Here is a 72089-nt window from a genome sequence, read left to right as displayed (position 1 = left end):
ATGCCCAATGTGGGCTCTTTGAAGAGGTCACGAATAATGTAAAAATATGAGACTCTAGAAAAGAAAAGGAAAATAAAAATAATTGTATAAATATACGAGATCTAAAGGAATGCATTATATCGGGTGCGGGGGACTAATGATCGTGACTCAATGTTCCCTTTAACAGAGGGAATACGAGCGTGTTAAGATTAGAAAGGCAAACTCGTCCATATCCCATACCCAAGGGGTTTTTCCTATCTAATCAAGCAAATGATATAAGTTAATTCTAATGCTTAAATGAAATGCAAGTCTAATGTCATGTTTCTTACAAAGGGGTAAGTAATATACATATAAGGGAAAATATGGGGGAAGGGATATACGTATAAGGAGAGTGTCATGCAGCATGGCAAAAGAGGCCCTAGAAAGTAAAGATATGCATGAGATGAAGTGATTTTATCACACAATCATGATTTAACGCGCAGAATGATCTCTAAGGGTTGAGCATTGGACTAACCCAAATCTATGAGTTCCCACTAGCATTCGACTAGTGAAAAATCGGAGCAAAGGGGCCACACCTAGCATTGGACTAGTGTGGTGACGGGAAAGAGACCACAACTAGCGTTGGACTAGTGTGGTGACGTGACACATTCATTACAATCAAATAAATCATGTAAAGCATAATAAAGCAAATAAAAACATAAACCACATAAAACACATAACATGTAAGCATGATATCTAGATGCAAGACCTTAGGAAAGTGAGTAACACATAACACATAGGCATGCAAAAACACACAAGGCAAATAGCACATAAGCCCTATCTATTACATCGGGGAGGCCTAAACAATCTAGGAGGGGGAAAAGCTTGGAGAAGTAAAACCTAACTATTACAACTTTGGCATTCAAGTGCCTTTCAAATAATCAAAATTGAATTGAAATAAATATACAAAATTAAAGCCAATTAAGAAAAAATAAATAAATGAATGAAATGAATAATAAATAAAAATATTCAAGAGGCATGCAATTAAACACGTAAAGTCACATGAGGCACGTAGGGTCAAATAAAGTGATAAATGAGGGATAGGTGTACCTCTCTTGAGTTAGGTCCCTAATGAAGTGAAATCATTTATTTACCCTCCAAAATAAAAGAAAAGGTCAAGGCATCGCTTTAATTGACAAATAATCATGGAATTGAAAATAAACATGAAATTGAATCAATTAATTCATGTAAACAACCTACATTGAAGAAATTAAAACAAGCAGGGACTTATTTGCAAGAATCAACCAAGCCATGGGGATCAAATTATAATCATCACAAAGATTTGGGGTCAAAAATTAAAGAGAAATAAAGTTTAGGGACTCATTTGCAATTGAAGTAAGGACCTTATTGAAAGAGATTGAAAGTTTGTAGGACCATGATAGCATTAGACAAAAATTAAGGGGTTGGAGTGTAATTTCTAAAAGATTTTCGTGTATGCACACGAAGAAGATTTTTGCATCTGATGCTTCCAGCAAACCAAATTCACACAACACTTTGAGTTAAATCCATCTAAGCATGGCTAAACACCTATTAACAAAGGTATTCCTTGGAAGCATTTCATGCAAGTTCTTATGGAAACCAAGAGGAAAACAAGTTTTTGCAACTACTTTCGTATGCTTCAGCAACCCGAATGAAACTTGCTACAATTTTCGTTTCCAAACTCATGTTCCAGACAACCATTCATCTAAACCTTCCCACTTTGATCTAAACAGCAAACCAAATAACCACCACAAAACTTAGAAACAAAATATGGTAAACCGAGAGAACTTCCAAGTAAAATGGTTCAGTAATTTTTTTTACAAACATCCACAACTTTTGAGAAACTTTCCACACTTATCCAACGAATGAATGCACATGCACACTCAAACAAAGCTCACGGTTTCATCAATCAAAAAGACTCAATAGAAATCTCAAATCATTTAGCTAACATAATCTACGAAGAACAGAATTCGGCAATTTTGGGCTACAACTCTCTGCTATTGCTGTGTTCATCAGATGCCATTTTTCATTCGAATATGGCTAATATCTCAACCGAACATCAAGTTCCGTTCTTATGCCAAAAGACAGAAATTTGACGTTTACACATGCAAATTTCAACCCCAGATATGCAACTTTTCCCTCAGAAGCTTTCTTCTTTTGGTTCAAGACTTTCATTTGAGCATTTCATCAAACAACTAACAGGTGCAAAATTTCACCAATTCTTGGTTCAAATTGAAGTCATATCTAGCCCCAAAAATTTATCAAGAAACAAAAGCCGAATGCAACCCAATCAGCACATAAAGCATATGTGTTCAAGAATTGTGGACAATCACAGAAAAATGGCAATAACCAATCCACAGAAACATGCTTGGGGTTGGGATTTCTAGTGTTTGCGCTTGAAGAAGAAAGGGAAAATGACTTACAGAGCTCTTGTTTAGTGAAATTCTGCAAACGATGACGGTGGGTTCCAGTGGTGGTGGCGGCTCCGGTTCTTGGGCAGGTGATTGATCGCTTGTTGGTCACGCTGGAGAAGAAGGGTGGCGGCTGCCTGGTGACCGCACGGGAGTTTGGCGCCAGTGATGGGCGGCAGCATGAGATCGAGGAGTGACAGTGGGGGAGAAGGGCCGCGCGGGAATTAGAGGTGCGTCAGGCAGCTAGGTGGCGCACAAGGTGGAGGTGCCGTGGCAGAGCTTGGATTGCGACGGTGGGTGTCTATTGGTGGTCGGAGCTGGGTAGCCGGTGATGGGTCGGTTATTCGGGTCGGCCATGGAAGAAGCTGAGGAGCGTGAGGAAGTGCAGGGGAGTGGTGTAGGGTGGTGTTTATGGAGGTTGCGTACGGTGGTGGCGATGAGCAGCGGTTGCCCTGTTTTCCCCCCAATTCCTTTCCCTCTCGGCTCTCCCCCTTATTCTCTTCTTTTTTCTTGGTTTTCTTGCATCAAACCCTAGCTGCTGTTTTTTCTTTTTCCTCTGCTTTTTTTATCTAGCCCCGCCTTTCACTCTATCCTCTCCGACTCTCTCACGGAAGCTCTCTCTCTCTCCGCCGCCAGTCTTTCTTTTCTCTCTTTTAGCTTTATTTCCCCAGCCACCACCCTTTCTTTCATCAGCTGTCAAAACTCTCTCCCTCTAACTCAGCCGCCTCCCTTATCCACCCTAACTCTCTGTTTCCTTGCCCGATAGTTTTCTCTCTTTCTAAATCTAGTCCGCCGCCCCTTTTCCTCTTTCCCTCTGTTTTCGGTTCCCCCTCTTCACGAAACTCCCTTTTTCCTTTTCTATCCTTTTCCGTTGTTACCCTTCTTTCCCTAAACCCTCGGCCCTCCCCTCTTTTGTTATTTCTTTTTCCTTTAAATCTTGGCCTCCAAGTGTCTAACATCTAATCCCTTAGATGCTTAGTTGTCCAATATATAAAAGGGATACTTGTCCTAACGCATGGCTCCCCACTTGTCATTTTTTATTTTTTATTTTTTTCTTCTTTTTTTTCCTTTTTCCTTTTTTTTTCTTTTTTTTCTACTTCTAAAAAAATGAAAAATAACAAAAGTAACGAAAAATAACTACTTAAGTAAAATCGAATAAAATGAACAAAACTAGAAATAAAAGATAAAAACGACATGCTAAAATTTTGTATTTGATTGATGATTTTCCTCCTTTTTTCATTCTTTTTCTTTTTTTTTCAATGAAATAAGCAAAAATTAAAACAAAAATCAACTATATATATAAAAAAGAAAAGTCTAAATTTTGGTGTCTACAGTTTGCCCATCTTTGTCTGAGTTTTGGAAAAACTTAAAACGAAAAAATAGACACCAAATACTTGCCTGTGTCATTCGGCTGCAACTATCCGAACGACTGAGGACTACCCTTTATCCAAATTTTTTTTTTTAAAACGAGACTGAACCAAACGAGAAATTTAAAACGGAACTGACCCGAACAAAAAATTTAAACGGGACTGACCCGAACAGAAAATTTAAAATCGAGAATAACTCGAACTGGAAATTTAAAATCGGAACTGACCCGAAATAGGAAATTTAAAATTGGGACTGACTCGAACAGAAATTGAAAATCGAGACTGACCCGAAACAGAAAATTTAAAAACGGGACTGACCCGAAATAGAAAATTTAAAATCGGGACTGACCCGAACAGAAATTGAAAATCGGGACAGACCCGAAACTGAAATTTAAACGGAATGCACACTAGTGGGACTGACCCATGTTTAGCGGCAATAGAAAATAAAATGCACGCTAGTGGGACTGATCCATGTTTAGCGGCAATGAAAATGAAATGCACGCTAGTGGGACTGACCCATATTTAGCGGCAATAAAAATGAAAGCTCACTAGTGGGATTGACCCATGTTTAGTGGCAACAGAAAATAAAATGCACGCTAGTGGGACTGACCCATATTTAGCGGCAATAAAAATGAAATGCTCATTGGTGGGACTAACTTATGTTCAGTGGCGGTGAAAATGAAATTGTTCACTAGTGAGACTGACCCACGGCTAGTGGCAGTGCAAATGAAATGCTCACTAGGGGGGACTGACCCACGGCTAGTGGCAATAGAAAATAAAATGCACGCTAGTGGGGGCTGTTCCATGTTTAGCGGCAATGAAAATGAAATGTTCACTGGTGGGACTAACACATGTTCAGTAGCGGTGAAAATGAAATTGCTCATTAGTGGGACTGACCCACGGCTAGTGGCAGTGCAAATAAAATGCCTTGACAATCGGTCAGTTGGATTAAATCCAAGCCTGCCGTGATAAAACTTGATTTGATTTTTTATTTTGATTTTTGATTTTTTTGATTGATTTTTTTTTATTTTTTTAATTCTTTTTTTGATTTTTTGATTTTTGAGAATCTTTCCAAAAATAATTTGCCCCAATATGATGAATTGGTCAGTGGGATTACACTCGAGCCTGCCTTGGTTGCATTGGCGACATAAAGTCCAACCCCAACGGGATGTTGGCGGCACAAAATCCAGGCCCAGCGTGATTTTCATTTTTGTTTGGCGAGCTATTTACACAACAATCCACTTTGAGGCTTTCAATTTCTGACATTCCATTGAAATAAACTTCTCTGTCTAGAATCAAGATTGTCAACTGTTCGTTGTTCCATTGTACTTTCCCAAGGATGAACAGATCTAATTGCGCTTTTAGTAAATCAAAAGATTGTCACTTGCCCAAATCCATTGTTTATGATCATACACTGTGCAAAACCTTTGGCATGAAATCTCAGCCTTGACCCTTTCAAATATCTCTGCTCCGGAGTCCAGTGTTGGCGAAAGCACTTAGTGTCCTTTCGGGTTTTCGCTAAGATCGCCTCCACCCCTTTTGTTTTGTCTTGTGCTTCTTTCTTTCTTTTCTTCTTTTTTTTTTGATTTTTTCCTTGATTTTTACAATTTTTTCATTTTGGAGAATCTTTTCAAAAATAATTTGCCCCAATTTCCATCAATTATTGTACAACGGATCATTTGATTTGCGTTACGGCATGGTTGCTCCTCCTTAAGGCCTTGATTCTCAAGATTCTGACTTACGCTTCTTCATCGATTTCAAGCCATGAATTCCTGCACAAGGGGCTTACCAAAGTACAACATGCATTTAAATTAATGCAACTACTACTCATGGAAAGAGCAGCGTGATTGATTCGAAAGTGTGTTACTTGACTCTTGGGTGAAAACTCAAATGTATTAAAAAATTTGCCCCAATGTAGGCTTATTTTGCAAAATCTCACAAATAAAAATTTGCTCGAGTGTAGGCCTCTTTGGTTGCAAAAAATTGTTTGGATGACTTTCCATTTATTTGAACAAAGTAAGAAACCATGGTTCTTAATAGAAAATTTCATAAGGAATCTCTCGAAATAAAACCAAATTACAAAAGATTTCTTCCTCACCTTAGCATTGATGCTTAGAGTAATGAGTCACCACTTCTTGTTAGCACGTATTTCAGGACCAATCAAGTGATTTTATTTCTGATTTTGAGGTGGTTAAGGAAAATGAGAAGTCAAGATTTGTCTTGTTCTTGTGCCCAAATTATATGTAATCCATTCAACATCACATTTTACTGAAAGCAAAGAATTTGTCACCCTTGTTCCTTAAGAAAACTTAGTCAACATATAAGTTTTATAAACTTGTAACATATGAGTATAGCTAAACATGTGACAACAGGTTATAGCCTTATGATCCCGAATGATTGAGGGATTCCTCACAAGCATAATCCTTACTTCGAATTGTCATGAGGGATAAGTCAATGATGGACTTTATGAACTTGTAATGTGGTTTGAAAACGATAGTTAAAGAGATAAGATTTTAAGAACATTGCACTGAAAATCACATTTCTTCCAGAAATTGCCCCAATTTGGACTCAAAGATCTTGACCTTTGTTTGACTTTTATAATCATTCAACAGGGACTTTCAGCATCGAATCTTTTTGCATTTTTTTTTCGCCCTTTTTTCCCTTCTTCTCTTCTTCTTTTTTTTTCTTTTTTTTTTCAAAGTGTCTTTGCGAGTTTTCACATGATGAGTACTGTCAACTTCACGGCTAGTCAATTCAGAAATACATCTAAAAAATTTCTTAGCATCAGTATATGAGCATCACCTGCCAATTAGAAAATTCCTTGACAGAGATATTGCAAAGAACAGAAGTCAAGACTTTCGACTTTTGTAATGGGGTCAGGTGGGGTGTTTAGAAAAGTTAAGGCTTGAAAGCAGATTTCAAAAGTGGTTTAAATGATTTGAAATCGCATTATTATATTAACTCTATTTTAGTTTTAAATCAGAACTTGCCCCAATTTATTCTCAATTGAGGCTCTTTTCTCTTTTATTTTGTTCTCTTTTTTTTTAAATTTTTCTTCTTCGGCCATTCCTTTGAAATTTTCAAAATTTGCCCCAATTTATACTCAACTGAACTTCTCTTTTCTTTTATTTCCTTTCTTTTGGCCTTGGGCTATTCCTTTGATCTTTTCAAAATTTGTCCAAATTTATGTTCAACCGAGGTTCTCTTTTCTTCTTCTTTTCTTTCTTTTGCTTTTGTTGCTTTATCACTTTTCATCTCTTAAGACTTTTCCTCCCTTTTCAACTCAAACTTGCTCCAGTGTGGGGTTTGCGATCCTCAGGGGTTGCCAAACGAAGAATTTTACTCTGAAAGCTCAAAAGGGATAACTAGGGATAGAATGTTTGATTGGACAAGAAAAAGGCTTGACTTTTTATTCCGTTCCTTACATTAACTTTGAAAGAAAACTTTCATTAATGCGAAATTTCTTGCATGTACCTGAATTAATTAACTGAGGATGACTCCTGTTCATTCATATCTGTGAAGCATAAGTGATTTGCCGGACACTCTTCCTTCTTCTTTTCTCTTTCTCTCTTTCTTTTCTTCCTTTTTTTTCAAAATTGAAGCCCAGGTAGAATCAAATTTCTCCAATTTATGATTCTCTCTTTTCTTTTAATTTTAGCATTTTTACTTTTTCTCCTTTTGAAATATTCTCCAATCTCCTTCCCCAACGTGGGGTGCGATCGTAAGTGCTTTTGAAAAGAACCACCATTTTAGCTCAAATGAGGATGCAAGGGATAAATAGTATTTAGGTTGTAGAAACGATGGCCAAAATATCATTCTTAAGCTTCATGACAATCAAAGTAACGAAATATTCATTGAGAAACCACTCCCTTTTGATATTTGAAAATTCTCCAATGTAAAGTAGTGATCATTAAGACTCTTCTTTGAACGAAATTATTCTTTTAAAGGCTCAAATGGGAGAGCAAATGATAAAATTTGTATAGATAGAGAAACGAACGTTTGAAGTATCATTCCAAATTTTCAAAACAAACAGGAATAATACACGTTTTTGCTTTCACTTAGATGTGAATTGAATATAATTAGACGCAGCGGACATTTTTCAAGCAAAAATTGCCCCAATTTGCAATTTATCAATCAATATGACTGATTTTATTTTGGAGTTAAGTGAAGGAGAAAAGGTATCTCATTGGGCGTTTTGAGCGACCGTTCATTTTTTTTTACTCCGAGCACTCTTATTGTATAGCTTGGATCACCAATCTAGTGTACGTAAAGATTTTAGAAAGCAAACACTTGTGAATTTTCGGGCTAGAGGATGAAAAATCTCAATTTGGTCTTATTTTCTTAAAATTCATCATGAAATCTCCAATGAGCAAAAATAAAGAATGAAATGTACATGAATATACACAAAACAATAATTGTCCAAAAACTTTATTGCTAAAAAAGTTTAAAACAAAATTTCTCGTTCAATTATAATACAAATGAGAAGAAAACAACTTCTAAAGAACTCCATATATATACCTCTCTTTTTTTTTTTTTTGGAACAAGAATGTATTAACAAATCCAATAAGCAGAATTTTTCTTTTCTTTGAAAAACAATTATGAAGTCTCTTAGAGGCTTTAGTCTAGCGCTTCCAGATAGATCCTTCATGTTTTCATTGCAGGGTCTGCTCAAGAATCAAGTAATTCTTTTCAAACTTATCGGATCAAAATTGTTATCAGATATAGAAAAATATTTTCACCTTATTGAAATATTTTTATGGATGCAGGGGGAAGGGGAAAAATAAAAGAAAAATATCCAAAATTAGTAAGCAAAATTGTAAAATCGGTATGCATGTCCTGTGGGGGAGCCTTTTTATGCCAAAGGTAGACCTAACATGAAAATGCAATCCTTTGGAGTAGGCACTATACAATATCTGATGAATCCGACCAATTTATTGAGTGAAAATAATTTTAAAAAATTTGGCCAATTGGAGTGAGAAGAGACATTTGTTCTAAAAAATGAGAACGAAGTCCGAATGGATTGCCTGCTTTGATCAACACATAAAATGCTCTTTGCCCTAAAAATGAGGACAAAGTCCGAATGGATTGCTTGCTTTGATCGATGCATGATGTGCAAAGAGGCTACTCTTGAAAGAATTGTAATGTTTCGACTAATTTATTCAGTGAACCTTAGATTTAAACCCTAAAAGGGAATAAGCGGGTCAAATGGATAGGATGAAATTGATGATTTATTCAAAATCGACCGAATTGCACTAAAAATAAGTAGACTGGTCAACTGAATTGAATTAAATTGATGATCTCTTCAAAATCGACTTGATTGTCCTAAAAATGGGTAAATTGGCCAAATGAATAAAATGGAGTTAATGATTTATTCAAAAATGATTAGGTTATCCTAAAATTGAATGAATTGATAAAATGGATTGGATGAAATTGATGGTTTATTCAAAAATCGGTTGAATTATCTACCCATTGGTAGTTTCAAAAAATCATTGCAATGCATTAGTCTATGAGCCTCTTAAAATCAAGATTTGGCCTCTATATTTATCGTTTCAACAATGAGGAATCATTTGTGAATTTCTTCAAATTAATGTCCTTTACGCAAGGGAATTTTTACCAATTTTGTTTAAAATGGCCAAAAGATGATTGTTAGATGTCCATATTCTAATGTGCAAAAATTGCTTTGCCGTTTTCGAAAAGATCGGATCCTACATTATCTCCTGCACTACCCCTTTGGATGGTACAAGAAATACAAACGTGCAAGCCTCATTGGATTGTATATCGAGACACAGGGCGGTTTGTTCCTAACACGGGATTCCCTAAATGGCATTCCCTTCTAAGGGAGATGCATGATGCCAGTTTATCAAAGCGACTAAATATGCAGTACACAAATGAAATGTGTCCTAAAGGAACCCCTTTTGTATGCCGGGGAGAGGCTAAAATGAAATGTATTTATGCTGCCAATGCGAAGCATTGAATTTAAACGTGTTACATTAAATAGGTGGGCTTCTAAAGAGTACCATGCTAGGACTCTTATTTCCTAGAGCTTATGAATGCAATGGAGACAAAAACCAAGAAAGGTTAGTTCAATCAGATAAATACACATAATACATTATAGCGAAGCAATACAAAGAGATAAAGCAATAAATGGAATAGAGGGTTTGGATCCTTCCCTCGTGAATAGTGTCCCTAGTAGGGTAAGGCAGACTCTACCCTAGGTAAACTATCATGGATGCATGAGGTTGGGACTCACTAATGTATCTAGACTCAATAGGTTTTAGATCCCCGAGCCTTTAGACTTGAAAACCAAAGGTCATCAATCCCAAGGTTCTTTATCAGTGGCTTGAACGATTCCCCAGACACTGCTACGCACACATCGTGTCACGGTTACATGTCATGAGTGAATCTATCGAAAATCCTCAACGTTCGACTAAAAGCTAAAGGCTATAAACTCAAAGCTTAAAATGGAAGATTGAGTGACCCCTCGGATCATGCTACGCACATATCGTGTTGCGATCACACGTCCAAATGGGTCGCCTAATCCTATTAGGGAAGAGTGGCGTGACAAGTCACTAAAAGAAAAATAAATGAGGGATAAAAATAAAGCGTATGCACGTACGCTAGTACGCCGTTTGGAGGGGAGGGATCGAGAATTAACGCGAGACTCTAGGGAAATATCCCCCCACCAAAATGCAATGCAAGGTGCGGGATCACATAAATAAACTATCTATCCATCGTACGCAAAGGGGTAAGAAAGTGAGTTGATACGCGCGAAATGCAAAAATCCTAAAAAAGAAAAAATGCAACCCTAAACATCCAAATGCAATATATGAAAAGGTTAAAAGAAAAAAGATTGACTAAATCAAATTTGCTCGGACTCTCTAAATCCCCAGTGGAGTCGCCAATTGTCGCGCCCCATTTTTTAAAAAAATAAAAATTAATGACGAGTTTAGAAAAATGGCTTTTGATTCAATTTTTGATTGAAAAATGAATTTTTGACTGAAAAAAGAAAATGAAGAACATGGGTCTAAATGTGACTTGAAAATGCGACGATTTTGACCCACAATAATAATTTAAAAAGGGTTTCTGAATAAAAAATCGGAGTCGCCACTTGGTATAGAGTTAAGGTGTACCAAGTCACCTAAACATAAATTTTTAAAGAAAAAGTAGAAAACCTTTTTTAAACGACTCCGAATCTACGAAAATCAGAGAAAAAGATTCGGGAGTCACATTTGAAGAAAGGGAAGGCAAGGATAAGAATCCAAAGCACCCTTTCAACCTAGTCAAGGCTAGTTGCGCGATTTAGTCGAAGATTTTCTTATTTTAACCTAAAGATTTATCACATTTGGATGTACTATATGAATGCAAACCCTAGATCTAAGAGGGTATCGGGGTCGAAATTTCTCTTCAAAACTCAATTGGTGCCAATCACATTAATTGTGATACCCAATGTGGGCTCTTTGGAGAGGTCACGAATAATGTAAAAATATGAGACTCTAGAAAAGATAAGGAAAATAAAATTAATTGTATAAATATACGTGACCTAAAGGAATGCATCATATCGGATGCAGGAGACTAATGTTCGTGACTCAATGTTCCCTTTAATAGAGGGAATACGAGCGTGTTAAGGTTAGAAAGGCAAACTCGTCCATATCCCATACCCAAGGGGTTTTTCCTATCTAATCAAGCAAATGATATAACTTAATTCTAATGCTTAAATGAAATGCAAGTCTAATGTCATGTTTCTTACAAAGGGGTAAGTAATATACATATAAGGGAAAATATGGGGGAAGGGATATACGTATAAGGAGAGTGTCATGCAGCATGGCAAAAGAGGCCCTAGAAAGTAAAGATATGCATGAGATGAAGTGATTTTATCACACAATCATGATTTAACGCGCAGAATGATCTCTAAGGGTCGAGCATTGGACTAACCCAAATCTATGAGTTCCCACTAGCATTCGACTAGTGAAAAATCGGAGCAAAGGGGCCACATCTAGCATTGGACTAGTGTGGTGACGGGAAAGAGACCACAACTAGCGTTGGACTAGTGTGGTGACGTGACACATTCATTACAATCAAATAAATCATGTAAAGCATAATAAAGCAAATAAAAACATAAACCACATAAAACACATAACACGTAAGCATGATATCTGGATGCAAGACCTTAGGAAAGTGAGTAGCACATAACACATAGGCATGCAAAAACACACAAGGCAAATAGCACATAAGCCCTATCTATTACATCGGGGAGGCCTAAACAATCTAGGAGGGGGAAAAGCTTGGAGAAGTAAAACCTAACTATTACAACTTTGGCATTCAAGTGCCTTTCAAATAATCAAAATTGAATTGAAATAAATATACAAAATTAAAGCCAATTAAGAAAAAATAAATAAATGAATGAAATGAATAATAAATAAAAATATTCAAGAGGCATGCAATTAAACACGTAAAGTCACATGAGGCACGTAGGGTCAAATAAAGTGATAAATGAGGGATAGGTGTACCTCTCTTGAGTTAGGTCCCTAATGAAGTGAAATCATTTATTTACCCTCCAAAATAAAAGAAAAGGTCAAGGCATCGCTTTAATTGACAAATAATCATGGAATTGAAAATAAACATGAAATTGAATCAATTAATTCATGTAAACAACCTACATTGAAGAAATTAAAACAAGCAGGGACTTATTTGCAAGAATCAACCAAGCCATGGGGATCAAATTATAATCATCACAAAGATTTGGGGTCAAAAATTAAAGAGAAATAAAGTTTAGGGACTCATTTGCAATTGAAGTAAGGACCTTATTGAAAGAGATTGAAAGTTTGTAGGACCATGATAGCATTAGACAAAAATTAAGGGGTTGGAGTGTAATTTCTAAAAGATTTTCGTGTATGCACACGAAGAAGATTTTTGCATCTGATGCTTCCAGCAAACCAAATTCACACAACACTTTGAGTTAAATCCATCTAAGCATGGCTAAACACCTATTAACAAAGGTATTCCTTGGAAGCATTTCATGCAAGTTCTTATGGAAACCAAGAGGAAAACAAGTTTTTGCAACTACTTTCGTATGCTTCAGCAACCCGAATGAAACTTGCTACAATTTTCGTTTCCAAACTCATGTCCCAGACAACCATTCATCTAAACCTTCCCACTTTGATCTAAACAGCAACCAAATAACAACCACAAAACTTAGAAACAAAATATGGTAAACTGAGAGAACTTCCAAGTAAAATGGTTCAGTAATTTTTTTTACAAACATCCACAACTTTTGAGAAACTTTCCACACTTATCCAACGAATGAATGCACTTGCACACTCAAACAAAGCTCACGGTTTCATCAATCAAAAAGACTCAATAGAAATCTCAAATCATTCAGCTAACATAATCTACGAAGAACAGAATTCGGCAATTTTCGGCTACAACTCTCTGCTATTGCTGTGTTCATCAGATGCCATTTTTCATTCGAATATAGCTAATATCTGAACCGAACATCAAGTTCCGTTCTTACGCCAACAGACAGAAATTTGACGTTTACACATGCAAATTTCAACCCCAGATATGCAACTTTTCCCTCAGAAGCTTTCTTCTTTTGGCTCAAGACTTTCGTTTGAGCATTTCATCAAACAACTAACAGGCGCAAAATTTCACCAATTCTTGGTTCAAATTGAAGTCATATCTAGCCCCAAAAATTTATCAAGAAACAAAAGACGAATACAGCCCAATCAGCACATAAAGCATATGTGTTCAAGAATTGTGGACAATCACAGAAAAATGGCAATAACCAATCCACAGAAACATGCTTGGGGTTGGGATTTCTTGTGTTTGCGCTTGAAGAAGAAAGGGAAAATGACTTATAGAGCTCTTGTTTAGTGAAATTTTGCAAACGATGACGGTGGGTTCTAGTGGTGGTGGTGGCTCCGGTTCTTGGGCAGGTGATTGACCGCTCGTTGGTCACGCTGGAGAAGAATGGTGGCTGCTGCCTGGTGACCGCACGGGAGTTTGGCGCCAGTGATGGGCGGCAGCATGAGATCGTGGAGTGACAGTGGGGGAGAAGGGTCGCGCGGGAATGAGAGGTGCGTCAGGCAGCTAGGTGGCACACAAGGTGGAGGTGCCATGGCAGAGCTTGGATTGCGGCGGTGGGTGTCTATTGGTGGTCAGAGCTAGGTAGTCGGTGATGGGTCGGTTATTCGGGTTGGCCATGGAAGAAGCTGAGGAGCGTGAGGAAGTGCAGGGGGTGGTGTAGGGTGGTGTTTATAGAGGTTGCGCGCGGTGGTGATGATGAGCGGCGGTTGCCCTGTTTTCCCCCAAATTCCTTTCCCTCTCGGCTTTCCCCCTTATTCTTTTCTTTTTTCTTGGTTTCCTTGCATCAAACCCTAGCCGCTGTTTTTTCTTTTTCCTCTTGCTTTTTTATCTAGCCCCGCCGTTCACTCTATCCTCTTCGACTCTCTCACGGAAGCTCTCTCTCTCTCCGCCGCCAGTCTTTCATTTCTCTCTTTTAGCTTTATTTCCCCAGTCGCCCCTCTTTCTTTCATCAGCCGTCAAAACTCTCTCCCTCTAACTCAGCCGCCTTCCTTATCCACCCTAGTTCTCTGTTTCCTTGCCCGATAGTTTTGTCTCTTTCTATACCTAGTCCGCCGCGCCTTTTCCTCTTTCCCTCTGTTTTCGGCTCCCCCTCTTCACGAAGCTCCCTTTTTCCTTTTATATCCTCTCTGTTGTTACCCTTCTCTCCCTAAACCCTCGGCCCTCCCCTCTTTTGTTATTTCTTTTTCCTTTAAATCTTGGCCTCCAAGTGTCTAACATCTAATTCCTTATGTGCTTAGTTGTCCAATATATAAAAGGGACATTTGTCCTAATGCTTGCCTCCCCACTTGTCATTTTTTACTTTTTCTTTTTTTCTTCTTTTTTTTCCTTTTTTCTTTTTTTTCTTTTTTCTTTTTTTTTCTACTTCTAATAAAAATGAAAAATAACGAAAAATAACTACTTAAGTAAAATCGAATAAAATGAACAAAACTAGAAATAAAAGATAAAAACGACATGCTAAAATGTTGTGTTTGATTGATGATTTTCCTCCTTTTTCATTATTTTTCTTTCTTTTTTTTTCAATGAAATAAGCAAAAATTGAAACAAAAATCAACTATATATATAAAAAAGAAAAGTCAAAATTTTAGTGTCTACAAAGTGTAATAAAATTCTAGATGTGAAAATCCTTAGTGCCCTGTTCTGCCCGGTTTTAGTTCACCATGATAGAGGCCAAATTACACTTAACACAAAACATAAAAGTTGTAGAGAATAATGTTTTATAGATGTCTGCAGAACTTCAGTCCAATCTGAGCACTGTAGCATGTGCAAAGACAAAAATACCACTGACTGCCATAGGTAGAACGTGAGGGACAGTTTTGACATTTCACCAATTTGGTCGTGTCTTTTCACCATGATATGTACTGAAATAGTATTTAGCCAAAACATAAAAGTTGTAGTATTATGTCTTAGCTTTCCAACCCCACTGGAAACGCCTCAATCAGACTTCGGTAGCCTGAGTTATTGTCGTTTACGCATTGTGTGATTAACTGACCTGTTTGTGAGATTCTAGTTCTGTAATTCAAAATTTTGATCTAGATACACTACGAACTGGACTAAATGGTCTTCATCAAAGTTGTAGCTCTCTGTCTTAGCTTCGAAATAGTATAAATTGTACCTCAATCCAATAAGTGTAGCCTCAGTTGTGTCTATTACGCAAAACAACATCAAAATCTGTTTTTTGTTTTCCAACTTAAACTTCATTTCCGCACATGTTCCTAGCTTGATTTTGTACTTGTATGCCTCTGAGCCTATTGAACGGCTATTATAATGAGCTTACATTGTGTATGACTTTGGGACTGATTGAGAAAAAAATGAAGCCACAAATGGCTGGAAAATAAGTAAATACAAGGGGCGTGCTGCCCAAATTTGCACCCGAGGGCTAGGTAGATGTACTCTTTTCACTTCCAAAACTATATTTATATTTTGTACAAGTAAATATTTGGATTTTCTTTGGTTCACCTAAACTTTGAGGGTTTACCTGTAATATTTTCTCTTGGTTATTATTAGGGTTTGTTTAGCTTCCTTTTCATATGATTTTACCCAAGACACTTCTTATACGTTATTTCTTTGCATATGAGTTAGTTTCGAACCAAACGAAGAGCTTTACAAAAATTTGAACAACTGTCTTTTCATATCCGGCCGTATTTTAAAGTGGCACTATTAATTTATTTTCAATGAAATTTTCTAAAAACTTTTTTGGTATGGTTTTGTGTTTGATTTGGGAAAACTCTTAGTTACTAAAGTCCTCTAGTCTAAATATACACTTTTCACCTTAAAACTCATATTTATGTATTGCACTAGTACGTATTTGGATTCTCTTTGAATCACTTAGATTTTTATGGTAGAAGTATAATGTGTTCTTTTGATTACTATTAGGGTTCTTTGGTGATTGAGGGTAATACTCGGAAGAACACTTTGGACATTATTTTGCGTAAATAGGTGAGTGTTCCTTGTTTATTATATTTTCCTTGACTTCATGGCTTGTGTTATCGTTTGATAATGTGTTAAGTGCTTTCAATGATTGCCGAAACGAGTTTTCTAGGCGAGTTTGTACTTTATCGCATTCGACCTAAATGAATGTAAAATTTTCAATGATTCAATGATTGAAACGTTACTTGTATATGAATGTAAGCCTTTTGGCTGAACTGGGCTCTGCCCTTCGTTACCGATCGACTCGAGCCAGAAGCGAACTCGGTCGGGCGATATGGTGACCCTGGGTGAACGTTTGGTATACTCGAGTATTATTTAGTCTGGTGGAGCCTGGCCAACGTCTAGGAGGGGATAAATGAAATGAACGAACGAATGTCAATGCAAATGAGGGGTTTTATTTATCAAAAATGCATTTTCAAATGATTGGAGGGATAAGGGAATGAAAGGAGAATGAATGAATGAATAAATGGCTCCCTGTGAGCACGTATCCTTTTAATGAATGTGTTATTATCGCTTTATATTGTACATGTTTCTTGACTTATTGTTTGATTATTGCTTTTATTGAACTTATTGTTTGATTATGTGTTCGGAACCTCACCGAGCTTTTAACTCATTCCTTTAGTTTTGTTTTTCTTAACAGGGGAAGGCGAGCAAGGACGAGAGTTTTGTATAGACTAGCTTGGTCTAGTTCTTTGAACTTTTTGTAATGGTTCTCGACCTAGCGCTTGGCACGGGTTAGATGTATGATGAATTAAGAACCTTTGTATATTTGAGTCTGTACTTCTTTTGAGATAGAAATGTACATAAGGTTGCTCTAAGTTTTGGATTGTTATTATGTTTCTTTCTTGTGATTTTATTTCGGATGTGTTTGAGGTATGACTGAGTCTCGGCGAGATTTGGGCAGGTGGTCCGCCGAACCCTTTGGTTCGCCTTAGGGTGAGGTGGGGTTGTCACAGAGTACACTCACAAAAATGAGGTGCACCTATGCGGTTTTAAGTGATTCATTTCATGTAATTTCACTGAAGAAATGAACTTGTAACTAATTTCATAACCATTAGAATAGGTATGGATTAGTTATAAGTATAATTGATTCACTACGAAAGTAGGATTCAAATGCATGAGGAAATTACACCATAACTAATTTAGATGTAATACTCAATAATCCAAATATAACACTTGCATGAGTAGTTAGGGATAACACAACCTAAGGAGCTTTTATTTGTTATTTTGTATAATTTCAGTAGGTTAAATTTGTTATAATTCATTGATAGTCTAAATAATAGAGAAGTTTTAGTAATACCGGTAATTGTTCACTATTCCCAGTGGGATCGACCCAATATATACCCTAAACTACTAGTTGACCTGTATACTTCCAGTGAACGGGTGTAATTCAGTTTTTTTTAACTTGTACGTATATGTAAAATACCCGTCAAGTTTTTGGCGCCGTTGCCGGGGAAGATTTGGCAATATCGGTGCGAAGAGCAACTTTATTAGTTTAAACATTTCATTAGTTATAGTGTGAATGTTATTTTCTGTTATTTTTGTGTTTTATGTGTGTATGTGTTTCATTTCCTATTTTTCTTACTAATTTTACTTTTGAGGTTGTTTAAAAGCAATTTTAGATGATGAGAAGGGTAGGTCAATTTGGAGGACAATGCTAGAGAAATGGAAGTTTGGCAATGGATGGTTACCAAGTGCAAAACTCCTTCAACAAAGGTAATCAAGAATTTACTGAATGTATGTCTTTTGAAGATGGTTTAAGGTGCTTAAACGCTAAATTTGATGTTATGATGTTACAAGTTCAAATGGACACAATTATGCATAAAATTGAGTAAGGGAGGAATATTAATGCTTTTAATTCTTATCATGTGATTTGTGACTTGTGTGGAGGTTATCATGCTACTAATATATGTATGCAAGCACAAAATGTGGATTATTAAGATGAATTAGAACATTACAATCCTTGTTTTGATCGATATAGTGCTAATTTGAGCTATTCTCTTGCTTATGGTTGGGATAATCAATGTACATATAGTGATTATCCATATTTTTATGATTACCAACTTGAAAGTGTCCAATATGAATCAAAACCATCTTGGGAGTTGGCAATAGAGAAATTAGCTAATGCACCTCTACCTTGGGAATTAGAAAATGAACCATTAGCTAATGATTCTAATGCATCTTGGGAGCAAGCTATAGAAAATTCTTCTAATCAATTTGATTTAGCCATAGAAAAGCTAGCAAATGCAAGTTCCAATCGTTTTGATAGGGTTGATGAAATGTTAGATGAATTAACTTCTCACTTTGGGAGAATACAAGACCAATTATATGCATTGCGTGAAGTTATTTCCTCTAATGATATGCAAAATGGCCCTATTATGAATGGTGGGAATGTTGTATGTGACAATGGATTAAATTTTGATCAAAATGATGAATCTAACTTGTGTTTCAATGAGGAAATATCCATTTCACAGGATAGTACCTTTGGAGCTAACATTGAACTGGAAGAGGTGAGCTTTAACGACTCATTTTTCACCCCTCTTGAGGGACATGTTAATTGTATAGGTTCTAAAGGTATTATAGCCCAAGAAAGCTATATAGATGTTCCTTTAGTGAGTACTCAAGTGGTGTATGTTCAAGGTAATATCTACGATTCACTTGAGTTAGGTAAGCTACTTCCACTTCTTACATCATTAGAACACGTGACTCATGTGATTGAGTCACCTTTTAATGATCCACCACATCCAAAAATGGTGGATTATTCGTTAACTAAACCTCCTTGAAAAATGAGGTGATATAGTCAAGTTAATGACTATAAAGAAGCGCTAGTTGGGAGGCAACCCAACGATTTCTTGTTTTTAGAAAGTTTAAGTGTTTAATTAGTATTTTTGTGTGTTTTATAGGTGGCAATGGCAATGGTTCATGCAATTTGTTTCAAGTGCAAAAGAGCTTATAAGGAAGCAAAAAGGGAGTTTTCTTGTTCATTTGATCCAATTCATGCATTTAAAGTGCTTTATGCTAAGGTTATATTAATGCATGATTTCATGTTTCGAAAGGCAATTGGTTGAAAAAGAACATTTTTCACCTTTAAAGTGCAATTTTTCTTGAAGAAAATGAAACAAGTGGAAAATAGAGTGAGTTAAAAACTTGGTTGAATGGAAAATGGAAGGAAAAACTGCAGAAATAAAAAATTTCTGCAACAAATCCGGCCATAAAATGGCCGGATACACAGGGGAATTAAAAACAAATTTTCTGGCTCATTGGCCAGAATCCGGCGTGATATGCAGAATTTTTAAAAAAAAATTGGCACTGTTCAAATCCGGCCATGAGTCCGGTCAATTTCGGCCGGATTAACTGTCGAATTGAGAGGCAAATTGGGAAAAAAAAATTTTCTAGCCACTGGCTAGAATCCGGTCGGATATCCGGCCACAAACTAGCCGGATTCTGGCCAGTTTTGCGTAACAAAGAGGAATTTGTCCTTCATTTCTTCTTCAATTCACACACACACTCACACTTTAAACACACACTATTCCTAAAATCCATCTTTTCACCATCCAATCTCCAAACGAAATACACCAAAACACTTCCTTTTCCCTTGTGAGTTGATTTCATAGTGTAAAATCCTTCAAAAACAAGTTGTAATTTGGATTTGAGCTTGAGAAGAACAAGGGTTTCAAATTTTGAACTCTTCATTTGAGGCCAAATTGGAGTGAAATTTTTTGGGGTTTCTTCACCATTTGCATCATTATTCATCAATAAACAAGTTTGAGGTAACAAATCTTTACCAAATGTTGTCATTTGAATTTTGCCAATTTTCATTTTTTCCTATTTTTGGGCAATTTTGAATTTTTTTTTCATTTTGTGAAGTTTGATGCCTTTTATTATGCTTATTGAGCTTATTGATGCTTATTGGTGATGTTTAACTCATGGGTTTGTGATGATTTGGTGAATTTAGCAATTTGTAGCTAATTTTGAGGACTAATTTGATTTGATAATTATTAGCTAAATTTTTTTTGGGCTAATTGGATTGAAGAAAAATGTATGAGATTAATGGATTGCTCTAGGATATTTACATGCTAAATTTCCTTATCCTTTGAATTTTGGCATGTTTATTCTAGAAATTTAGGTGAAAAGGAGAATTAATGACCTTTTTAAGTTTAAATTCATGGTTAAGGTGTTATTAACACTTAATTAGGTCATTTGGGAGTAGTAGTGCATTTGTTTAATTGCTTCCTCTAATGGGACTTATATGCTTCAATTTGGGAAAAATGAAAGGAGCATTTGTGGTTGAGAGTCAAGTGTAATTCTTACTTATGGTGTCAATTGTTAATTATTATCTAAGCAAGTTGATAAGATTGTCTAATTAAAAATAAAGGGGTAAAAGTGAATGATTTTCATTATCTTTACTTAGCAATGTACCTATTAAATGAAGTGATTGAATTTAGGTACAATGGCTCGCACTAAGAAATTCGGTATGAAATCTCTTCCCCTAATAGGAGAGGAGAAGCTTCGATGTCTAGGGCACCGCGCATGAAAAGAAAAACAAGTAGACGTCTAGTACTTGAGGACGAGCCATCATTCGGAGAGAAGACTCAACTACAAGAGGAACAAGAGGCACAAGGGGAACCAGAGGAGGAAGTCCCATATGATAAGTCGCGCTTCACCTCCGCCGAAAATGAAGCTTGGTACAATGCTAGGAGGGGAGTTAAGATATTGGTAGAGAAGGATGTCACTCCGAATGTTGAGGAGGTATACCATCTCAAGGCTTCTTTTGCCAAATTGGGATGGGAAAACTTCTTTAACATACCAAACTTCTATTATGAGGAGCTTGTCCAAAAATTTTATGCGAATGTGGAGGACAAGAAGATTTTTCACTACGACACGGAAGTGATTACCAGTACAGTGCGAGGGAGAAAAGTTCGAGCCCATAGAGCTGATTTGGAGCGCTATTTTCATGTTTCGGATGTGGGATATAAGGTAGATTTGAAGAAAACTTTCAAACCCAGTGATCTGGACTCCTGGAACATGCTAGAGGCACCTGTACGTTTGGGGGTTGAGTACAAGGCTACTTGGAAGACTGGGCGATATTCAGTATTGACTTCATCATTTTCGGAATCGCAACGTCTTCTAATTTACCTGTTTGCCTCCAACATTATTCCGAGGGCAAGTGGAACCAATGAAGCACGCACAAGTGATATCTATTTCTTGGATAAAATGGAGCATGGCTTAGGAAACATCCAAGACATTCCATTGGGAAGCATTATCACTAACCACATGTGCGATGTGTTCGCAATAATGACATTAAACATGCTTTCCCATATCACCGGTTCTTGACCTTGGAGTTTCAAAGGGCTGGAGTGGATTTTTCTAATGCTATCTCTACAGGTCTAAAGAAGAAGGATGTCTTTACACTGAATTTTTGCAGGTTTATTTCGAAGAGTAAAGATGTAGGTGGTCCTTCGACTCAAGGAGGTGCTCAGGGAGACATTAGGCACGAGGAGGAAGCTGAAATTAATCGAATTGAAGAAGCTCAAGGGGTTGAGACAACCACCCCACCGGTCTCAACTGAGTCATCTTCCTCACGTCGTCCATCCACACTTCAAGACACTCGATCATTTTTGAAGAAGATAATGGATAAACTGCTTTGCGTCGAGACTGAAGTGAAGAAAAGTCGACAAGAGAACAAACGGAACTCCGAGAGTCTTCGTCGCATCGAGGCCAAGTTGGGTATTGAAGATCCTCCGACTCCACCCTCTCCACCTGACCAAGCGACTACTTGAGGGAGTGCTTGTCACAACTTGACATTGCTGTTAGTTTTTCTTTTATTTTCCATAGTGCTTGTGCTGTTTAATTTTTAGTAATTTTTCTTATTTCTTTTGTGTGAATTAATCCAAGTGATCTTCATCTCTATTGTGGTGTTAGTGATTCAGACTACTTAAGGTTGGAAATTCATCACTTGGACATGGATTTGGATTGCGCAAGTTCAGTTGAGCAGTATTTTCTTTTACTTTTTTTTTATTTTCCTTTTCTCACATTGAGGACAATGTGAAGTTTAAGTGTGGGGGAGGAAAATATTGGACTTGCATTTAATTGCCATGTGATGATATTTTGTGGATATAAATGCTTAGAAATGTTGGAATTGTGTTTAAATTATTTGCCATGTGGATAATTTGCCTGAAATTGGGTTTGTTGGCAGGGAGTTTTCATCCATTTATAAGGAGAAACTCTGTAAAAAATTTTCTAAAATCTTTTCCAATATTTCACTATGGCCCAAAAGTTCTTCAAATTTTTGCATTTTCATTCAAAAAGGCCTAATTTGTTCCAACTTTAAATGTTTAAATTCTTCCAATTGTTGAAACTTTATGTGTATTTTGGAAGGTTTAGTCCTCATTTAACTTGGAAATGATTATTATGCAATTAGGATTTGTTTGCATTTTAGAAAGTATATTTGGTAAAGTGAAGAAAATTATACTTATAATTTTATATGTTTAATGAGATTTCTTCTCTTTACTTAATTTTACAAGTAAGTGATTGATATAGTCAATAAAAGTTATACTCCTCCTTTGATTTAATTTTCTATGAGGAAAAATTTATTTATTTTCTGATAAAAAAAAGGAGAGACATACGGGAGAAACTTGGAGTGCAGAGATGTAGCTCTTGCACTTTCTAAGTAGTACGATAGTTTAGTTTAGAATAGTGTAGCTCTTCCATTCTTGAATATTAGCTAGATTACGATGAAAATGGAGATAAAGAAGGAGGAGTTGAAGCTCATGTGATAAGGGTTATCTCTTTTCCAACTCTTTATCTTTTGTATTGGATTCTAAGTTTAGTTGATATGCAAGTTCTGGATTCTGTGTTCAATATGTGTCTCTAAAGTTTATGCCTTGGGTTTGGTTGAACTTTCTATAATTGTTAGTATTTATTATTTGGTAATTTGATTGCTATAATTTGAGCAAGTTATTTAGCACTTTGGCTCTTTAAATCATGATTAATCTGGTACCATTGATTGTGATTATCTAAGGTGTTGTTTTTGCAATGAAAATTGAGATTTAACACTAGTTCAATAAGTGCTAAACAAAGGGAGTATACTCACGAAAGTAGAAGTGCACCTATGTGATTTTTAGTGATTCATTTCATGTAATTTCATTGAAGAAATGAACTTGTAACTAATTTTATAACCATGAGAATAGGTATGGATTAGTTATAAGTATAATTGGTTTACTACGAAAGTAGGATTCAAATGCATAAGAAAATTACACCATAACTAGCCTAGATGTAGTACTCAATGATCCAAATATAGAACTTGCATGAGTAGTTAGGGATACCACGGCCTAAGGAGCTTTTATTTGTTATTTTGTATAATTTCAGTAGGTTAAATTTGTTATAATTCATTGATAGTCTAAATAATAGAGAAGCTTTAGTAATACCGGTAATTGTTCACTCTTCCCTGTGGAATCGACCCGATATATACCCTAAACTACTAGTTGACCTGTATACTTGCAGTGAACGGGTGTAATTCAATTTTTTTAACTTGTACGTATATGTAAAATACCCGTCATCTTGCACTCGGTAGGTCCAAAAATGAAAAACTTTATACCGTTGGAAACTAGATCCAAAGTACTAAAAGTTCCTAGACTTTTCCAAGATTCTAAACAGAAAGCATTCATTTTTTTCAACTCAAAATTTCAGTTCCAATATGATAGGTTTAAACCAGTCTTGGTTTTGCAGTCATCTTTGGAAATTTGGTGTAATTCACAGAAAGTGAATCATGCTCTGAAGTTTGTAATACAATGAGAGTTCCATACAAGGCTTCAAATACGACAAACTGAACTAAATTTGGAGTTTTGAATATCAAGATATAATAGTTTAAAGTCAGCTGAATTTGTAAACTGTATAGAAATTTTCCAGATTTGAAGAGCCAACTTTGGGGCATTATTTAGGTATCAAAATGGTATTGAATTTCCACCAAATTTGGTACACTTAAACCTCTATACATGGACTACCTATGTATCAAATTTTATGCAAAAACTTACGTGGGAAGGCAGTTAACAAAATGACTAAATTTTGTAAAATGTTTCAAGGCTAATCTGCCTTCTAGATTTTATTTCTTTTCCAAACATTTTGCACAATGTAATCAGGTCAAATTCAATCCATTTTTGAAAGCAAGGTCCTAGAAACCTTTAATAAACACTTGATGGTTGATTGACATCAAAATTTTTGAATTAAAACATCCCACAAGTTTCAAAAACCCATTTCCTAGAAACCCATTTCCAGATTTCTTTCAATTTCGAAAACTCAAGTTTTGCTCAACCAAATCAAATGATTTTTAGACGACACTTTGTACACTCAACATACAACATATAACCATCAATTTTACAGCAAAACAAGTACCAAAAATTTGAAATAATCACTGATCAACAAGGACAGATTTTCGGCCAGCTCTAGTTCACCACTTTCCTTCGATTTTTCCTTCACTTTCTAACCGTATTCATCCCAAATAACACGTAAACAACCACAATCAACTAATTATACCTCAAGGCAGCTACCTAAAGGCATCATCAAGTCCACTAGTTTAGAGTTAAAATAAGATAAAGTGGGTTTCCTCAAGTCCTCTACCTATTTCATGCTTTGGGTTATCAAACCCATGAAATCTAAGCTTGATTCTTGAAGAAAAATGGAGAGATTGCAAGAGTTGATGGTTACCTCTTTACCCTTGAAGAAACTAGAAATTTTCACCACAAAACCTCTAAGAAATTTCGACTACATGATGTCCTCCTCCAAGCTAAGTTAATCTCCAAGTAGTTTTGAAGTTGGGTGCAAATTTGGAAGTGAAATGGAAGCAAGATTAAGTGAAGCTTTTCTTCCTTATTCCTTTGCTAGTTTTGGCCGAGGCTATGGAGAGGAGAGAGAAGGGTTTTTGTTTTATGATTCTTCCCTTGGAAGCTTGTTGAATTTGTGGCCAAAAGTTGTACAAAAGTCAACTAGGAATAGTGCATGAATAGTGTCCCGTACTACCACTTTTCTTTCTTGTTTGTTGCACTAGTGCACTAATCCTCAAATGTAATTCCTTTAACACTATAATTATTCACTCTTAGTAGTCTAATATAAATTTCTTAAATCTCCACTTAGTCGATTCAACGCGAAATACGCGAACCTCTGATTCACGCGCGATAAGGCGAAATTTAAAAACGATTCATATAACGATAATATAATTAACTAATTCTAGAGTAAATAATTATAAAAATGATTATTCTAAGAATAAAAACATGAGTCCTCACCATATTAAAGAAACCCTAGATACTTTGGAGATTAGAAACACAAAAGAGACAAAGAGATAGGTTTGAATCATGTGATGCCATTTGTCACTCATCCTTCAAAGTTTGACTATGACCCTTTGACCAGGACTTCTTCTATTAGTTATCTTGCAATTTAGCAAACATTTCCTCCATTTTACATCGCCTTGCCCGAAATTCTAGGGAAAGAAAAGAGAGAAAAACTTCCAAAAATTTCATCTTGATTTCTTGCTTGATTCTTGAGAAAATCAACGTGAAACTCGAATCCACTCTGATCAATCTTGGGGAAAGCTTGAAGGTAAGATTGGTGGAGCTTTTGGGAGGAAGAAAGTTCTTGTCTTGCAACTTATTTTGGGGGTTTTGAGGTATTATACTAAGAACCTCTATTTTTCCTTCTTATTTTGCCATTTACGTAACATATGGCTTGATTATGATGGATTTTATGGAAGATTTCATGATTTTGCTTACTAGATTGTAATTTTCAGCTTTGAAATGAATTGGACAGCTTTGATATGAATGGTTTAGTTTTGTTATGAGGTTGGATATGAAATTTTAGCTTCGATATGAGGTTATCTAGCTCCTATATTCAAATTTCCAGCTTTAGGGTTAATTTTCAGCTTTGCTATGTTAATTTGCACCTTTGGAATGCCAATTTCAGCTTTGGTGTGAGTGATTTAGAGATTGATATATATGTTTAAAGTTGAAAGCTTTGTGGCCTTGATTGAGGTTCATTTACTATGAAACTAAGGTTTGAATTGGATGGTTAACTTGAAAAATGGAGACATATTACTGGATTTTCTCCTTGTTGGTCAAGTGATAGTTGAGGTGTGAACTTAGGGCATTTTGTCTTCCTCTTGCATATGATTTTACTTAAAACACTTGTTACAAGCTATTTCTTTGCATGTGTGTTATTTTTGAGCCAAAACAAAGAAGTTTGAGAAGGGAAAAATCTAGTTTTCTAAACTAATAGTTTGCTGGAAAATTTTCGCAGGAAGCCCTGCGCAGGTTTGGGAAATTGACTATAACTTCGTATAGGAAAGTTGGAATTGAGTTCCATTTGTTGCGTTTGAAACTAGACTAATAGGGTTTTCAATGATATAAAAATCAGGGTTTGGTTCAACTCCTATAAATACCAGAAAATCTACAAAGTTTCTTAAAAACCATGACTGTTTTGTTTTTGCACATGAGACAGCAGTGAGTTTGAACTGAAATTTGACTAACCTATGAGCTGAATTTTGTCGCACTCCATTTTTTTGAAAAATAAATAATTACGGGTTTATAAAATGAATTTTGATTAATTTTCATTGAAAAATGAGTTTTTGATTTGTTGGAGAATAAGGGCCTAAAATGGGACTAAAAATGCAACGATTTTGGCCCAAAATAATAGTTTAAAAATGATTTTTAATAAAAAATAAGAGTCGCCACTTGCTATTGAATTAAGGTGTACCAAATCACTTAAAATGAATTTTAAATAAAAAGTAGAGAAAACCCTTTTTTAAACGACTTCAAGTCTTTAAAAATGAGAGAAAAATGTTCGAGAGTCACGTTTGAAGAAAGAGAATGCAAGGATAAAATCCAAAACACCCTTTCAACCTAACCAGAGCTAGTTGCGTGATTTAGTCGAAAAATTTTCTTAATTTAACCTATAAAACTTATCACATTTGGATGTTACTATAAGAATGCAAACCTAGACCTAATAACTATCGAAAGGGTCAATATGTCTCTTTGAATTTTAATTGGTGCAAATTGCATTAATTATGATATCCAAAAGTGATTCTTTGAAGAGGTCACGAATATGCAACAATAAAACTTAAAAAAATAGAAAAATTATAATATACAAATATACGTGACCTAAAAGAGAGGGATGCAATTTTTCCTTTTATAGAGGAAATACGAGCGTGTTAAAACTAGAAAGCTATACTCGTCTATATCCCATATTCGAGGGGTACTTCATAGACCTAATCAAGCAAATGTACTAACCTGTTTCTAACTTTTTTTTAAATGAAATGCAAGTCTAATGTCATGTCTTACACATAAGGATAAGGGATATACATATAAAGAAAATATCATGTAAAATGGTAAGAATCCTAAAAGTAGAAAATATGCATGAAATGTAATGGTTTGTCATACAAGCATGATCTAGCGCGTGGATGGTTCCTAAGGGTCTAGCGTTGGACTAACCCATGTCTATCAATTCTCACTAGTATTGGACTAGCGAGAAATCGAGAAAAAGGACCACAACTAGCGTTAGATTAGTGTGGTGACGTCATACATTTATTATAACTAAACAAATCATATAAAACATAATAAAAATAAGTAAACACATAAAACACATAGCACATAAGCATGATATCTAGATGCAAAGATCCTAAGAAAGCGAGTAAACACATAAACACACAAGCATGCAAATACATAAACAAATAAAAGCAAATAGAGACCTAACTATTACATTCGGAGGCCCTAACTACAATCTAAAGGGGTAAAGAATAAAATAATAATCTAACTATTACAATTTGCCATTTAAATGCCTCTAAAATAACGAAAAATTAAATTAAAATAAATATACACAATTAAAAATAAATAAAGTGAATAAAATAAAATAAATAAATAAATAATATTCAAAAAAACATGCAATTACACATATAAAATCACATAGGAGCACATAGAATTTTTAAACAATAAAAGAAAATGCCCCCCTTGAAGTAGTAGCTAATTGGGTTTGGAGTTACCCTATTTAAAGCTCCAAAACTCAACAAAGTAGTCAATGTGCCAATTTAATTAACAAATAAAAGAAATAATATGTAAAGAAATGGAAATAATCATGAAATTGAACAATTAAAGCTTTTAAATGAAAGTAAACAACCTATATTCAAGAATTTAAAAACAAGCAAGGACCTAATTGAAACAATTATAAAAGTTTTATTATTATAAAATTTTAGGGATCGAAATTAAAGGAAAAATGAAATTAAGGGCTCTAAATAAAGCCTACCAAACTTAATGCTAAAAATTCACAAAGATAAATCAAAATCCACTTTTTTTTTTGGGAAAATGTTATTTTATTGCATTGCTAAAAGGCAGAGAACAAAGAGTTACAAGCTACAACCGTCTTAAGGTGCGACAAGAGGGCTACTCCCTCTCCCCTGGGAATGAACAGAACGGGTTCCCCTACTATCCAAAAGCATCGTAGCTCTAACCTCCCTCGGGAGTTGCCGGAAAGTCGTGCTGTAAAAATCACCCTAGATAGCCATCATTGCCAACTTATCCGCTGCGGCATTCGCCTCTCTGAATATGTGCCTAGCTGTGGCATTGAAGCTCTGAAGCAGGGCCCGAATCTGCCGTAACGAGTTACATAATAGCCATTTTGCTAAGGCCCCTGAGTCTAACAAATGAACGAGTCCCGCTGAATCCACCTCCACCAATAACCGTGGAATTCAAACTCTGGAACAGAAGAGTAAACCTTGCAACAATGCCTTACTCTCAACAGTCAGTACATCGACCTCCCCGAACTCTTTTATAGAATGCAAAAATCAACCTACCCTCATGATCCCGCAGCAAACCTCCCCTTGATACCTTCTCTCGTGTCACACTGGTATCCATATTTAGCTTGACCGCACCCTCTGGTGGCGGCAACCACGAGGTCACCAAGCGCCTCGCCACCTGCGGCTTCCAGATAGCTAAACGAGCCCATGGGTCACCCGAGTCACCCTTGAAATGCACCATGGAAAAGACTTTTGCCCTCCCTAATTGTTCCACCACACTTCCCACAGCCCAAATTATCCCCTGTGGATCCATCCTAGCTCCCTCAAATCGTGCCTTATTTCGGGCCTGCCATATGCACCATAACACTAAACATGGTGTAATTGCCTGTACATGATTTGCCGAGACCGATGATGTTGAAGAAAACCAAGCTAAACACTCCGCCGAGACCGATTGCGAACTAGTTCGAAGGATCCCGAACCGTCCGCGAAAGAAGCCCCACACCTGCGCCGCCACCGGCCCATCCAGAAAAAGGTGCGTCGAGGACTCCTCCAGCACAGAGCAATAGTTACACCGAGACGCCATCATGACGCCCCGCCTTTGCAGACTCACATCCACCGAGACCAATCTACGCAGCACTTTCCAAACTAGGACGGAGATTTTAAGCGGAAGGATTCTATTCCATATGAACCTATCCACCAGAGATAGGTTTCTTCTTTGTCGCAGAGTCTGCCACCCATCTTTCACTGTGAAGTGACTCGATGGAGAGTCCAACCATACCGACTCATCTTTCTAATCCAGATACAAGGTAATCTCTTGGACCTGGTGCACCAAACCCAGAGGTAGCCACGCCTGCAGCAACCCAGTGTTCCATCCCCCCTCTCCAAAGAATTCAGCCACAAGCATGTACGACGGGTCAATCCTGCCTAGCTTCTCACCCAAGGGCACCTCTAGCAACCACTTGTCATGCCAAAAGTCGACAAACCCTTTACCCAAGCACCATCGAAACCTCGCCTCCATAAAATCCCGGACTTGCGCAAGCCGACGCCAATTCCCTGTGGGCCTACTCACGTGCACCTTAGTCGGGTGCCCTCCTTTAATATACTTCATATGCATGAACTCCGCCCACCTCGACCTATTTTGACGTAACTGCCACCACAGTTTGCAAGCGAAGGCCGCACTCATATCCCCAAATGACCTTAACCCCAGACCCCCTTCTAATATTGGGAAGCATACCCTGTCCCAGGATGTCCAATGAATGCCCTTCTAGCCATCCGCTTTGCCTCACAAAAAGGCGTTGCATATTCTAACCAACCTTTGGAGAATCGCTCTTGGTGGATAAAGAACCTGCAGCAAGTACAGTGGAATGGATGAAAGTACATGATGTAGGAGGATCAGCTTACCCCCAACCGAGAGCAGTCGAGAGCTCCAGTACGAAAGCCGACCCTGTAATTTTGCGATAATGGGATCGAAGAGAGTGCACGCCACGCTGCCCCTAGAGATTGGAGCCCCCAAATATACGAATGGTAGTGTTTACTGCTGAAACCGTAACTTCTCTTGGACCAGAGCCACATTTTCCTCCGAGGCCCTGTTCGACAGTATAAAAGAGCTCTTACCCTCATTTATCCGCTGCCCAGAATAAGCCTGGTAGCGAACGAAACACTCCTCCAGAGAGTCTAAGCAATCCTCGGAACATTGAGCAAAAACTAATATATCATCAGCAAAAGCAAGGTACGGAAACTCAAGAACCCACCGAGACATAAAACCGACTCTCCTTGTGATCGAAAAGGTGCTGCAGCCCTCTCCCTAAGAATTTAGACACTAATAAAAATAGCGTCGGAGAAAGGGGATCCCCCTAACGAACACCTCGAGTAGCCCGGAAATTCTTCCCTAGCGACCCATTGATTAAGACAGAGAACCAATTATTGGATATGGTTCTGAACATCAGATCGACTGAATGCTCCTGAAATCCAAACTGGCGAAGAATATAAATAAGGAAGCTCCACTCCACCCTATCAAATGCCTTTTCCATGTACAGTTTCAACATCAAATTGGGGTGACGCAGCTTCTTATCTAGATCGAAAGCCAACTCCTGAGCCAGCAAGATATTCTCTGTAATTCCCCGCCCGGGGACAAACCCTGTCTGCCATGGCAAGATCAACCGGGGAAGCAACTTCTCAAGACGATTCGCCAGGACTTTGGAGATCACCTTCGAAGTCACGTTGCAGAGGCTAATCCGCCGAAAGTCCTTCCATTGAGATGCCCCTTGGACCTTTGGGACCAGCACTATGGCTACACTCGAGAATCCTCGCGGCTGTTGCACCCCCTGAAAAAACTCCTGCACTGCTTCCACCAATTCCTCATCGACGATCTGCCAGCATGTCTGATAAAATCCTGCCCCAAACTCGTCAGGGCCAGGAGCGCTCTCAGGAGATAGCGAAAACACCACCTCTTTAACCTTTTCCAAAGTGGGAAGGCGCTGTAACGCATCATTTTCCTCTGGACTAACACTTTGAAGCGGGAAGTCCAATACCGGGGGCAACCTGTCCTGGCGTTCAGACGTGAACAAGTTTTGAAAAAATTGAGTGGTCGAGCTCTTAATGGCATCTTCTGCCTCCAGCCAACCACCTCCTCCATCTCTTACTCGTCTTATGAAATTCACATTCCTTCGCTGCTTGACCACTGAATGAAAAAATTTGGTGGTAGCGTCGCTCTCTTGAATCCACTTGACCGCTGATTTTTACCACCAGAACTCGCACTCCACTGCTAACGCCCTCGCATACCCTGCTCGAGCTTCTCCTAGCTTTCCCTTTACTATCTCATCCCACCTCGTATCAAACTCCTCCTCACTCTTACGGAGCAACTCCTCGACTTCCTTGATCCCCTGGAAAATATTACCGAATGTTTGTCTACTCCATTGCCGTAGAGCCATTTTAGTGTTAACTAACTTCCGATGAAACCCCACCATACCACCCGCATCAATCGGACAGTTCCACGCCTGCTGAACCACCTCCAGGAAACCTGGGTGTCGCTTTCAAACATTCAGATATTTAAATGACGAAGCTTCGCGCCTAGAATCTCCACTTTGAATCAGGAACGGAGCATGGTCAGAGCAACCTCGCATTAAATGTGAGACTGTCATCGTGGTAAACAAATCCGACCAAGCCGCATTTGATAGTGCTCTGTCCAAATGCTGCTAAAGCACTCCATTCGTCCAAGTGAAGGGCGATCCAATGAAGTCTACCTCTGCTAGCCCGCAATTGAAAACTGCTTCATTAAACTCTTCCATGTTGCGTGGGTTCGGTGAGGCCCCCCCGGATCGCTCTTGTGCATTAGAAATGACGTTAAAGTCGCCCGCCACCATCCACAGTCCCTCATTATGGTTATGAACGAACTCCATCGCCTGCCATAACTCCCGTCTGCCTACTCGTGTGCATTTGGCATAAATTATTGAAAAAAGAAAACTATAGCCCCCCCAGTGTACTTCCATATTAACTAGTTGATCCCCGATTTCATGAAACTGAGCTACCAGGCCATTCTTCCACAAGACCCACATTTTACCCTCCAAAACCGAAAAAAACCTTTGAGAAATGTAGCATATGACAAATTAAGGGCAGTTGCGCAGCATCAGTCATAGACTCAATCAAAACTAACAACTTCACAAAATTGTCAGCACATAATTTATTTAGATATCGCTGAGAATCCTTACGGGAGACACCCCGTATATTCCATACCAGCATATTAATGCGATTTATCATTAGAAAGGATAGAAGACTTAGCTTGAAAGAGGAACAGTTGCAACTTCTTGTTATAGTTAACGAGATACCCCATCTTCTTGGTCAAGTTGTTCAGCAGCGTAGCATCTCGTGCGTCAATCACAGCTTCTCGGGGCACATGCGCATCCCAAAGATTTGATTCTGTCACTCTATGATCCAGAAACTCCTTAAACTGCTGCAATTCCAGAACCGAGCAACCCCCTTGGCTCTGCTTGCCCACAGAATGGACTCACCACAGAGGCGCTGCTTGCGGGGAAGCCAAGGGAGATGCGACCCCAGTGGAGGAACTCCCTCCCTTCAGTGTTCGAGGAGGCGGCAGCTCAAGCCCATCCTCCATCTCCCCTAAGGCCGCAAAAGAGTTGGACAGTGCTACATCTCCTTCCTGCGCAGCAACCTGCCCCTCAGATCGAACTGCTGAAATGCCCTCCATCGATGCTCCACCTATAGGTAGCACCATCTCAAAAATCTCCAAACCCGTGTCGCAGCTCAAACATTCCTACTCCCCATGACCAATCCTCTCGCAATGCCCACAGAAAGACGGCCAAACTTCGAGCTGCACCTTTTGCCACTGTCCATGCTCCTCATCGCCTAACCAAACCCGCGGCAAAGGCGGCTTGGCTACATCAACCTCGATCAAGAGCCTGGCCACCGATGGCCTTTTAATGTTCAAAGTAGCCGCATCCACCTGTAGTGGCCGACCAATCAGCGAGCCAATCTTTAGCAGCAATTTTTTGTCAAAAAAAGGAAAAGGAAGTCCTGGCAGGTTCACCGATATGGGAATGATGATACAATCCTGCCCTGCTTTAAAATCTATCGACCACTTAGAGAGCTGCATGGGAGATTTTTGGATGTACCATGTGCATCGAACAAATAACTTCGTGTAGTCCTTCTCCACCTCTGGTCGAATTAGTACATGCTTGGCATCAAGCAGACCCACCGAGCACGACTCCTCCAGCCCCAGCGTCACGAAGAATCTGCGGATGACCTCCATCGGCGGGCGATTGAAAGCAAACATGCCTACTAAGGCATTCCTGTAAGGTTTAGCTAGCCCTAATAGATCCTGTCGCGAAAAAACCAGAGCTGGCTCTCCTCTGTGATACCCCAAGGTTCCAGTGTCCATACCCCCAGCGAGGTCCTTGCCCGCCACTATGTCGGCAAAGGATTTGGAGGGACGGCGAATATCTCCTTGGGTAGGGTTTGGAAGCCAAGCAGCCGCCATAGATGCCTCCACTCACGATGCTAGGAAGGCCGTGTTCTCTGAACCTAAACACAAAAATCCACTTGCTAAACCTAAACACAAAATATTACCCAAATCTAAACTATTTTTACAAAACCCAACAAACAAAGAAAAATAAACTAACAATATTTAACTCTAATTATCCTAATTTCTAGAATTAATCTACCCAATGAACCACTAAAAAATGAAAAAAAAAAGGAATGAAGTAAAAAAAAAAAAAAACTGGTTCAATTGGAAAAGTTTTTGGGCCATAATATAATTAATCAAAATTTCAGGGGTCAAAACACAAATTTCAAGAGAATCCATGCAACTTGGTACGAAGAAGCTTTCTTCTTCTTTCGTCTGCAACTTCACAACTATGACATTCAAATCAGACGCAGGTAACAAAATCCAAACAAACAGCAATCTTTCGAACAAAAACAACACTTTATGCAACTTATCATCAAAACCCAACCATATACTATGCACCCCCCAAAGATTTTCCTACCCAGACCACGCACAGAGGAAACCAAAAGAACAGCTTTTAATTCATTCATCTACAAAAATTGTGTAAAGGAGAAAACATTCTTTGTCCATGGTTTCTAAATAGGACTCATAGTTCCTGATACACATCAAATGAATAAAATAGCTAGTACCAACCCATCATAATCATGACAACAACGCAACAGAGAGATAGTCACGATTATCAATCATTCGCAACGGCAAATCTTAAAAAAAATCACACAAAATGGACCTAAATCTTCATAAAAATTGTGTTAAACTAGCAGGGAGAGAAACCATAGTTACCTGAGAACGTTGGTGAAGTGAAACAAACGTGAAATACCCCAAGAAATCGTGCTGGTTTCTGGAAAATGAAGCCCAGGAAGATTTGTTGCAGAAATTCCAGCAATGGCGAACCAGTGACTTCGAGCCCCAATTTAGTTGACTTGGAGATGTTTTCACTTGATGATTACTGAATGAAAATTGTTCCCAGATATCCAGAGAAGGAGCAAAAAAAGAAATCTAGCTCTGAGGGTTGGAGGTTAGATCGGAATTTGATCAGAAAGTGGGTTGGTTCGCCAACCTGGTTCCAGAAATTTTTGCATAAGTTTTTTTTTTGCGTTTTTTCTTTTCCTCTCGGTTTTCTCTCTTTTCCCTTCTTTCCTTTCTTGCTCCGCCGCCCCTCTATTCTTCCTCAGACTCTTCCCAGATTTTCCATAGCTTCTCCCTTTTTTTTTCTTTTTCCCTTGCCCCAAGCTTTTTCCCGAAACCCTCTTTCTTTTTTCTTTCTTTTCCTGTTTCTCCCTCATTTTTCTCTATCTTCCCTCAGTTTCTCCCTTTCTTGCTCTCCCCGGGTACTCTCTCCCTTTCCTCCCTTGTTCCTTCTCTGCCCAAAACTCCTCCTCTCTTTCTTTCTTTCTTGTCTTTCCTTTTTTCTCCTACCCGAAGCTTTCTTCCCTTTTTCCAGATTTTTCTCCTTTTGTTTCAAGATTTTTCCCATCTTCCACCTGTCTTGCCACCTTTCCTTTGAATGTGTTGTGTGAAAAATGTCAAAACCACAAGACTAATGCTCACCTATCCCACTTAGCTACTATACATGCCTTCCACCTATCTTGTTTTTCCTTTTTTATTTATATATTTTTTTGTTTTTCAAAACAAATTTAGGGTAAACAAAGTGTTAATTCCTAGTTGAGATTGCCTTACAAAAATTTCATTTTATTTGGAAGAAATGGAGTTTGAAAAGATTAAAAATAATTTTTTTGTTGACAATTTTCTTTTTCAAAAATTTAATGCAAAAATATTTTAAAAAAAAGAAAAATGATGAACCTAATTTACTAAAATAAATAAAAATAAACATTAACTATCATTTTGCAAACTTAGTCAACTAAAATAAAATAAAATAAAATAAAAACAAGAATAAATAATTAAAAAATAAAGCTAAAATTGAATTAAATAAAATTGAAATTTTTTGTGTCTACAAATTTCATAAAGATTTCTTCTAAAGCCTGTTAGTGCTTCAAGTCTAATTTCTAATGGTGTAAGTTTTGTGATTTTTTGACCTACGGAACTCAAGTTATATTTTTTCAAAAAATGTCACCAAAGCTGAGAATTTTGTCAAATAAATTGAGGGGGACTTGGAAAACTTTGGGAAAAATTTTCTTAGTCTTAAACCTTAATTTGGTGTGATTTTTTATGCTTAAATTGCTCGCCTCACTTTTAGAATATTTATGTTGGATTTTATTCTAAAGTCTCGAGCTCAAAGTGAGAAGTATATAGAATACCTTGGAAAACTAGACGTGTATGTTTTGACTAGTTGAATCTACTAAGTTTAAATCTATTGTGATTGTGAATCTTGCCTCTGTTAGGAAATTGGCTTAATTTCTTTTAGGTAGATTTCTTGTTTTGTGTGGAAGTAACTAATTTCTTAATTGATTTTAGTTACTTGAAGTAGCAGCCAATGAATTTTCTATTTAGTTTAGGATTAGAAGTTATTTTCCATTCTGTACAAGTCTAGGAATTAGAATTGGTATTCTATTGTTTTTTGGATTTTGGCTAAATATGTTTTCTATAAATAGGTGGGTTGACATATTACACAAGAGACACACAAGGAGACACAAGGGCAACATGTAGCCTTATACATGGGGTGAGAGAGGATTCTTGGGAGATGAGAGATGATATACAAGGGTTGGGTTTGGATTCAAATTGTATTATTGTATAGGGTTTTTCTCTCATAATAAAGAATGAATTTTCTCTCTGTGGACATAGGCTCAATGGTGGAGTTAAACCACGTTAAATATTGTGTGTCGCCTATCCTTTATGCTTGTGGCTTGTTTACCATTAAATTGTTGTGTACTTAATATCTCATTAGTTGTTTGTTCCGCGCTTAGATCCTAACAAGTGGTATCAGAGTTTGGTTGTGAATCTGGGCTACTCACAAGCACTTGGATTCCAACAAATTGAATAGTTAAATCAAGAGTTTGATTATTTATGATTGGATCCTGGTTAACTATTGAGATCAAGTGGGTTGATGGTTATTACCCATTGAACAATTTAATCAGTGGTATCCTTGTTTCAATAGTTTGGCAAAAAACATTAATGGTGAAGGATAGAAAGTCGAAAAGCATGGAGATATTTGACAGTGAATCTAGACAGGTCATTCAAGGGTCAAGGAAAAGGTAGAGTCCAATATTGATTTTGGACATGAATCGGTGAAGAGTTTCTCACACTTCCAACGATTGATACTTCATCCCGTTTGCTTTTAGATTTCGATTATGTTTTTTGGGTGGTGTGGCACGTGTCCCAAAGAAATAAGGGGATCTAATTTCTATGCGTCAGAATACTGTGACAGTTACGAGTTTTTCGTTTTAGATGGAGTTTTGGAAACTACATGTGGCGAGACAATCTTGAGGATGCGAAAAAGTATGGTGATTTTACCACTTGGTTGCCTTAATGGTTAGAGCTAGATCTCACAGAAGGGGATCCTAGATTGCAAGTGATGATGAGAAGAAATTTTGCAAAGGGAAATGGTGAATACCTTCTCACGAGTCAACTAGACGTTAGACTCGGAGTAACTACACATGTTCATTTGTCGATTGAATTAATTTAGTGTCAGGACTGTATTGATTCAAGTTTGTAGTTCGGTACCATATTATTTGGTAGTTGAAGGTAAATAGTTGCTAAAAGAAATTTTTGCCAATGTGGAGATTTGTTAGGAAATTGACTTAATTTTTTTTAGGTAGATTTCTTGTTTTGTGTGGAAGTAACTAATTTCCTAATTGATCTGAGTTACTTGAAATAGCAGTCAAGGAATTTTCTATTTAGTTTAGGATTAGAAGTTATTTCCTATTCTGTACAAGTCTAGGAATTAGAATTGATTTCCTATTGTTATTTGGGTTTTGGCCAAATAGTGTTTCCTATAAATAGGTGGGTTGACATACTAAACAAGAGACACACAAGGAGACACAAGGGCAACATGTAGCCTTATACGTGAGGTGAGAGAGGGTTCTTGAGAATTGAGAGATAGTATACACGGGTTAGGTTTGGATTCAAATTGTATTCTTGTATAGGGTTTTCTTCTCATAATAAAAAACGGGTTTTCTCTCCGTGAGTCGGACCACGTTAAATATTGTTTGTCGTTTATCTTTTATGCTTGTGGCCTTATACGTGAGGTGAGAGAGGGTTCTTGAGAGTTGAGAGATAGTGTACACGGGTTAGGTTTGGATTCAAATTGTATTCTTGTATAGGGTTTTCCTCTCATAATAAAAAACGGATTTTCTCTCCGTGAGTCGGACCACGTTAAATATTGTTTGTCGTTTATCTTTTATGCTTGTAGCTTGTTTACTATTAAATTGTTGTATACTTAATATCTCAATAGTTGTTTGTTCCGTGCTTGGATCCTAACAGCCTCAGGATTTGGTAGCGATCAAGGTTATCCTTCAGAGAGTTGACATTTAATCTATTGATATCAGTGAGTGTTCCTTGCATGTTGTGCTTCCAATGACTATGTGGATTGTTATGAATGTTAAACATTTTTCAATGAATTTTCAATAGGTGAGTGTGTACTTTATCACACTCGATCTAAGTGAATGTGAAATTTTCAATGATTAAATGATTGAATGTTACTTGTAAATAAATGTAAGTCTTTGGCTGAACTGGACCCTTGCCCTTCGTTTCCAGTCGACTCGGTCGGGCGGCTGGTGACCCTGGGCCACTATTTTGGTATATTTGAGTATGACTACGAAGTCTGGTGGAGTATTGGCCAGTGAATGAAATGCAATAAATAACTTGATTGAGTGAATGAAATGATCACTGAAAGAGTTTTATTTTCAAATGTGTTTTCATATTTCGGAGGTATAAGGGAGAATGGTCGGAACTGAATGACTAATGAATGAATAGTTTCAAGTGAGCACGTATCCTTCCAATGATTGAATGTTTATTTCTTGAATAACCGTTTATTACTGTGCAAAGTGTACAAATGGTTAAATGTAATATTTCCATGTTTTATCTACTCGATTGCTTGCTTAAGAACCTTACTGGGTTTTTAACTCATTTCTTTAGTTTTGTTCCTTACAGGAGTGGAGGTCGGAGCAAGTAAGCATGAAATAGTGTATATAATCTACATGTACTTGTACTTTTGTAAATGAAATGTACTTGGGGATCTTTGGCAATGTACCCTTATGTTTCACTTTTGGGTTGTAAATTAAATTGAAATTCTTGGATGAATGGAACTTTTGATGTTAATCTAAAGGCATGAAAGATTATTTTAAGAATGTATGTGAGTGAGTCTTGATGAGAGTTGAGTAGGCGGCCTGCCAAACCCTTGGGTTTGTCCTAGGGGAAGGTGGAATCGTCACAAATTCTTTTTAAGCAGCAATTTGTGTGGAGGAAGTTTAAAGAATTGAGCAAGTCCTCAAAATCTCCTTGGTAGCGCTGATCTATGGTCTTGTCTGTGCTTTGAATAAACAAAGAGATGGCCAAGGAATTTGCTGATCATCATCTCATTCAGCTCATCAACATAGTTGTTCTTCGGCGAGAGAACACGTCTATTGATCATTAAATATGGAGCTTTGGAATATAAATGCAAATCAGGAAAGACAGAGGCAATAAGCCTATTGTTTTTAAATAATTGCAGTTAGAATGATAGTAGTTAAGTTGGAAAGATATAATCATAGCATAATTAATTCATACAGTTTAATATTTTAGTATTTAAAATGCAAAATATTATGTTATGACCTATTGATAGAATCTTCTTTGTTCTCATAGGGAATAACCATGTGACATGGCAGGGCGATTTGTCTGTTATGATATACTGGTTCAATGCCTTCTCCTATGGGCAATAAAAATTCTGAATATGTTGGATCCAGAATGGCTTGCATATTGTGCACCAGCTTCATTTTCACCATTTTGTTCCAAAGATTAGAGTACACTATACTAGAATGTACCTAAGCATCCAAATGCTCATTTTCCATTATAGGAAGTGTTTGTCGAAAATCACCTCCAAAGACTACATTCTTTCCACCAAATGCCTAATTACAATCCATAAGATCTTGCAGCAAGTTGTCATATGCTTCAATGGTCTCCTTGTTAGCCATTGAAGCCTTATCCTAAAGAATTAGTCGAGCCTCAACAACAAGCTTTGCAATTCTACTTTGTTTACTCAGTTGGCATGCTTTATTGTGGGACAAATCTAATGGAATTTTAAACCTTGAGTAAGCTGTTCTACCACCTAGAAGGATAGAAGCTGCAACTCTAGAGGTTGCAACTGCAATAGCTATATAGCCATGTGATCTAAGTATTGCAAGTAAGACACTATACCAAAAAGCTTTCCTGTGCCACCTGGACCATCGACAAAGAAGCATTCACCTTGATCACAAAGAGCCTTTTTCAGTTTAGTATCATATGCTAGCCTCTGCTGATCATTTAACATTGAAGGCATTAAGAGTTCTTCTGACGTTGGCTGTATATTCTTTGGTTGAATGCATATTATAGTCAAAGCTGAATCTTCAGGCATCAACCAATAGTCATTCAAATTTTTACCCATTTGCTGTAATGCCCTGTTAATATCATCCAAAACTTTATGTGCAATCTCTAGGGAATCATATTCATTATATCTTTCTGCGTTTTGATAATCTCTTGAGAACTCCAACTGAAATTTTTCCAAAGATTTTTAGGATTTGACGGCAAACGATAGACAAGCATTACTGCAAATAGGAAATGTAAAGACGAAGGCATTTGAAATGCAGTTGCTTCTTCTAAAGTATCCTCTATGTATGTATCAGATTCTAATAGACCCAATTCTAGTGCAGCTTCTCTATATGATGAAAATTTTCTACCATTGACTGTCAATAAATCATCGAAAGAAATAGGACCTTTTATATGTGCAAGTAAAAGCCTTAAATAATACCTTTTGCCTTCACTTGGAGAAACTATAACAAGTCTTCCAATTACTTTTAACCTTTTTCTTTTTGTCCCGAGCTTAGCAGATGAAGTCCATACAAAATGCTCAAGAAAATTCTCTATATAGAGAATTCAAATTTTGGGCCTCTTTATTCAATCTGTTCATCTCAAAAAATTCAGTAAGCATAGTTCTTGAAAATTTGCGGACAAAGAAAAATAGGAACAAACAAATAAAACAACTAAATTTAAAACATACAAGTAAGACATGCATGATCAAAGTTTGCACCAACAAACACAGGAAGAAAGATCAACTGCATGGCTAGGAAAAACTTATGCCAAATTATAAATAGAAAAACTAAAGAAATGTAATCATTTTGACATTTAACAAGTACTAATGTTATACAAAGGAGACAGTAATATAGAATATACACTAATAAATGAAAGCTGTTTAAAATATTTATAGTAAAAAAAAAACACTGAAACAAAAGGAAAGAGAACAAATAAAATGGAAATTCACCTGAAAAGCATAGAAGCTGGAGCACGACAAGAAAGACAGAGCCAAGAAAAGGAGAAAAGAGCAAAATGAAGAACAAAAGTATACAAATCAAATGATACAAAAGTATTTCTTTGTCTTTGAAGTAGGTAATAAAAAATGGAGATGAAACGTGCTTTGTCGTCGTCAGCATTGTACTTGGAAGCAACAACTATGAAGCAGTTACTCGTAGGAGCTTGCTGACTCCGGTACAACATTGTACTTAAAAAAGACTTCTTGCAAACCAGAATAACATTGAAGACCCTGTCCAAAACTTTTTGGAGTTAATAATGTATAAAAAAAGGTCAAATAGTAACTAAAAGGTAAAAATAAATATTCATTTACTAATACCAAACTTACCAAAAATTCTTGATACACTACAAAAAAATTAGACATACATGGGGAATGTTATAAAAAATTAATTATGAAATTGTTATTTAATTGCACATAATATAAGTAATATATATATAAAAATTAAATGCAGTGGTAGTGCTCTCAAATAAATTTGGAATGTCTTTTTTTTTATAGAACAATTACATAGTGAAAGGCATTATTATTTTTTAAAAAATAATTACTAGTAGTGGTTTTGCTCTCAAATGTTAAATTTTTTTTAAAAAATTACTTTATTAATTGCAAAAAAATAATATATTTAATCAGAATGATATAAAAAATTAATTAATCAACTAATAAAGGCTAGTATTAATAAGAAATAAATGAATAGAAAGAATACACATTTTATAAAGATAAACTCATTGTATTTAGACCAAATGTAATTAGTATTAAGATATAAAATGTAAGTGTCAAAAAATAAGGATACAAAAGTAATTGCAAAAGGCTCAAAAGCATCTATTTGGACCTTTATGAACCAAAGGATGAATTAAACATAAATCCAAGGGACATGACATATATTAAGTGCAAATAACTAACAATAAATATAACAAATAAATTTAACTAATGCATTAAGTCCAAACCTCTGTTCATGAAAAACAAGACATGACATATAATTATGACTAAAAAAAGCAAAAAAAAAAACCCTTATACTACGAAATAAAGTATGCAAATAATAAATATAGTATGAAGTAAAGTAACATAAGGACATAATTTAACTAATATGTATAAAAAAAATAAGTTGAATGCAATGGTAGTGGCCTCAAATAAATTTAGAATGTCCGGATTCTTTTAGATCGAACAATTAAATAGTGAAAGGCATTATTATTTTTTAAAAAATAATAAATAATAGTAGTGGCAGTGCTCTCAAATGTTAAATTTTTGAAAAAAAATATTTTTTTTTTGTTCTAATTGCTATATTAATTGCAAAAAAAAAAACACAATACATTTAATCTGAATGATATAAAAAATTAATTATTCCACTAACAAAGAATGGTATTTAATAATAAATAAATGAATAAAAAAAGAATACGTATTTTGCAAAGATAAATTTAATGGATTTAAACAAAATGTAGTTAGTATTAAAATATAAAATGTAAATGTGAAAAAATAAGGATACAAAAGTAATTCCCAAAGTCTCAAAAGCATTTATTCGGACCTTTATGAACCAAAGGACGAATTAAATATAAATCCAAAGGTCATGACATATATTAAGTGCAAATAACTAATACTAATTTAACTAATAAATTTAACTAATGCATTAAGTGCAAACCTCTGTTCATAAGAAACAGGACATGACATATAATTATGACTAAAAAAAGCAAAAAAACCGTCATACTTCGGAATAAAGTATGCAAATAACAAATATACTATGAAGAAAAGTAACATGAGGCAATGACAAGAAGAAGAGCAGAAGTATGCAAATCAAATCAACCAAAAGTATTTCTTTGTCTTTGAAGCAGGTAATGAAAATCAGAGGTGAAACGTGCTTTGTCATCATCAGCATTGTACTTGGAAGCAATACTATGAAGCACTCACTTGTAGAACTAAAAGCATGTTCACGTATAGCATTCTACCTAAAACTGACTCCTTGCAAAGCAGAATGACATAAATCCCCAACCAGAACCACAACTCACGTGCAAATAACAACCAAAAGTAGGACGACGAAAATCACTCCCAAAGCTCCTTAGCCACATTAACTACTAGTTTGATAATACTACTGTCAAGTACGGCTGGAAACGTGATTCTCACATTTAGGTAAGGTTAATGATGAATTGATATCTAGGTGACTAATACAAATAAGAGGTCAAGATTAATGCATGCAAGAAATTTATGGGTGAATGTGCTTTGTGTTTCAAAACATAAGCCTACCGGCTCTGTTTGGATTTTTCTGTTTTTCAAAAATTAGGTTTTTAAATATTATAAAAATTTTTAAAAAGTACTCGAAAAGGCACTCCTTCTTTCACTATTTGCCTCATAAATCACATTTAGATTTGGTAGTACTATTCCTCGGACAGAATTTCAACATGATGACTTGATGAGACAAAAACTTCAAAGACTATGTTGTCATAATAAGTCAATAAATCACAGTAATACGTACAAGGACAGATTCCACTCTTTTTTTTTTTTTTTCAAATTCCACTTTGTACCCATTTTAAACTTTTATTTTGAATACTTTGTATTCTAAAGTTAATAATTAGAGTGGCATTGCACCTCAGAATTTTCATTTGAGACGCCAACATCTTTAACAGGACAACCCTATACTACGCTATTCTTATCAATGATCACAATTGGCAACAACCTTTAAGAATATGAAAAAAAATATATTATTTGAGTGTCCTTCCGTATTTCTTTCACCGTATGCATGGATGGGGTGGATAGACCTGGCATTAAATTTTGAAAAATGTTAATAAATTTGATCTACTTTAAATAATAAATTAACTATTTTTTTAAACTGTTTTTTTCAATATGATAGGGTTGAGACCTAAGGATTAGGGAGGAAATAATAAGTTAACTCGGGAAAAGATTAATTTTGAGTTTATCATTCCTATATGTACCCCACGTGTAGGGTAGTTGGTCACCAGATCCTATCACAATATGGGATTAGGAAAATGGGTTAAGATAGTTGTCAGATATAATTGTGTTAAATGATTTACAATTCGAATTTAGTTAACAGTGCAAGTTTTGAAAATTGTATGGCTTAAGGGTCCGTTTGTTTTGGGTGAAAATGTTTTCCAAGAAAATATTTTCCTAATTTCCCATGTTTGGTTGCACAAAAGTTACTGAAAACATTTTCCTATGCAAAATATTTTCACTCATCTTATGAAAACAACTTCTCTTCCAAACTTATTGAAGTTGTTTTCTGAAATGCATGCATCCCACTTGTAGTATGTTCCAAACTTACTGAAAACATCTTGTAGTATGTTCTTTTTTTTTTTAGTGTAAACAGGAGGACTCAAACCCAAGACCTCTTCCTTACACTCCCTCTCCCGTACCACCTAATCCAACCCAACCCTCCCCCTAGTATATTCAAAATAAAAAAAAAATCTCATCCTACTCATCTTATGCTAGTAATTAATTATGTATAATGGGGACATTTTTTTTTAGAGAAACTTTCAGCAGTGAGAGTGCAAGATATATGTCACAATAAGCATTGCATGTGATTGATATTTGACACTAAATGGCCAGCAATTTGTTTATTGTTTAAGGAGATATTTTTTATTCATATATACATTTCTCCAAGATTTTTAAAGTTAAACAATGAGATAAATTTTCTTATTTTGCATGGGAAGAAGTATGTAGTTATAATGTGTAGAAAGTAAAGATAGAGATAAAAGTGAAAATATTTCAAAAGTTAAACAAACACCAGAAAAATGAAGTAAGAAAATATTTTCAATAAGCTAACCAAACATCTGAAAATGATGAAAGGGAAATGATTTTCATGAAAAATTACTTCCACGGAAAATATTTTCTCAAGAAAAACATTTTACTTCCAACCAAACAGACCCTAAATCATGTCACGTAATTTTGATATAATCGACATATACAGGCCAATGTAAAAGAGTACCTAAATATAACATGGATATTACGAAGTTGTTTTAATAATTTTTGCCCCTCTCTTACTTATTACGCAGTAATTATAGAGATAAAGCTCTTTTTTCTTTCGGAGGTAGAGATAAAGCTCTTAATTTCAAGAATTCTTCCTAGCATAGAACAAATAAAAGCGAGAACCAACTTCCGTTCGCGTAGGGAATTAGATGGACCTAAATGGGCCTACAGAACATTTAGTCATGTATGCGTTATTGGGCCTGGCCTTTGTTAATTTGTAGCACCGTTGACTAAAATCCTTTGGGTTCTCCATCAGTTCAACCCGATACTGCATGACAATTTAAATAGATGCTGAATTGACACATTTACACCTTCGTTCGGACAAACTTTGGGTAACTTAACACATGGGGCGAATCGCACCACAGTTGGTTGTTCATGGGGTTAATCGTGCACCTTGGATGCCACAATTGTTTGTTCATGGGGTGATCAAAGGCACTGTGTAATTAATCGAGAGAAGCCGCATGTTTTAGTACTCCTATTTTGCAACTTGAGTTTCAAAAATGTTAGTTTTTTTTTTATGAAAAAAATTTGGATGGATTCAGCTATAGCATCACCAAGGCCTAGGATATATTCTCAGGGCCATCAATCACATATAAAGTTCTTACAAATTGGCCACTAATATAATCCTTACATTAGCAGTGAAATTTGAACACACAAATTTTCGTTAGGAAGTAATCAATTCCTACCAACTGAACCAACTTATATTAACAATACCAAAAGACGTTAGATGAGCTTCGGCTATTGTTTGTTGGGTGTATTATGATTTTAATCTACACTAGGAGAGGAACTAATTAGGTCAAGGAGGATTAGAGGGAGGAGATCCCACTTCTAGATCACACACCCTTTGAATTCTATTGTAAGTACAGAAATTCAAACATCTAATGTGCAGTAACCTAAGGTGAGTTACAATTTAGCTGGTGAATCACCTAAGGCGAGTTAGTTTACTAAATGGTCTATTAGGTGTTAGGAAAACAAAAATGTCATAGGCGGTGTGATTTTAAAAGTTAAAGATCACTTTTAACCACTAATTTTCGGAACCTATCGTTATTCTATATTACTAAATTTTAGGCATTTCCAACCCCACGATTTTAGACACTTTTACGAATATTTAGAATTCCAAATAATAGAACTAATGATTGAGGAAGTTTTATATGTATTTGTAACATTCAACATAGACAAAATTCTATGTTAAAAATAAGGCATCAAAATCCAAGTAAGGCATTAATAATTTCTCATTTTTTTTTAGTATAAGTGAGAGGTTTCGAATTCGAAATTTCTCATTTACATTCTCTTCATATACCATCCAACTCATCCCTCTCCCAAGACATTAGCAAGAACAAATGCTAAACTTTTGTTTAATCTGCTAAAAAATTCAATTAATTGAACACCTGCAGAACATGAACAGTGAAGATATACAACGGATATAAAAGAGAATATGCTTCACTAATACATCCAAATCCCATTCATGAACCAAGAGAAGCACTCGCATGCCAAGCGAAGGTTCATTGAGCCAAATATGGGTGCTATAAACGAGTCGAGTTCGAGTATCAGAAGTAAATACTTGAGTACTTGACGAGTTTAATTTAATATTTATATTATTTATATATTATATATTTTAATTATGAAATGACTATTATGGGTTTGTATTCTAATAAATTTTACATGAAGTAATGTTTAGTAAAAAAATGTGGTGGATGGCAAAAATGTAATCTAATAAATCTAAAATGTAATAAATTAAAAACAAGAAAAGAAAAATTCAAGCTTGAATTCGAGTAGTTCGAACTTGATAACGCTTGCAATTTACTCGAGTTCAAACGAGTCGAGTTCAAACTTGATTTCCATTATGTTGAGTCGAATTCAAGTTCAAATTTATATACTCGTTCGAGCTTAACCTCAAGGTTAAATAGCACTAATAGTGATCAAATTCGAATTCGAGTATAATGCTACTTGAAATCAACTCGACCCAATAGCACCCTAGGGCCAAGTCACGGGCCAACGTGAAACCGCCAACGTGAAACCTCAAATATCACCATCCCAGAATCCTCATTAAATAATTGGCTTAATTTCAAGGCACGGAAGGTGTATTGACATATATTCTTTAAAAACTGAAACCATGAAGAAAGTTACTCTTAGGTCCCCAGTCAATCATGATTCATGAATGGCTACCTTAAGTTTGTGTCCCAGCTCATGGTCAACCAAGTTTGGGGTCTCTGTAATTGTGGACTCTGGTCAATAAAAATTAATAAACAATATTGTAATTGTACTACGTGATAATCATCGGATTAGGATTGACATTGTCTGTAATTTTCTTAAACTTTTGGTCCTATCATGTGACCCACGATAATTGAATGCCCAAAAACATGAATTACCTTATTCCCTTTCATTAAAGCACCACAGAAATTCAAAACCTTCAAGCGACAAAAAGAATATCAATCCAGAAAACAATAGATCTACAAGATCCAGTATTGCACGCTAGCAATCTAAACCCAATTATAATCCTTTGAAACTTCAAACATAAGAATACGTGACTTGCACGGTTACACCACTCCCTTTCTATAAATCGCCATAGGAATTCGTTTCTTCTCATGCATCAAAGAGATTAATTGATTAAATAGTAGATCTACTAGATCCAGTCAATCGGGCACCAGTAATCTAAAACCAATTGTAATCCTTCAAAACTTCTAACATAACAAATTATTTGCTTCAAACTTTAACGATTCAGATTCAAAGTCTGATATTAAAGCTCTGATATTACTTGTATTTCCAATTTCATAATATCATATATTTGATTCAAAATCTGATATTGAATCTCTGATACTAATAATCTAGTAGGCATTACCGATTAATATTTGTTTTAACGGGACAAAAAAGATTAACTACACTCAATTAGGAAAGCCCACTAACCCAGAGAATAGCTTCCAAGCAAGGTGCCCAATTAGAACTTCATTTTTATATTAAGACCTTGCTCATAAAAACTCTAAGACTAGCCATTTATACTTCGAGTTCCAAGTGAAATATCAATCTGTCTCTTAAGTCTTAACTCAACATTTCTAATAATCAAATATTTGCAAATTGTACAATTTTTCTCTACCTTCTCTCTATCGTTCTTCTTCCATAGGAGAGAGATCTTGGCTTCAAGTCAAAGTTTCTCTTCATCTTTTTCTGTTTTTGTTTTATGTTTAATAAAGTCACTTCTATGATATTCTAGTGAGAGTTTTCTCTCTCCTAGCATTTAGTAGTAAGAGCTTTCTTTTCTCCTAAACTATGCCAATGGGAGTCTTGTTTATTTGTTTATTATTTTTTCTCAAATCTAAGAGTTTTTTTTATATCTATATAATATATTCGGAATATTTTGGGTCATCTCGTTATATCTTAATATCAATTTTGAACTTGAATCAATTGGATAGCAGATCTCAGGGAATAGACATGCACCATGCATAGATATTTATGGAGCAAATTTATAATTTTTGTGATTCATAGTATAATCTTTCTTATTTTGTAACTCTGTTAAATCTAATAATTTTTTAGATCAAATATACCTATGATATATTCTATATATTTTCTCCATTAGTGTAATTTTTTTCTGTCAAGCAAATTATGTTGAACGATTTTCAACTAACTTGTTACTAATATTGGTTTCTATTTTATCAAAAAGAAATTTTGCAACCTACAGAATGGGAATATCCCGGCCCAACGAATCCTAACCCACATGCAAAAGTTCCTTGTGACTAATTTGAGGCGTCCGTGTTTTATTTCCATGCATATGGTAGAACAATTTATTGCTATGGCCAGGGGTGGAGCCAAAACAAATTTTCAGTGGGGGTAAAAGCAACTTTAAAATTTTTTATCTAATCTTTTTTTTTTAGTTTTTTAAGGAAAAAAATATTCACCAACAAGTACAAATGATGCATATATTTCATGAAAAATATCAAAAAACAAACTCAAAATTATTAATGTAATAATAATTTTATTTCAAAAGCAAACTAAATCATTTACAGTTGCTCATGACGAGTTTTCATATTTTGATAACGGTTTACAACCTTTTCATTTTGAATTTCACGAAACATATTTTTCTTAATATAAGTAACTAAACAATTATTCATTCAAGTGTCTTCCATTTTATTTTGTAACCGATTCTTCACTATATTCATTATCGAAAAAACCCTTTCTACGGTAGCTATAACAACAGGTAAAATCAAAGACAACTTTAAAAGCATATAGACCAATAGATACACAACTCCAGGGGGCACACTTGAAATTACATCAAATTTTTATAGGTATTATAGAAATTTAAGGGGGGCAGTGGGGGCCTATAAACCAATAGATACACAAAATTTCAGGGAGTACAGTTGAAATTACATCAAATTTTTATAGGTATCATAGGAATTTAAGGGGGCAGTGGGGGCACAGTGTAAATCCGCCAGTGGCTATGGCCAACCACGAACATAAGGGTGGCGGGCAGGGGCAGCCGGTCCCAAAGAATTTTCAAAAATTATATATGGAGTATTAGATTTAAATTTGAACTCTATCATTTTAGATCCTTAACAAGTTTTTCTTATTAGTTAATATGTTTATCTCCTTTGGGGCTTCTTTCAAAAGAGGTTTGGAATTCTGGAGTCTTATTCCTCTACGGTGTCAGCAATGGTTTTGTCGAGGTTTGGCTCGAACTCTTTGGTAATGCGGGACCACATAAGGGCGGTTATCCCTATAGTAGTTCTTTGGTTTCTTTGGAAAGCTAGGAACAAGGCGCATTTCGATGGAGCATGTTTTGAGGCTCGTAGGGTAATCACCTTGGTAGACAACTTTATGGGCCAGTTAGGGTTGGCCTCCAAGCTCTCGGCGAGACATTTCAGGGGTGACTATGAAGATCCATGGGCTCGTCTTGGTGTCTAGTTGTCAAGGAAGAAGGAGGGATATGTGGTTTCTTGGAAGCGGCCACCGTCGAACTATGTCAAATTGAACACTGATGCTGGTGTCTCTCACAATCAAGCATATGGGGAGGGGATTGCTCTGAGACTTGGAAGGCCGTTTAATTTTTGCTTTTTACAAGGAATTTGAGGAAATGGATGTGTTGAGGGCGGAAAGCTTATCATTGTTGCATGGCCTTCACTTGTGTAAAGAAGTAGCCATGGGTTCTTTGCTAGTGGAGATAGACTCTGAGAGTTTGGTTCGCATGCTAAATGCCGGGGGTGCATCAAAATGGCCACTATGCAATACACTGAGGAGCATAAAAGCGCTATTAAATGCATTGCCAGCTTCCATATCTCATGTGGTACGAGAAGCAAACTCTTCGGCAGATAAGTTAGCAGGGTTGCGATTGCCGTCTAAACTATATTGTACTTCGTATCCGTAGCTTCCGGGAATAATTAGGACCTTGATAAAACTAGATAGTAGGGAAGTCTCTTACCTACGTTGGTGGTTTGTAAGGGATTAGAGCCCTATTTGCTAGCTCATTGTGGATAATACCTTTCACTCTTTGTACTATTTCACTTTAAACAATAAATTAGGGGGCTGGCATCCCCACCCCGTGAATTAGGTTTGCCCTTAAAAAAAATCTTAATATATTTAGTGTATCCTTAAATTAATTAAGGTAAGGAAACAAATAATTGACAAATAAAAGGAAATTTAATCATATTTTTATACGTGATTGACTTGATGTATTAGTCAAAAGCCAGCACCTAAATGAACATGCATCAATCTTTCCCCAAGTTCGTTCAATTCATTTCAAACATTCTTTTTTTTTGTTCAGACCTTTTTTTATTTTTTTTATTTTTTTAAATAAACTTCTTTATTTTATTTGATAAAATCAAGGAGGGCATACATGGAATTCAAAGCCAATGCTAGCACAATCTTAACCTACGCCCTAACTCGACGCAGACTTGGAACACCTAACTGATCAAGGGAAACGTCACCTCTCACCAAGGAAGGCAACTCACGGAAAGAATGATATGTTAGCGTTAGGCCTGAATCCTCACCAACATTGGCAAGGCGGTCAGCCGGTTTATTCGCTTCCCGAAAGCAGTGTGATACCTTTCTAACACACCTGCTGACCTTTTGCAGGTCTTGTAAGTCCCCTTGCAAACGCCATGGGCACCGAGCTTTCCCTTGAATTATCTGAACTAGAATCAAAGAGTCAGATTCCAAGTGTAAATTGGCGTACCCACTCACAATCGCCAAACTAACACCAAAAGTCAACGCCTTCAATTCAGCCTGCAAACTCGTCATCTCCCCAAAGAAACACGAATACCCCAAAAGAAACTTTCCTCCCGAGCACCGAAGCACCCCCTCACCTCCACTCACTCTCGGATTACCCCGAGAACAACCATCCGAGTTCAGCTTTACCACGAGGGAATCGAGGCGACTCCATCGAACCACCAAGGTCCTGGAAACCCCGTGCAGACCAGCCTCTATACCGTAGAAACCTGGCCAATCCTGATCAAGGGTACTGAGTCCCTGAAACTTAAGGAGGAAAATGTCCCTGAGAACCCCAAATATTGGCGCGAACCTGAGCCACGGGCCGCAAATGGTCATCAAATACAACAGTGTTTTGCATCTTCCACAAATTCCAACAAATTAAGGACGGCAATAAACGGAACAGATATAGTAGATATCGGTTTCGAGTAGGCCTCAACCACCAGCTAACCAACTTGTGTCGTAGCGTAGAGGAAACCTGAAACCCTCCAATAACCCCTTCGAAATATCCCCAAATCTGCTTTGCCGCCACCCCGGTGCAGAAGATGTGGTCAATAGACTCTTGACATGGATATATACAGCAAAAGCACCAAGAGGGGCCGAGGATACCAAGTTTATGCAACCTGTCCATCACCGGCAAACGGAACCCTACCAATCTTAACATGAAAAATGAAACCTTCAGAGATAGCCCGAGAAGCCAGAGCCATGAGTAGAGCCAAGAGCTATTTCCATCCTTTCGAGAGATCCAGTAGACTGATGCTAATGAGAATGCACCGGAGATACTAGGAGCCCAAACCATGGTATCAACTTGGTCCAGCGAAGGAGGCACCACTCCCATAATCCTTCCCACCCATCTGCCAGGCGCTACCTCGCTCAATCGTTGTACGTTCCAGAAACCCTGTTCCACAAAATCGGAGACATTACATTCCTAAAAAGTATCCACATGATGACACAACGGACCCGTCCCCAACCAGTTATCATGCCAGAAACTAACACCTCCCCTAGCCAAAACCCAGTGGATGTGTTGCTCCGCTACACCCTGGATAGCCACCATCCTCTTCCAAGTCCACGAATCGCCGGGGGAAGCATCAGCAAAGCAAGGATGAAGATTGGGACAATATTTTTGGTTCATGAACTCGGCCTATAACGATTGCTGCAACCAGAAGTGCCACCATAGTCTCATGGAAAATGCATCAAACACGTGTTTTAGGGATCTCAAACCAGCACCCCCCTGTCATATGAGGTGCACAACTTGTCCCACTTAATCCAGTGGAATTGTGGCCCAACCTCTGAGGAGCTCCATAGGAAATCAGTAAAAATTCTCTCCATCATGCCAAATATCGACTTAGGAGGGGTTGATGCGGCGAATAAGTGAATAGGCATAGAGGAGAGCACGCTCTTGAGTAGAGTTAATTTACCACCGTGCGAGAGTAGCCTCCCTTTCCATGACAACACTTTACTCGCGACCGATTCATAAACCCCCGCAAAGTAGCATCTCCTCCACCGCCCTGCATATAAAGGACAACCCAAATATTTGACCGGAAACTCCCTCGACTGAAACCCAGTCAACTCTGCAATAATCCGTTTCCTACCACAAGGAAAATTGGCATGAGTCAAGACACAACTCTTTTGCTAATTCACCTTTTGACATGACACTAAAACATATTCGTCCAGAGCCTTCATCACCAACCGCACAGATCACCGCAAACCACTAGAGAAAATAATAATATCATCTGCGTAGGCTAGATGAGTAACAGGTAGGCAATCTCGCGGAACTCTAAAAGGCGTAAAACCCCGATAGTTACTCAAAGAATTTAGCAGGCGAGAGAGAACTTCCGCATTAATCACAAAGAGCGCGGATCTCCTTGTCTCAACCCAAGACTAGATTTGAAAAAGCCCTGAGGCGCTCTATTAACTATTACCGAGAACCACACATTGGATATAAGTTTCTATATCATATCAATCCATACTTCACCAAACCCAAATCTTCGCAAAACCTGGAGCAAGAACGGCCAAGAGACTCTATCGTAGGTTTTGGCCATGTCAAGCTTCAAAACCACATTTCCCCCTCTGTTCTTCCGGTGAATATCCGACACCAACTCCTGGACCAACAGAAAATTATCAAAAATTTGTCTGTCCTTAACAAAGCCACTCTGTTGAGGAAAGATAATACTTGGCAATACCTTTGCCAATCGAGCCGCCAGGATTTTAGAAATGACTTTATTGACAAAGTTGCAAAGGCTTATGGGTCGAAACTGACTAAAGTCTTGGGGCGAAGATACTTTCGGAATCAGTACAATCAAAGTCGAAGACACGCTCCTCGGCAACTCATGACCACAGAAGAAACTAACCACGGCTTCCAAAACATCCTGACTCACCACATCCCATGCAAAGGTAAAGAACCTACCTGTGAATCCATCAGGGCCCGCCGCACTCTCCCCATCCATTGCGAACACCACCTCTCTTATTTCCTCCATCGAGGGGAGACGCTCCAACTCATCGTTTTGCTCCCTTGAAATAATCTTGGGAATGACCTCTAAAGTACGCCATGACGCCGAACAAAGTTTGGCGAAGAATAAGGATGTGAAATAATCCACTGCCTCCGTTGAAATCTGAGCTTCATCCGTCAGCCATTCCCCCTAACTATTCCTGATCCGGTGTATAACAGATTTTGCCCGTCTCTCTGCCACTACCACGTGAAAGAACCTTGAGTTTTTATCCCCGTCCTGCAGCCATTTGATTCTTGCATTTTGCCTCCAATACGCTTCCTCCTTGACAAGTGATTGTCTCATTACCGCTCTTGCTTCCTGGAGTGCTAGCCATTGCTGCTGTGAATTGTCATTATCAAATGCAGCCTCTGCCGCCATTACTACCTCTTCTGCCTGCTTAACTGCATCAAAAATATTGCCAAAATGCACCCGCGACCAAAGTTGGAGTGCACATTTAACGTGCTGTAATTTGGCCGCCAACCACTGCAACGAACGCCCCAGGCAAAAGGTAGACCAACTCGTCCTAATAACATCCAACAGCTCAGGTTTTGAAGTCCAAACATTTATGAACCGAAAAGATCTAGGCTTGTTATCAAGTCTAGTCGATGTTGACAAAAGAAAGAGGGCATGATCCGATGGCTCCCTACCTAGATGTCGGACCCCAAAATTCATCCCCATTCGGGCCGCAGACGAGCTACATAGCAGCCTATCTAGGCACTTCCAGATTCGAGTTTGACCACCCCTATTGTTACACCATGTGAAACATGACCCTCAGAAACCTGCATCAAATACTCCAGCTCTCGGACATAAATGATCGCATTTCTACGCCTTCATCAACTCGGAAAGGCAACCCGCCCTTTTTATCTTTCGCACTGATAATGGTGTTAAAGTCACCCACCACCAACCATGGATCATCACTGGGTTTATCTACTAGCAATGCTGACCACAACGGAGCACGCTCTTGCTCTGTACACTTCGCATGGACGAAGGAAAAATAAACGGGAGTCGACAACACCTGAGAAGAGATTCTAAGGGAAATGTGTTGAGGAGAATCCCCAACCTGAACACATTGAAAACCAGCTTGATAGAACATCCAGACCGACCCCTCCCTATTAACCATCCAACCATCCATTTTGAGACGGGCACATATCATACGGATGTCACACGAAAGAGCCTTAGGCTCACAAATAGACACTAATTGAACCGAGAACTCAGAAATAATTCTTTTTAACCTACGAAAATTTGGAGTACGCAAGATACTCCGAATATTTCAGAATAAAAAATTAATCATCAGATAATACAGAGAAGAAGTTAGAGCACACCTTCGTCTTCGAGCGCAAAGTTTGATCAATCGGAACCCGCGGACGAACACCCTTGCGCCTAGGTTTTCCAACTAGCTCAATATCCTCCCCAAAATTAGCCTTCTCCTGAACCTGTTGGATAATTGGGTCAAGGTTAAAAATATCGATCACCAAGGAGCTTGACTCACAATGCCGTTGGGTCCATTGCCCCCGTGGTGATAAGCTACCAGCCCGTTGCTCAGCCATGGAAATATCCATCTCCCCCAACTGCCCTTCCGAAAACATTTCCTCCTCTCCTTCACTCGTTGCCCCAGGGCCTGCGTCACTTCCCACCACCGACCCAATAGCCACGGATGGATGCACCTGCAACTGCTGGAGCAACAGCCCGCTAGCACGCTCGTGCATCAGCAGACCTTGGCTTGCTTTCGTAGCTCCAGCAGTAGCTAGCATTTCACTAGTTCCAGCAGCAACTTTGTGACAGCCCCGCCTTCCCCTAAGGGGTACCAAAGGAATTAGCGGGTTGCCTGCCCAACTCTCGCCAGAACTACTAGAACGGTTGTATACAAACTAAAACGTTTCGAAATATTTTAGCGCGCTCAAATGAATCAAAATCACGAAACGAAAATGGGAAAAATGGAGCCGTACGTGAATAGTGTCGTACCTGTTCGAAACCTATATAAGTGCAATAACTTTATATACTCCAAGAAAGGGACATTTCCAAACCAAAATAACACATGAACATTACCAAACACTTTTATATACGCATAGTTACAAATTTACATTTCAAAAGAAATGTTGGATCCAAGTACATGTATGGATTTCCCAACTATCAAGTAGCTATACAAAAGAATATTAAAACTAACTCAACTCGGCTTCAAAATATCATAGTTCCCAAAAGGTTATTTCCTGTAAGGAAAACAAAATAACGAGGATGAGCTTACACTCGTGAGGTACCAACAAGACACACCAGTAAACACATTTTATCACATAGTGGTCCCAAAACTCATAAACACAACAAGTCAATGTAAAAGGATACAATTGGCTCTCAAGAGCCACTTTCCACTTGCCACACTTGATCACCAACCCGTTGACACCCCGTCAACCTTTAAAGAGAAGAACATCCCGTAGATCCCCACTTTACTTCATATACCTTCCACCGGTCACCCCCTTATCGGGTCCGAACACCTCACAGTAACAGAGAGGGTAGTACTTGAGTACACCATAAGGTAATACACCACTCGACTACAGCAAACCCACGGTCTGTTATCGATTCGTCCAAACCCTTGCCGGCTCGACTAGATTAAAGACCAATGGGGAATGAGCTTAGATAGCACAGTCAAGTTGTCGGGTAAAGCCCAAAACCATGTCAAATCACACATGTATACAAGTTCACATTTGACCGTAATAGTAATACAGATAAGAGATCGAGAGCGATAAAGTACACTCTCATCTCCTTCAAGCCATTCAAGTTTACATAACAAGTATAAACACCCATCTAAGCGTTAGCCATATAATGGTACACTCACCAAGGTAAGTAAGCAAATTCACAAGTTAGCTTCAGACGTAGGCGTCGGATCACCGGCACGACCTATACAACAAGAATATCACAATTAAGACTCGAACACGAGTCAAATCAAATCAACACACTACCAAAAAATAAGGCCCAATAGAACGTATAAGTGCATAGTTAAGCTAGGGAGAGTCCGGAAATGAAGTTTATGCCCTAAAACCAAAAGACAGTTTTGACGTCATTTAGCGGAACGGACACAACTGGAGCTACACTTATCGGATTGGGGTGCAATTTATGCCGTTTTGAAACTAAGACGGAGAGCTATAACTTTGATGAAGAATACTTAGTCCAGTTCTTACCCTAACTAGATCAAATTTACCAAAATAACTCCAAATTTTCCAGTTCAAAGCTCACTGGGGAATTCAACTAGCAGTCATGATTCATTCACTCATATCTCAGCACACACAATTCCAATTCAGGTAATTCCAAAGCCATTTGAAAGCTAAGGTACAAAACTATAATTCTTAAGAAGACATCAACAATCAATTCGATAATATTCCTGGTCAAACTAGCCACTTACAGAGGCTGATTTTCATTTTTGATAGAAACAGGACAGCAGGGGCAATTTTGTCATTTCACAAGATACCCTGCTCCGATTGAGCTGAAATTTTGCAGACAACTATAAAATATCATTCTCTACAACTTTCATGTTAACCTAAGGCTGATTCGGCCTCCATCCTATCCAAACAGTACCGGGCAGAACAGGGACAATTGAAACCCTAATATGAAATTTTAGTAACAAGCCAGAAATTTTACACAATCAATCATATTCATCATATTCCAACTCCATTTTACACTATAACAAATCATCAATCCATGACTAGCCAACACTAAACATATAAAATTAGAAAAATCATGCATAAAATCAGAAATTCATCAATCTCTACCAAAAATCATGAAATCTTCCATAAAATCACCACCTTAACTATCACAAGTCACTAATTTAACACTAACATGAACAAAGGAAGAATCTCTTGGTCACTTACCTTGTAAACTCAAGAAAAGAGGTAATTTAGCACCTTATCCTTCCAAACCACTCCACTAAGGGTTTTTATGGAGCAATTTGAAGTTCTATCGATTAGATCGTAAGATTGGAGCAAGTTTTGAAAGAGAAATGTTGAAGGCTTTCTTTCTTTTTTCCCTTGAGAGGGTCGGCCAAGATGACAAAGAAAATGGTGAATTTTTTGATCAATTTTGGTCATTTAGTAAAGGTGATAAATAGTGGTCAAAGTCTAGGTTCAATAGAAAGGTGACACCTAGCACCTTTTAGGTTTTCACTTATCCTTTTATCTCTCCAACATTAACCATTTAAGCAACGTCTAATTATCTCTTAACATCTAGCAATTAATCCTAGTATACACAACTTAACCTAATTGATCGAATTCTATCGTACTTTCCACACTAGCGGGTCCTACGCGCAGTATACACTCCTAATTTCTCATGAACTAACTTATACTAGAAAAATGATTTTAAAAACATATTTACTCATGAAAATTATCTAGAAAATTTTTCTAATGAAGGAAATATATAAAAGGCGTGCAATTAACTAACTAAAACCTAGAAAATAGGAGAAGTTTCGGGTCCTCACATTCTTTCCCCCTTAAAAGAATTTCGCTCTCGAAATTTCTCACCTTGATTTTCAAATAGTTCATGATATTTCTTTTTCATATCCTCTTCCATCTCCCAGGTCGCTTCTTCGACTCCGTGGTTCTTCCACAGGATTTTCACTAATGGAATTTGTTTACTCCTCAACTCCTTAATTTTTCGATCTAGTAAACGTACATGTTTCTCCTCGTAGGTAAGAGTTTCATCTATTTCAATCTCCTCTGGTTGCACAATATGAGTCGGGTCAGGGTAGTATTTCTTGAGTATTGACACGTGGAAGACATCGTGTATCCGGGACAAGCTTGGCGGTAACTCAAGCCGGTATACAACTTTCCCAACTCGTTGGAGTATCGGGTAGGGCCTTACGAATTTTGGTTGATGTTTCTTTCCTCTACCCATCGTAACAATTCGTAGTGGTGTAATTTTGAGAAAAACACGATCTCCAACTTGAAACTCCAAATCTTTTCTTCAATTGTCCGCGTAGCTCTTTTGACGACTTTGAGCGGTTTAGAGTCTCTGACGAATTAATTTAACCTTTTCTTGAGCATCCTCCATCCATGGAATAACGGTTGGGTCCAAGACATTCTTTTCTCCTACCTCATCCCAATATAACGGAGATCGACACTTCCGTCCATAAAGAGCCTCATACGGTGTGTGACAGCCCCACATTCCCCTAAGGCGAACAAAAGGGTTCGGCGGACCGCCTGCCCAACTCTCGCCGGGACTCAGTTGTTCCTTAATCAAATCCGGAATACAGCCAAAGGAATACATACAACAATCCAAAACTTAAGTGAAACTTATATATATATTGCTATCTCAAAAGAAAATATAACCATCAAATGTACAAAGGTTCTCACTTCCATACAACCAACCCGTGCCAAGCACTAGGGCGAGAACCATTACAAAAACAAAGAGTTAGACCAAGCTAGTCTATACCAAGCTCTCATCCTTGCGTGCTTTCCCCTGTTAAGGAAAACAAAACTAAAGGGATGAGCTAAAAGCTCAGTGAGGTTCCGAACACATAATCAAATAATCAATCTATTGCCTTAAATATAGAGCATCAATAATTCAATAAACATTTACCGTGAAAAGCGATATTAACACATACATTAAAAGGATACGGGCTCACAGGGAGTTATTTGTTCGTTCGTTTCTTCGTTTTCCTGCCGTTCCTCTTATTCCTCCAATCATTTAAAAATGAAATTTTGTAAGTAAAAATCCTCGCTTGTTTGTTCGTTCTCCCCTATCTGGACGTTGGCCGGACTCTACCCATTTGGATGTTGGTCGGACTACAAGGTAATACTCGAGTATACCAAATTCACCAAGGGTCATCATATCGCCCGACCGAGTCCGCTTCTAGTTCGAGTCGATCGGTAACGAAGGGCAGGGTCCAATTCAGCCAAAAGGCTTACATCATGCGAAACTAATGTATTAATCATTAAATTATTGAAAATTTCACGTTTCATTTAGGTCGAACGCGATAAAGTACATGCTCGCCTAGAAAATTCGTTTTGAAAATCATTGGAAATACTTAACACATTATCAAACAACAAAAACAAGTCATGAAGTCAAGGAGAATATAACAAATAAGGAACACTCACCTATGTAGGCAAAACAACGTGCAAAATATTCCTTCCGGATATTATCTTTAATCACCGAGAAAACCTAAGATTAAACGAAAAGAATATTACAGCTCATCTAGCACAACAATTAGGTGAAATCAAAGAAACTCGACAAATGATGAATAGAACGTATAAAAGACTTTAAAGTGAAACGAGAACATTTGGACCCGTACTAGAGTTTCATAGACCAAATGTAAAACCAAACTCAAAAGGGTTATAAAATTTTCTAATGGAAACACTTGAACTAAAAACAAGTCGGAATCCAACTAGATAGGCTAAGAAATACTGTTTTTGGAATCGTTTATATGGTTCAAAATCATCTCATATTCAAGTAGATATTATAGACTAAATGTCTTAATGAAATTCATCAAAAATGGAGGACAAAAATACCTAAAAAATCCTAAACCACTCCTCTTTATTTGGTAAGAGTAAGTAAACATTTGGAGTTTTCAATTGAAGAAGAATCATGTTTTAAGATGGAAAAACGGTCATAATATTTGCCAAACGAAAATATATAAGTTCAAATAGAAATTTAGCCATTGTTGGTAAGTTGGCGAGCAGACATGAAACATCAGCTAGCAATGAAGAGACACCAGATGACACAACAAACAGCAACAAAACGACAATTGTTGTGGAGGTGAGCCAGCAGAAGGAAACGAAAACTATGGGCATTGGTATAGTGGCAACCAAGGACAACAGGGTGCATGCTGCATGGGCCATGAAGGACAGAAGTACAGGGACACTTTATTGGATTATGCGGCTGCACTCAAATTAGCGTTGTGTAAAATCAGCCAGAAGCATTGGCCTGCTGTGCATCTGCTTGTTTCATCCGCACAGATGGTACGAATGCTGAGAAATAACAAGACCGCAGACGTAAGACTCTTTGCTCAAGTGGAAGACATTCACATGGTCAAAGCTTTGTTTATGAACTGCTCATTTAGCTTAGTTGCCAACCAGTGTAATAGACTAGGGAGAAGAATTAGTAAGTATGCTACTTCATTAGCGCAAGATGAGGAATATCTAAGTCCTCTGTGTCAAATGACACAATTGTAGAGCTCCTTATGGGCCGTTGCTCAAGTTTGTATAGCTTGTTTTGAAATCAATATATTTCCTAACGTTTCCGTAAAAAAAAAATATAGAAACTTAGCTCTCGAGCGAAAATTTGGACAGCACGCCCTTTGTATTTTCCTATTTTCCAGCCATTTACGGCTTCATTCTTTTTCTCAATCAAACCCAAAGTTACTCACAACACAAATTCATTTCAATAGCTGTTTAATAGGCTCAAGACAATACAAGGACAAAAATCAAACTAATAACAAGTGCAGAAATGAAATATAACAAAAACAGATTTGACAGGTTCTTGCGTAAGGGACATATCCAAAGCTACGCCTATTGGATTGGGATGAAATTTATACCGTTTCGAAGGTAAGACAGAGAGCTACAATTTTGATGAAGGCCACTTAGACCAAATCCCAGTGTAACCTAGCCAAATTCCCAATTCCCAGAACCAAATTCCAACTAATAGGCTAATTAACCGTACTACTTTTAAATGACCATATCTCAGGCTACCAAAGTCCGTTTAAGGTATTCTTGGTGGCGTTAAAAAGCTAAGATAGAGTGTTAAAACTTTCATGTTTTAGAAAATGCCTAAATCAGCATGGATCATAGTGAATAAACACGGTTAACTGGACGAATCTGTCTAAAACGGATCACTGGATGCGTCCTAAGTCAGCGAGGGTATTTTGGTCTTTTCACAGGCTACGTTGCTCCGATTGAGCTGAAATTTTGTAGCCAACTATAAAACATCATTTTATACAACTTCCATGTTTTGTACCAAGCCTAATTCAGCCTCTAACATGGAGCACTAAAACCAGATAGAATTGAAGTCATATTTTCCAGAAATCTGGAATTTTTGGTTTCAATGATAACTTTCTTCATTTCTTGCTTCACTTGCTACCAAAACCCCCCTACATAATCTTGGATACAACATATTTTAACCATACATCAAGTATAGGCAGCAATCAATCAAACCCTAATTCATGTAACTAAAAGAAAAAACACCCAAAACATAATAACAACCATCATTCACCACAAATGAGATGCTAAGCCAATTTAAACAAGATCAATAGTAAGAAATGGGGAAGTCAGCATCATTACCTTGCTAAAGTGACTACCAAAAGCAACCCTAGCTCTTCCTTCCAAAATTTCACCAACACCCTACTAGGTAAATACTCAAGAAAGGTTTTAATCGGTTTAGTTTTTTTTTGTTTCCTCACTTGGGTAATCCAATTTCAAGATGGATTGGGCAGCTCTCCCTTGGGTTTTTCTCTCTCTCTCTCTCTCTCTCTCTCTCAGCCAAGGTAGCAGAAAAATGAGGAAGAAAAGCTGCTCCATGGTGATAAGAAGGCAAGGAAAAAAAAATATCAATTAAGGGACCACCAAGGCCATGAATTTTTCTCTCTCTCCCTTACATTTTTTACCCCAATTTCGGCCAAGAGGATGAGTATGAGAGGGGGATATTTTGCAAAAATATCAAGGATGTGTGGTGGTAAGGAAGTGGTGGTCAAGTGGTGGGTTTAATCGGTAGTAATCAATACCCGTCGGTTTCAATTGATTTTTCTTAAATCGCGTATACTAGGGTTTTTACCTTCTAATCACTAACTTATTATTATCATTTCTAATCATATAATATTTTCTCATCCAAAAGTTACTCTTAACTACCAAATTTGATTCTCACTCGGTATCGAATAGTCACACTACAAAAAAACGTAAAAATCCTAATTCGTTCTTTCTTGAAAACGAGAAGTGAAAAACTTTTATTTTGATGTTCATTTGCACTCATGGTGGGGTGATTGGGTGGTAGGACTATTATAAAATCATAAGTTCCAAATAAAAGGAAATTTTTAAGAGAAACGTGAGGGATTTTACAATTACAGACATTAAAATTAGGGTTTCAATTAAAATATGAGAGATTTAAGAAAACCGGTTAGCCACAAGTAAATTAGGGTTTTTTTTTAATCTTAGGGTTTCTGGTCTTTTAAAACAAAATAAGGTTTTAAATCAAACCCAAATAAATACACTTTAGTATTTTCTTTACAAACAAAATAATGTTTTTTTAAATAAAATAAACTAAAGAAACCGTAATATCCTCTTTGAAACTAAACAAAAGATGATCCTAAAAGTTGGGGTATCACAATCTTCCTTCCTTCAAAGAATGTCGTCCTCGACTTTTTTTTTTCAAAAGGTGATTTAGTATGTAACACACTAAATTGACTAAAACAACAAGATATAACACACCAAATACACAAGAAGACATATACACAATATGATGCACCATATACACCAAGAGATATTTCAAGTTAGACAAAGTCAAGTGCAGCAGATACTATATATGTACGTATTATCATACCACAAGTAAATGACATGTAGGAATAATGTAAGGGCAAAACGAAAGAAAACGCGACTTGTCGTCCCACACTCAGCTAAGATGGCCCCGTCCAGTCTCTCACGTCACTTCCTATTCACTAGATGTCCGTTAACCTCTTATACTTATTCTAGCCGAACAAAGTCTGTTCATGTTCCAAAATACAAGTCTCAAGTACCTATTAGCTAGCATCGCCTCAACTCCAGAGTGCTCGGGCACGAGAATCCGAAATAAAACAATTCACATCTCGAGCTGGTCAGTCCCAAGAGTAAACTATCTACAATCGAAATTCTTACCCGACATACCTATCTATGGTCCTTAGATACCACGGAAGAGATTTATGTCCTATAACATTCGCAATTCATAGCTTATGCTCGAACCAGCACTTAATCCTTTATACCTATTCACCACTCAGTCCAAACTCACTCCGCGCAGAGACCACGCGAAATAGGCTCTGATACCAATTGTGACAGCCCCACCTTCCCCCAAGACGAACCAAAGGGTTCGACGGACCGCCTGCCCAACTCTCGCTGGGACTCAGTCGTTCCTTAATCAAATCCGGAATACAACCAAAGGAATACATACAACAATCCAAAAATTAAGTGAAACTTATATATACATTACTATCTCAAAAGGAAGTACAACCATGAAATGTACAAAGGTTCTCACTTCCATACAACCAGCCCGTGTTAAGCACTAGGGCGAGAACCATTACAAAAACAAAGAGCTAGACCAAGCTAGTCTATACCAATCTCTCATCCTTGCGTGCCTTCCCCTGTTAAGGAAAACAAAACTAAAGGGATGAGCTAAAAGCTCAGTGAGGTTCCGAACACATAATCAAATAATCAATCCATTACATTAAACATAGAGCGTCAATAATTCAAAAAACATTTACCGTGGAAAGCGATATTAACACATACATTAAAAGGATACGGGCTCACAGGGAGCCATTTGTTCGTTCGTTCTTTCGTTTTCCTATCATTCCCCTTATTCCTCCAATCATTTAAAAATGAAATTTTTGTAAGTAAAAACCCTCGTTCGTTCGTTCGTTCTCCCCCATCCGGACGTTGGCCGGACTCCACCCATCCGGACGTTGGCCAGACTACAAGGTAATATTAGAGTATACGAAATTCACCCAAGGTCACCATATCGCCCGACCGAGTCCGCTTCTGGTTCGAGTCGATCGGTAACGAAGGGCAGGGCTCAGTTCAGCCAAAAGGCTTATATCATGCGCAACTAATGTATTAATTATTAAATCATTAAAAATTTCACGTTTCATTTGGGTCGAGCGCGATAAAGTATACGCTCGACTAGAAAATTCGTTTTGGAAATCATTGGAAATACTTAACACATTATCAAACAACAACAACAAATCATGAAGTCAAGGAGAATATAACAAACAAGGAACACTCACCTATATAGGTAAAACAACGTGCAAAATATTCCTTCCGGATATTATCTTTAATCACCGAGAAAACCTAAGATTATATGAAAAGAATATTACAGCTCATCTAACACAACAATTAGGTGAAATCAAAGAAACTCGACAAATGATGAATAGAACGTATAAAAGACTTTAAAGTGAAACGAGGACATTTGGACCCGTGGACAAAATAACTAGGATTTCATAGACCAAACATAAAACCAAACTCAAAAGGGTTATAAAATTTTCTAATGGAAACACTTGAACTAAAAACAAGTCGGAATCCAACTAGATAGGCTAAAAAATACTGTTTTCAGAATCGTTTATATGGTTCAGAATCATCTCATATTCAAGTAGATATTATAGACTAAATGTCTTAATGAAATTCATGAAAAAGGGAGGACAAAAATACCTAAGAAAATCCTAAACCACTCCTCTTTATTTGGTAAAAGTAAGTAAACATTTGGAGTTTCCAATTGAAAAAGGATCATGTTTAAAGATGGAAAAACGGTCATAGTATTTGCCAAACGAAAATATACAAGTTCAAATAGAAACTTAGCTCTCGAGCGAAAATTTGGGCAGCACGCCCTTTGTATTTTCCTATTTTCCAGCCATTTACGGCTTAATTCTTTTCCTCAATCAAACCCAAAGTTACTCACAACACAAATTCATTTCAATAGCCGTTTAATAGACTCAAGACAATACAAGGACAAAAATCAAGCTAATAACAAGTGCAGAAATGAAATATAACAAAAAATAGATTTGACAGTTTCTTGCGTAACGGACATATCCAAAGCTACGCCTATTAGATTGGGATGAAATTTATACCATTTCGAAGCTAAGATAGAGAGCTACAATTTTACTGAAGACCGCTTAGACCAAATCCCAGTGTAACCTAGCCAAATTCCCAATTCCCAAAACCAAATTCCAACTAATCGGCTAATTAACCGTACTACTTTTAAATGGCCATATCTCAGGCTACCAAAGTCCGTTTAAGGTGTTCTTGGTGGCGTTGAAAAGCTAAGATAGAGTGCTAAAACGTTTATGTTTTGGAAAATAGCTAAATTAGCACGGATCATAGTGAATAAACACGGTTAACTGGACGAATCTGTCTAAAATGGATCACTGGATGCGTCCTAAGTCAGCGAGGGTATTTTGGTCTTTTCACAGGCTACGTTGCTCCGATTGAGTTGAAATTTTGTAGCCAATTATAAAACATCATTTTCTACAACTTTCATGTTTTGTACCAAGCATAATTCGGCCTCTAACATGGAGCACTAAAACCGGACAGAATTGAATTCATATTTTCCAGAAATCTGGAATTTTTTATTTCAATGATAACTTTCTTCATTTCTTGCTTCACTTGTTACCAAAACCCCCCTATATTGATGTGAATCAAGGCATGCCAATATACAAGATTCAAGTCCCAAGTTTTGTCATTTAATTAGTATTGATGGCTAGGCTACAAATTAGAAAGTTCCAAGTTGTTTGTTGGTTGTTTGTTAGTGTCCTTATTTTCGTCAGCTTACTTTCTAATTGGACCGAGAGTATAGTTGATTAGTGGTTTAAGTCATTTATTTCAGTCCAAAGGTCGGCCGAGTGGCCGAATTATTGCTAATTAATTAGGGAAGTTAGTTTAGTCCAAGTTAGATTAGGTTTTGGAGTCATTGTAAGGCTATAAATAAGCCTATGCCTTATACGTTTGAGGGGAGATTTTTACATTCATAAACTTGAGAGTTTATTCACTTTCTCTCTCCAAGAGAGTCCTCCTTGAATACTTGAGAGTTTTCTTAAGTCATTCAATTGAACTTATCAATCAAGTGCCCACCTTGATTGTGGCGTTCCTCTACCTTACAATTTGGTTCATTAATTCGATTGGTTACGCGTTGAGATAGTATCAATATTGTTCGTAACTTCTAGGGTTAATTAGGGTCAAGTTTTCCGGTGCCTAAACCGTTGGTGAATCGGTTGTCTAGATCGTGGAATCACATCATATATAATCTTGGATACAACATATTTTAACCATACATCAAGTATAGGTAGCAATCCATCAAACCCTAATTCATGTAACTAAAAGGAAAAACACCCAAAACATAATAACAACCATCATTCACCACAAATGAGGTGCTAAGCCAATTTAAACAAGATCAAGAGTAAGAAATGGGGAAGTCAGCATCATTACCTTGCTAAAGTGACTACCAAAAGCAACCCTAGCTCTTCCTTCCAAAATTTCACCAACACCCCACTAGGTAAACACTCAAGGAAGGTTTTAATCGGTTTAGTTTTTTTTTGTTTCCTCACTTGGGTGATCCAATTTCAAGATGGATTGGGCAGCTCTCCCTTAGGTTTTTCTCTCTCTCTCTCTCAGCCAAGGTAGCAGAAAAATGAGGAAGAAAGGCTGCTCCATGTTGATAAGAAGGCAAGGAAAAAAAATATCAATTAAGGGACCATAGGGTGGTGACAACCATCAAGGCCATGAATTTTTCTCTCTCTCCCTTACATTTTTTGCCCCAATTTCGGCCAAGAGGATGAGTATGAGGGGGGGATATTTTGCAAAAATATCAAAGGTGTGTGGTGGTAAGGAAGTGGTGGTCAAGTGGTGGATTCAATCGGTAGTGATCGATACCCGTCGGTTTCAACCGATTTTTCTTAAATCGCGTATACTAGGGTTTTTACCTTCTAATCACTAACTTATTATTATCACTTCTAATCATATAATATTTCCTCATCCAAAAGTCACTCTTAGCTACGAAATTTGATCCTTACTCGGTACCGAATAGTCACACTACGAAAAAACGTGAAAATCCTAATTCGCTCTTTCTTGAAAACGAGAAGTGAAAAACCTTTATTTTCATGTTCATTTGAACTCATGGTGGGGTGATTGGGTGGTAGGGCTATTATAAAATCATAAGTTCCAAATAAAAGAAAATTTTTAAGAGAAACGTGAGGGATTTTACAATTCCAGTGATTAAAATTAGGGTTTCAATTAAAATATGAAAGATTTAAGAAAACCGGTTAGTCACAAGTAAATTAGGATTTTTTTTTTAATCTTAGGGTTTCTAGTCTTTTAAAACAAAATAAGGCTTTAAATCAAATTCAAATAAATACACTTTAGTATTTTCTTTACAAACAAAATAATATTTTTTTAAAATAAAAATAAACTAAAGAAACTATAATATCCTCTTTGAGACTAAACAAAAAATGATCCTAAAAGTTGGGGTATCACACGATGCCATTTGAATCGATGAATGATAACTGTTGTTGTAGGCGAATTCCACTAATGTCATATGTTGGCCCCAACTACCCCCGAAGTCTAAAACACAAGTTCTTAGCATATTTTCAAGAGTTTGAATCGTTCGCTCTGATTGCCCATCCGTTTGAGGGTGATAAGTGGTACTTAGGTTCAGTTTAGTTCCCAAGGTCTCCTGAAACTTTTGCCAAATCTTGACACAAAACGAGAGTCTCGGTCGGACACTATACTGACAGGGACCCCATGTAGTCTCACAATCTCCTCCATATACACCCAAGCCAACTTATCCATGGAATATTTCATATTCACAGGTACGAAGTGAGCCGATTTGGTTAACCGATCGACGATCATCCAAACGGCATCATGTCCTTTTTGTGTTCTAGGCAAACCGAAAACGAATTCCATAGTAATGTTCTCCCATTTTCATTCAGGTATCTCAAGAGGTTGCAGTAATCCAGAAGGTTTTTGGTGTTCAACCTTAACCTGCTGGCAGACTAGATAGGTTTGTACATATTGAGCAATCTCCCTCTTTATTTTATCCCACTAGTATAACCGCCGTAAGTCCTGATACATCTTAGTACTACCAGAATGGATAGTATATTTCGATTGATGGGTTTCATCTAGAATTTTCCTCCTTAAATTCTCATCCTCATGCACTACTATTCGATTTCTAAATCTCAAAATTTCCTCAGGATTTAAATTAAAATCAGAAATTTTCCCTTTTTCACCTTTTTCACCCACTTCTATACCATTGGATCCTCAGTTTGGGGTTCTTTGATTCGTCCCAATAGAGTGGAGGTCACACGGATATTTTCAAAGATTATCTTCTTATGTTCCAACCTAGGGTTCCATTCTTCAACAACTCCTATCATTTCCCACTCCTTGACCATTAACCCAAATATTTGAACCTTCCGACTAAGGGCATCAGCCACCACGTTAGGCTTACCCGGATGGTAGTTGATTGTGCAGTCATAATCTTCTAAGAATTCCATCCACCGACGTTGTCTCATATTCAATTTCTTTTGGGAAAAGAGGCACTTAAGACTCTTGTGATCGGAATAAACCTCAAAAGCTACCCCATACAGGTAGTGTCTCTACTTTTTCAGAACAAAAACAACTGTGGCTAGCTCCAAGTCATGAGTGGAATAGTTTTGCTCATGGGTCTTCAATTTCCTAGAGACAAAGGCTATCACATTCTTATTTTGCATCAATACACACCCTAAGCCATCCCTCGAAGCATCAGTATAAACAGTGAAACTATCTTTACCATTAGGCAAGGCCAATACAGGAGCCATAGTTAACCTCTCCTTCAATTCCTGAAAACTCTGCTCACATTGGGCATCCCACAGAAATCGATTATTTTTCTTTGTCAAGTTGGTTAAAGGACTGGCAAGTTCCAAAAAATTCTTAAAAAATCGACGATAGTAACCTGCCAACCCGAAGAAGTTTCAAACCTCAATCGGACTCTCAGGTCTCTTCCACTCGGTCACTACCTCTACCTTCGCCGGATCTACTGCAATCCCCTCCTTCAAAATCACATGCCCCAAGAAAGAAACCTTCTCCAACCAAAACTCACATTTACTAAATTTTGCATATAATTGGTGATCCCTTAGGGTTTGTAAAACTAACTTCAAGTGCCGCACATGCTCCTCCCGAGTTTTCGAGTAGACCAGAATGTCATCGATAAACACAACGACAAATTGGTCCAAGTAGGGTTTGAAAACTCGATGCATCAAGTCTATGAAAGCGGCAGGGGCGTTGGTTAGTCCAAAGGGCATAATGGCAAATTCGAAATGCCCATACCGAGAATTGAAGGCAGTTTTAGGCACATCTTTCTTTCAAATCAATAATTGGTAGTATCCCTGTCGAAGTTCTAGTTTTGAACGCACCTTGTAACTGGTCAAACAACTCATCAATATGGGGTAGTGGGTACTTATTCTTAATGGTTACGTTGTTCAACTCCCGGTAATCGATACACAACCTCAAGGTTCCGTCCTTTTTTTTAACAAAGAGAACGGGTGTCCCCCAAGGAGATCCACTCTCACGGATAAAATCCCATTCTAAAAGGTCTTGCAACTGCAAGTTCAACTCCTTAAGTTCAACAGGTGCCATGCGGTATTGGGTCTTAGAGATAGGTGAAGTCCCTGGTAACAGATTAATCTCAAATTCTATCTCTCTTTGCGGTGGCAGATTCACTAACTTATCGGAAAACACATCCGAATATTCATCCACTACTAGAACATCTTCTACTTTCAACTTATCAGTGGGAGTGTTAATGAGAAAGGCTAAGAACTCTTGTACCCCTCTACTCAATAATTTCCTATCCCGAATACCCGAAATCATTGCAGATGAGGCTAAACTGCTCCTCACATCTAACTTTAAGGTCGCTTCCCCCGGTATACGAAATTCCATTCTTTCCTTTTACAGTCAAGTTGGGCATCATACCTAACTAACCAGTCCATACCCAATATCACATCGTACCCTTTAATAGCCAAACTTATCAAATTCCCCAATAACTTCCGCTCTTCTATCCAAATTTCATAGTTTGCAAACATTTTACTAGTAACCAAACATTAGTCCCCCGTAGGCGTACTCACTTCCAATTCATAGGGTAGGTTTACAGGGGTTATATCAACTCCACACATGAATTCGGGATTAACAAAGGAATGGGTAACACCGGGATCTATCAAAATCCTAACTAGACAGTGGAAGACAGGAATCGTACCTTCCACCACCTCCGCTGAATCAGGCACAGGACGTTGCTCAAGAGAGTACACTCGCGCAGGCACGTTCGGTTTCGTCCCTTCCACTTTTGACTGCCTTGAAGTCGCCTTAGAAGATTGGGTAGACCCTCTTGCCTCGAGTTGAACCGGACAACTGGCTATCTGGTACTCTGCGCTCCCATAACGTAGGCATTTCTTCTCCTTTCTCCAACAGTTATCTTCCGTATAGTTTGGCTTCCCACAAAACCCACACGGGCCACGAGAAATAGTGGCTGACCTCCCTTGTGAGGCACTCCTCTGTTGGTCTCGCCCCGTCTGGCCACCTCTTGGCGGAGTCCCTCTTGCCGTTCTCGAAAATCATCTTCCAGCTCCCCTTCCAAATTTAGGAGGGGTACTCTTATCCCCTTGAGCAGAACTATTCCCCGAAAATTCACATTTTCTAACTTGGAAATTTCGAACTTGAAACCTTGCATTCTCAGCCCGCAAAGCCTTATCCACGACGTCACTGAAAGTGTTAATCTGGATCACGGCTAAATCTTTTTGGATTTCCACATTTAACCCTTAAATAAAACATCGTACCCTTCTTTGTTCAGTCATAATGAGTTCAGGGACAAATTTAGCTAATCGGGTAAACTGGCTCTCATATTCGGCCACAAATTGGGTGCCTTGGCGAAATCGGATGAATTCGTCTTCCTTCTTTTCTTGGATCAAGGGTGGAAAGTACTTAACATTAAATTTCCTAACGAAATTCACCCACGTTCTTGGTATCTGCTCTTTCTCCCACTTGGTGCGTATAACATTTCACCAGGAACGAGCGGTCCCTTCTAACTGAAAGACTGCAAAAGTAACCTGTCTCTCTTCTGAATAATGTAAGGCCGCAAAGATGTCTACCATTTTCTCCAACCACCTTTCAGCCACATCGAGATCGGGCCCTCCAAGAAATTTCGATGGAGAGAACTTCTGGAACCTTTCGAGAGCTCGATCCTCACTTTCCACATGATTCCCAGGGTTTCCG

At 37.4% G+C, this 72089-nt stretch overlaps 3 protein-coding genes across 3 annotated transcripts; all 3 read right to left on the bottom strand.

The window, feature by feature from the left end:
- Positions 1-33330: 33330 nt before the first annotated feature.
- LOC140013441 (uncharacterized) lies at positions 33331-34053 on the bottom strand. The gene has a single exon (XM_072062721.1). The coding sequence runs from the start codon at positions 34051-34053 to the stop codon at positions 33331-33333; it is 723 nt and encodes a 240-aa protein (XP_071918822.1).
- Positions 34054-51331: 17278 nt separating this feature from the next.
- LOC140013440 (uncharacterized) lies at positions 51332-54114 on the bottom strand. The gene is made up of 5 exons (XM_072062720.1): positions 53851-54114; positions 53638-53769; positions 52662-52808; positions 52123-52565; positions 51332-51980 (listed from the first exon to the last, which is right to left on the bottom strand). Exons 1-5 carry the CDS (start codon positions 54112-54114, stop codon positions 51332-51334), a joined length of 1635 nt encoding a protein of 544 aa, XP_071918821.1.
- A 192-nt stretch (positions 54115-54306) lies between these two features.
- On the bottom strand, positions 54307-54834 carry LOC113705871 (uncharacterized). The gene has a single exon (XM_027227777.1). The coding sequence runs from the start codon at positions 54832-54834 to the stop codon at positions 54307-54309; it is 528 nt and encodes a 175-aa protein (XP_027083578.1).
- Positions 54835-72089: the final 17255 nt, after the last annotated feature.

The sequence above is a fragment of the Coffea arabica genome, chromosome 8c (genome assembly GCF_036785885.1).
Source record: "Coffea arabica cultivar ET-39 chromosome 8c, Coffea Arabica ET-39 HiFi, whole genome shotgun sequence".
Taxonomy (NCBI): domain Eukaryota; kingdom Viridiplantae; phylum Streptophyta; class Magnoliopsida; order Gentianales; family Rubiaceae; genus Coffea; species Coffea arabica.
This window is presented reverse-complemented; position numbering and strand designations above follow the sequence as displayed.

What these genes read in the sequence shown, in the direction of transcription:
- LOC140013441 (XM_072062721.1), bottom strand. Translation starts at nt 34,053, where the DNA reads ATGGCGGCTGCTTGGCTTCCAAACCCTACCCAAGGAGATATTCGCCGT.
- LOC140013440 (XM_072062720.1), bottom strand. Translation starts at nt 54,114, where the DNA reads ATGGATGGGGAGAGTGCGGCGGGCCCTGATGGATTCACAGGTAGGTTC. An exon ending in GAAGATTTGGGTTTGGTGAA is followed by an intron (nt 52,809 to 53,637) that starts GTATGGATTGAT and finishes CAATCGTTATAG; the next exon opens with GCCGAGTTCATGAACCAAAA. An exon ending in TCCTCTACGCTACGACACAA is followed by an intron (nt 51,981 to 52,122) that starts GTTGGTTAGCTG and finishes CCCGTGGCTCAG; the next exon opens with GTTCGCGCCAATATTTGGGG.
- LOC113705871 (XM_027227777.1), bottom strand. Translation starts at nt 54,834, where the DNA reads ATGGGGATGAATTTTGGGGTCCGACATCTAGGTAGGGAGCCATCGGAT.